Below are 72,089 nucleotides of genomic sequence, written 5' to 3'. Positions count from 1 at the left end.
AAGGGTGCGGTTGCGGTCAGACAACCTTATATTAGGGTTGTTGGGATTGAAGAAGCGAATGCTACTAATTCTAGAGGCCCTTCTGCATTTACTTCCGAAGATGTAAGCATGGAAAAACTCACGTATTGTTGTATATATTTAATCCTCATAAATCATTAAGATGTGCGACGGCATAAGTATAAGTGGGAGCTTATACTGTGTGTGCCAGTACTAGTGCCTTGAGTGGGCATTTAGGTTGTGATCCAAAGGTGCATCTGAAGGCATGCATCACCTCACACAGTTTGAAATCTATGATAAAGTTGATTACGTAATTGTGAATCTTTGCTTTCCAACTACATTTTTGTTAGCAATTTTGTATTACTATTTTTCTTGTTTTCCAGGTTGAAGAATTTAAGAAGTTTGCATCAGAGGTAGACTCGTACAAAAATATCTGCTCCAAGATTGCCCCCTCTATATATGGGCATGAGGATGTGAAGAAAGCTGTGGCCTGTCTCTTATTTGGAGGGTCAAGAAAGGTTTGTCATTTCGGTTGATCTTCTAATGAATATCCGAGGTCCTGATCATCTAAAGACATTTATTTTAAATGCAGGAGTTGCCTGATGGCGTAAGGTTAAGAGGTGATATTAATGTCTTGCTTCTGGGTGACCCATCCACTGCTAAATCACAGGTATTTTTGACCTATTTGTTAAGATGATGGGTTTAGAGTACTCTTTACTAGAATGTTTTTGGTTTTTTCTTTATCCTTCACTGTCACATTCTTAGTTGATTTCCTGATACATATCTTGTGTTTGTGAAGTTTCTCAAGTTTGTTGAGAAGACGGCTCCTATTGCAGTTTATACATCAGGAAAAGGCTCATCTGCTGCTGGTCTTACAGCTTCTGTGATCCGTGATAACAGCTCAGTAAGTTGTTGAATTCCTATAAAGAGCATGTAGGGGTTTTTAATGTATTCAGCTTCAGTGACCCATTAATCTTCCATAGTTCCATGTATCAAATCATTTACCCTTGTGCCTCTCGAAGATGAAGATAACTAACATTTGATCGTACCTGTATCCAGCGAGAATTTTATCTAGAAGGAGGAGCCATGGTTTTGGCAGATGGTGGAGTTGTCTGCATTGACGAATTTGACAAAATGAGGTCAGAAGACAGGTAAGCTGGGTTTACGTTGTTACTTGATGTTTTTCAAACCTCTTTTTTTGGTAGATTTCCTCCGCAAGTAATAGCTTAAAAAGTCTTGGATTGTATTGGATCTTCAGAGTAGCAATACATGAAGCCATGGAACAGCAAACCATATCGATTGCAAAAGCAGGAATAACAACTGTTCTCAACTCCAGAACCTCTGTGCTTGCAGCAGCGAATCCTCCATCTGGGCGTTATGATGATCTTAAGGTTCATCTTATCTTCTATTCTTTCCGCACTCTTTTTTGGTCAGTATCAGCAACTCATAAAACCCCTCTCCTTCCAGTCCGTACAGGATAACATTGATTTGCAGACGACTATACTTTCTAGATTTGATCTTATCTTCATCGTGAAAGATGTCAGGATGTACAGTCAAGATAAGGTAACCAACCAGCTTCTAAGAGTGTGCTCAAGTGTTCTTTCACTTCATTGTGTAAATGGATTTATTTTCTTAACAGCTTATAGCTAGCCATGTTATTAAAGTCCATTCGACACCCCATGCATCTTCTAGAGACATCAGAGACCCAAAAGAGGAGGATTGGCTGAAGAGGTAAAGCTCCCAAATGTCTCTATTGTACCTTCCATGTTTCCTCCCCTGGAGGTTCTCTTTATTTTTTTCTGATTTAACCGTCTACAGGTACATCCAGTACTGTCGAACCGAAATCCATCCTCGGTTGTCAGACTCTGCAGCAACCATGTTACAGAACAACTACGTCAAAATAAGACAGGTATGCTTGTAGTTTGCTCTGATCTTAAAAATACTTGGACTTGGCCCGAGTGCTTAACCTGCCTAAGTACATTTTATTTTCTGAAGTCTATTACTGAATGTTGCCTCCAGAAAGTCTATTCCGCCCAAATTTACCTGACAAGTTGTCAAAAATCAATTTTTTGTTGAGGGTCAGATAATATATCGTTGGATTTTCCTCCACATGATCAAACAAACTGATATTTAATACTTGGAACACTCTGATACTTAATACCTATTTTCTCATGCAGTCTGAACTTGAACATTTGGCATACTATGTTGTTTTTTGTAGGATATGAGGCAGCAGGCAAATGAATCTGGAGAGTCAGCTGTCATACCAATCACAGTTAGGCAGCTAGAAGCTATAATAAGGCTAAGTGAGTCACTTGCAAAGATGAGAATGTAAGTAATGTTTTAAATTTCAAGAGTAACAAACCACTGATATCTAGGGAGGGGACTTAGAATCAGAGTCTTTCCTTGCCAAATGAATTCTACAATTTTACTGTTGATCTTAAAAATTGTATGTTCCCATTTGTAGTCAGTTCTTAAAGTGGTGCAAATTGTTGAGAGTTGAAATTATTAAAATGCAACTTGTTTAGTATTGTCAGGTAACCATTTTCTAGCCATGGAACAATGTCATAGTAGGGTATCTTTAAGGTGCACTATTGAAAGTAAGATACTACAGCCAAGATAAACAATATATTGAGGATTAGGCACAACTGAAACCATATTTTCCATGTTTGCATAGTACTACAAACTAATTGCGGATGGGAAGAAGTTGAATGACTATGCTGGTTAACCTAGAACTTCTTCTGGGAGTTGAGCAGAGTGTAGTTGTTGCTCACTGAGCTATTTCATATCTTAGATAGTTTCTGGTCTTTGGCCCATCTTTTGATCAGAATTTTTCATTTTAGTTTTCCTAATTTGATTTATCTGATTTTGTTTGAATGAAAAATTTATACTGTATTATGTATATACTGCACTTTAGGTCACATGTTGCAACTGAAGGCCATGTGTTAGAAGCACTCAGACTCTTCAACGTTTCCACCCTAGATGCTGCACGTTCCGGAATCAGTCAACATTTGAATATGACTACTGAGATGGCAAATGAAATAAAGGTCTTAATTTTCAATGAGACAACCCTGACCATCTTTTTCTTTTTGTCTTTTCTCTGTTGAGTGTATTTACTTTTCGTTTTATGAATTAACAGCAAGCTGAGACACAAATAAAGCGAAGAATGGGAATCGGAAGCCACATATCAGAAAGGCGTCTAATTGACGATTTGAGCAGAATCGGGTTGAATGAATCCATTGTAAGAACCAGATTGAGTTTGCTTTTACCTCACACATGTATTATACTTTTGGTTCCAAAAGCCTTAAATCTAAATTGATGACTTATTTCTTTGTCTGGCGCCCTGTGATTAGGCGAATGTTGCCATGCACCTTTCTCATTGGCATTTGTTTATGGCAGGTAAGAAGAGCTTTGTTGATTATGCACCAAAGAGATGAAGTGGAGTACAAGAGAGAAAGGCGTGTTATTCTTCGCAAAGCATAACTTTCATGACATGCTCCCAAGCCCCACCGATTCAGAGAGCTTGACCATAACCTGCGGCATTTGTGGTTGATTTCTCGTACAGACATAAGGAGATAAATACAGTTTTAATTTAAGTTGAACACAAATTCCTCCTCCCAAGTATTGGCATTTTATATTGCGATGTCATCCATGAAGAGAGCTTACATATAATTTAATCAATATGATTATGCCTGCAATCACCATCTCATTAACTGTTGTAGCTCAAACTTTGATGAAGTATTCTTTAGAATTTAGAATCCAACTGAGTCTAGCGATTCGAATTGGTAATTGATGCCTTGATGTCCGGCCTGATCGGCATTATAGCTGTTGCTCTCCATCAAAAGCTGCCTCTCAGTTTGCAGTTCATTGCCCAAGCATGTGACTGCAGGGAAAATGGTTTTACCCTCACATTTGAATGAAAGCAAGTGTAGCAGCCTCTTGCTTAACAAAGAAAATAACATTAATTTTAATGACATCGACTGATTAGTCTTTTTATGAGCAGAATTCAATAATCACGAAGGCAGGCACTAAGATAGCGAATATGGTTCAATCTTTACAAACAACTATTTTATATATTGTGTGTGCATATTTTAGCAAATAGATATGTAACATGTGGCAGTATCTTTTTAAAGCTCGGATATGGTATTGGTGGGTAGAAAGTACCAGAACACACTTCAAATTTAAATTCTCACTTCCTAGGTTTGGAAGTGAAACAAAAAGAAGGGGTTCGTAGGTTTTGGAACTAGTTGGAATAGTATGTTTGTATAACCAACTCCTAACTATGAACTCTAAATCCGGAATTCAACTATTAGGTTCGGAGCAGGTTTGTAGGTTTGTTTTGGAACTAGTTGGAGTAGTATGTTCGTATAACTAACTCCTAACTATGAACTCTAAATCCGGAGTTTAACTACCAGGCTCGGAGCTCTAACTACTACTTCGAACCTAAATATGTTTTTCTGTTGTTTAAGTCAATAAGGAAAATCTATTTGACTTGGGAAACATGGGGGCTTCTAGAAGAGTTAGGATGAGACTTAATAAGAGACGGTCTCCTAGTTAAACACTAATTGGGAAACCTCATCTATTCTTATAAATATAATAGTTGAACTACGTTTTCAGTTTGATTCCTCTTCACAGGATACGTAGGCAGCCATTAAAGAACGTAGTTCAACTCATCATCTTCTAGATTTCTTCTTCTTCTTGATACAATATTTTTCATTATTCTTTGACTATCAACAAAATATTTGTATTTCTAGATTTTGAAAAATCATCACACAATTGGCGCTGGCTGTGGGGAGATACCATACATAATTGATTTGATTTCTTGGTTGAAATTTTTTCGGTTCTAGGTTCTCCTACCCACCAATTTTTCTTGGGTTTTTTGTTCTTTAAATTTTCTTTTCTTCAGTTTGATTCAAAATCGTGGTTACTACAAGAGCCAACGCAAATCAAGGTAATGAGGGGATTAATGAGATCAATAACCCACATGTTACAAATAAAAAACAATTTGGACTTAGAGGAAATCGTCGTTTTGGGCAAGGGCATGAAGAAGATGAGCCTAACAACGATAATCCCCAATCTGTCATAACTAACCAAGGCATCATGGATGCTGTGATGGCCGAATGTAGTCGACAGGAGGCTCATTTGCATTTTTTCCAAGACTACTACCGTATGAAGGAGGGCCTCTAAGAGCCTGCTGATGGAAACTCGAGGGGGCAGTTCCGGCCACCAAGTCTCGACCATGGTGAGGGTTATGTCCCTGTGCCCTATATCCTTGACTTCGCTGGGTACCATAGCGACCAACCAGATTCAAATTATAATCCAGAACTGGATCCAACCCGACACTCGAGTTCACACGGAACTGACTTCTCTTGGTGTTCAAGTTCTCGAGGTACTAGGGATGGACATCCGAATGGGTTTGTTCGGAATCTACAACTCTCAAGGTCACCCTCGTTACGAAGAAGACTTTCAATTCCAAGAGAACTTTCATTGCCTCGGAATCCCTCAGTTCCCCGATCCAGTTTTGCAAACTCATCCACTCGATCTTGCGAACTTGAACCGCGTTATCATCAAGATGAGAACTACGAGAGTCCAAGTCCAAGGTACAACAACGAGAGAAATCCAACTCATAAACCAACTACTCTTGCATAGCTCAAGGCACAAATATTGGAGGAACTACGAGGTTCAGAACCAACCAAGATGAATGAGTCAGTCATTCAGTCAGCAATCGAAGGAGACATTTGAACTCCTTTTTTCACGACATGTTATGAGCGGATACATCCCCCATGATTATAAACCACCGAAGTTCTCTAAATTGAATGGTAAAGGAGATCCGGTCTCTCATGTGCTCGGTTATCGTCAAGCAATGGTGGGTCTTTCTAAGGAAGATAATTATTTGTACCGGTATTTTGCTTCAAGTTTGATAGACTCAGCACTCATCTGGTACACGAAGCTGCCTAGGGGCAACATTCACGAGTTTAAAGAGATATCCATCAATTTCATTGTTAAATTCAGTTGCAACCATCCTTACACTAAGATCGTTGATGCACTGTTTGACACGAAGATTTGGAAAGACGAGCGTATCAGGGATTTTACCAAAAGATTCAATGAGGTTCAAATTATATGTTGACAACGTCGATGAGACCCTCGCCATAGTTGCATTTAGGAAGGGATTAGATCTCGCTTCTGGTCTATACACATCTTTGAAGAAAAAAGAAGCTTACGAACATGACAGAGTTGCAGGTTAGGATCGACAAATATGTGAAACTGGAAGAGGACCAATTGGATAGGGAATCTTCCAACAAAAGAGTGATAACCAGTGTCACCTCCGCTCATACCAGTAGGAGGTCTACTAATCATTATAATGATAAGAAGTCCGAGGGACCACAGTCGGAGCAAAATTCATTCGATAAGAATTCCTATAATGATAAATCCAAGAGACAGAAGACTGGTGACACGTTCGAAAGTGGTTGGATAGGGACTTTGCCACTTTAACTCATACTTATGAGGACATCATCTTTGAAGTTAACCAGGAACAAGATGTTGATGAAAGATCCTCCAGCAGTGAATCCCGATGCTAACATGTACTGTTTCAAAGTAATGTTACACTACTCTTAGTTTCTAAGAGACAAAATTTTCACAGATTTGGATCTACTTCCACTACACTGGGGGCATAATCTATGCAAATCAATTTTCAATAAAAGTTATATTTCTCTTTTCAGAGCATTGTTTCTTTTATAATTTTTTGCTGGGATACTTTTTGGATGTTGGGTGAGAGATCCCATATGTTGGGCAAAGTTGTATCAGAAACTTTAGAAAGCGTTCTTGGGATGATGAGTGAAAGATCTCATGTGTTATTCCCCGTGTGATAGAGAAAATTTAACTTAGCTTGGATTTTATCCTCCTAAGAGAAGTTATAATGTCTTGTGTTTATAAGTGTCGGTTTATGCATTAGATACCAGATCATTTAAGGAATTTACAGGAAATAATACATGAGCACAACCTACGTTCCTAAAAAGCCTTATTTCTTAACAAAACTAAAGGTATTTACAGGAATTGACACAGGGGCAAACCCTATTTTCCTATATAACCTTGTTTTTCTAAGATTCGCAATATGAATTTGTATAAAATATAATTCAACACTTTTGTAATTTTCCCTCGACGGTTGAATGTGTGACCATCGGAGAGAAAATAGGGGCATATGTGTATACATATTTATGCAAATAGGAAGTAGATACGTGACAAAACTATTTATACAAATATGGAGTAGACACGTGACAACACTTCCGTAGTAATTGGATAACATATAAGTATGGGTAAGAAATATCAGAACATACTTTGAGCTCACTTCTAGATCAACACACTTCCTATGGAATGGAAGTGGAACTACAAGAGGAGTTGCTAGATCTTCAGAACTGACTAGTATCGCAGGACAGAAATTCCACTTTCTAGTCAGGAACTCCAAGTTCGGAAATACACGCTTAGAACTTGTCCAAGTTCGGAGCTACACTATTTCTTAGCTAGTCAAGAACTCCACGTTCGGAACTTGTCAAAGTTAGGAACTCCACTTCCTAGCAAGTCATGAACTCCACGTTCAAAACTTGTCTAAGTTTCCTTGTTAGTTTGGAACTTGTCCAAGCTCGGAACTCTGCTTCCTAACTAGTTTGGAACTCTATGTTCGAAACTTGTCCAAGTTCGAAACTCCACTTCTTCACTAGTACATAACTTGTCCAAGCTCGTAACTCCACTTCTCGCTTGTTCGGAACTTTTTCAAATTCATAATTCAATTTCCTAGCTAGTCAGGAACTCCAAGTTTGAAACTCCACTTTTTGGCAAGTTCGGAACTCCACATCCTAGCTAGTAAGGATCTTAACTTCCTCTATAGAAGTCCAAGTTTGGAATTGTTGTGGTGAGTAACAAATTCGAACCGCTTTTATCGAAAGTGTGAACATGAAATTGCATTGTCAATTGAAAGACCCAGTACTCCTTTGTTGAGTAACGAACCCGGAATTGCTTTGTTGATCAAAGAATCCGAAACTACTTTGTTGAGTGACAAACATGAAATTGCCTTGTCAATACAAGAAGGTAGTGCTTGGACAATTGCTAGGGCCTAAACTGGTTGACCATGTGATTGGCCATGAAGTGACGACTCGGTTGCCAACGTCGGACATAAGCATTTGGTTATGGAAGATGATGAAGTGACCATTGATGGCGAGCTTGTTTTTCTTATGCGAAATTGAAAAAAAGAAGAATGAATCGTTGGATGAAGCAAAAATCAAGTTCTAACAATATTGCAAATCAAGACAAAATAGATGTATGCACAAAAACACAATTTTTTTTTTTTTTTCTATTCTTGGTTAATAGAATTGAGAAAAATATAAGTTTGGAGAATTGGGGGTGAAAAGGTTTAACTAGCAAAGAAAGAAGGATTAGTAGGTGGGTCTTTGAAGTTTGGAGATATTAACAAAGTAAAGTTCACTTTTTGATATAAGGAGAACAAGCTTCCAAGAGATGTTAAAAAGTTGATTCAAGCTAGGGGTGACTTCGGATCAGATCGGATCGGATTAACCTCCTTCGGAATTTTCCCAATATTTTTTCGGAACCTAATATGCTAGCCAAATCCGATCCAATTTTTTTTCGGATTCAAAATATATTTCCAATTTCAAAACTTTCGGAAATTTCGGAATAACTCGGAAATTTCGGAATACTTGGTAAATTTTCAAAGATCTCTTTACTTTCAATTATTTTTGGAATATCATACCAATGTTCATTGTAGGGAGAAAACCATGTCCACAACACCAATGTACCAACAACAATACGCGACTTGTTTCTTGAAAACCCATTTTCATTCATACAAGTGATCCAAGAAAAAACGAGAAAAAAGAACATGACCACCAATAGCAAGCATTGCATTATGTTGAGGTGCGGGTATTTGAAATATTTCAATCTTTTAGGTATTGTGGAAATGAAAGGCGTGAAGTGTCCGAGATAAATAATGGATTATGGTCTTGGACTCTAAGTAGCTTTTACATAATATTCTATCTATTGGAATTTGGCTTTTGGATTGGTGCGGAAGTCATTTTATGACTCAATGACATTTTTTTCCATATCATTGTTGTTATGGCGGCGGTGTAATGAAATTAGAGAGTGGTCTAATAATTCAAGTGGGAAGTAGCGGTAGGTTATGTTTTTGTTTTGTTTTGGAAGTAAAAACTAGAAAATGAATGAAGCGATTGAGATCTAATCAAGTGGATAGTGAGAGAAGTATATATTTTTGAATAAATTGGCAATAATATCGGAAATTTTGGAATTTTTGGATCGGATCGGATTTTAGAATTATATCCAAATCCGATCCAATTTTTTTTTTTCGAATTTTCGAAATCGGAAAATCGCCCATGAAAACTACACCCGAACCGGACCAATTTGGTCGGTTGGAAAAATCGGAAATTCGGCAAAAAAGACACCCCTAATTCAAGCAAATAAAAGTAACGAAATATTCCCAATTCTGGATGAGGTTTCCGCTTGACCTCTTATCTCTTGACCAAGATTACTAAATTCCGGATGTGTGAGTGTGGGGCTTGACCGCTTGACATCCAATCTCGTGACCGAGTTTAGTCAGTTCCGGACGGATGAGCATGGGCTGGCTTGACATGTCGGGATCGAACACAATACTGTCGAAATTTCAGCACCATAAAACGTCGAAATTTCCGAACCTTGGGCCATAATCTTTTAAGTTGGAACATGAGCCGATGAGCTGTTGGTACAAAACCATTTGGAGCTTTTCAATATATTGGAATTATTTGCGTGGGGTAGCAAGAGAATTTGCGTGGGGTAAAACTCAAAGAAAGAAAAAGAAGGCTTACGCAAGCTAAGTGAATAAAAAAATAAGATTGGTTTCTTTATTTTCTCTCTCTAGCACATGGCTAATTTCGGGTCACTATAAGGTGTAGCCAGTTCCGGAAGGTAATCAAGTCCGGGCATTTGTGATGTATGTACTGTTGACTTGTCCGAGTCCGGAAGGCATGGCAGGTCTGGATAATCACGAAGCGTGGTAGGTCCAGGTTTCACTAAATTCCTAATATCCAAGTCCAAAAGACATCGCAGGTCAGGTTTCACCAAGTTCCTAATGTCCAAGTCCCGATCATTGTAATATTTGGGATGTCCGGACTTGACAAATTTTGATTCCTTGTGCTAGCTCCTCATATACTAGTGATAAACATAAAAACTATAGTTTTACCTACTCTTAACTAGTTATACTATGAATAAGTAAAACTAAATGAAGTGTTTACACTTTATGATCAAAGTTCTACTCGTGAATCGTAATATAATTGGAGTAGAGAATTGGTTCCACTTCTAGTTAAGTTTAAGCGTAAGATTTCTTAGTTAATTAATTCTAACAAAAATCGATGAGAGTAATGATATGAAATTATGCTAAGACGGTGATTTAACTAATTTAGATGTTATGATTTAAACTACAACAATTCAATACCAGATGTGAATATGGGAAGGAATTAGGGGAATTTGATTCCATCTTGATTCGACTTAATAAACTAGCATAGAATTTGTTGTAATCCTAATCTTTACGTTTTTACGTAAATGTTGGGTATTCTAATCCCTAATTATTCATGGCAATCTCAACTAACTAATAATTAGCATGTGAAGCAATTAAACTCATTCTCATGGTGAACTAATTACTTTATAGAGTGGAATAGATTATCACAACTATATCTACACTAACACAATCAAGTTTTCATCAAAACTTCCTCAAACCCCTCTAATTGAGGTTTTAGTTTTGATTCATCAAAGTATCATTAATAAATGAATAAGAAGAAGACATCGTTGAAGAAATGTAAAATTACTTTATTAAATCTAATGAAAAGAGTCTAATGATTCAAAATTGTATTAAAAACTAAGTACCGAGACTAATTAATTAAGTCTAATCTAAATTTATGGATAACTAACAATATATGAAGAGTGATGCCTTAGTCCTCTTTATATAGAAGAGGGCTAGGTCTATAAATTCGTGCATGGGCTTTGGAGCCATGTTTTGGGCCATAAAATCGAGCCCAAAACTTGATTACTTCGGTCCAAAAGGGGTTTCTTTGCTTGAAATTACTGCAATAGATTTTTTATCCACTTATGCTCCTTTGATTTGGTCAAGACTTAAACTATTAGAAAGCTCTTTCCAAGCTGGTCGTTTTGACATATGGTAGACCCAATTCTGAGGTCTGAGTCCAAAGATACGGCCTTCAGAAGTTCTGTTAACTTTTATACGCTATTTCTGACCGCGTTGACTTTGACTTTTTAGTTTTGACCGGGCTTTAAAAAGGTTTTTTCTCCTTGAATCTTGCTCTTTAATCATAGAACTTCTTAGCAATCAACCTTTGCTCCCTTATCTCGCAAAAGGGACATATTTCTGCACATAATTGACTCTATTGCCTGGAATATATAAAAACACGTAAAAACACTAACTCTTATTTATTAATCACATAATCGGGTCTAAAAGCAATATTGTCAAGCGGTTAAAACTAAAGTTTTGGGCTCTAATTAAACCACCCCAAACAGCATTTTGCTTGTCCTCAAGCAAGTATGAGACATTAGAATAAGTGACCAAAAATAGAGTTCTAACTACTACCGTTTACGAGAGTGTGATTACATTGACCATATGCAACAAGGCTTTTAAACCACTAGAAATTCCTAGTGGGACGAGTGATAGCCTCGGGAGTTTTCTAGTGAAGGTACTCACAAACTTCATCTATACTACAACGACTAAGAAATAAAACTATTGTTTTCTTATCTATTCTTAGATATCTTATCCATCTCACTAGCAATGAATCTGAGAATAGTCAAGTCGAAACCCTAAGCTAATATATGCATAATAATCAATCATATCTGAATAAACATATATACAATGAGCTATGCTATGAAATGCGAATAGTCCGTTTATGAAACTTTGGAATAGCGTCCTTAAATAGGTCCCTCACATAAATGTCAAGACAAAACACTCGATTTTTTCCGCTCAAGTTTAGCTACTCCGATTAAGGTCAAAGTGAGCACACTTTACCTTACAATGACACACAAGGAAGCCGAAGTCGATCAAACACATCTGCTACTTACTATTACACTAACCTATTCCTAATTGAACTAGATGTCTTTATTAGGTGTTGCGGGGATTAGGTGATGGTTTAGGAATGAAGGAAATAGATATTCAGAAAGAACTAGTATGAGATAATAGAGTCTTCGTATTATGTAACTAGAAAAACCCTTGTTCTTTACTTTGCTTCTACACTTTGTTTCCATCCTTAGCCATATTTTTCTTTTTCTTTTGGCTTTTGACTTATTTGATTATGTTTTTAGAGTTCTAACTTTTATTTTTTTATTTATATTTATATTTATATTTTATTTATTTATTTCTTTTCTTTGGATGAAAACTTTATTTTCTTATTTGAAGCAACTAACAAATTCTTGATTTCAAAGGTCTTTCTCTTTTCTCTTCTTCATCTCTAATCTCAGACTCATTCAAAGATGGGTAGGTTGATTTTGATTTTGATTTTGTTTTGTAAAAGGGTAAATGATTTGCGGTTTATGAAAGGCCAAAGAAAGGCTTAGAGGGGTGACTAGCGGAAAATAATTTCATATAGGTTTGAATTTCTAGCTATATCGATCCAAAAAGGGCCTAAATTCTCTCTTAGGACATGACATAGTGATAAAGCAAGTGGACGTGTGATTTCTCTATTCGGAATTTACTTCTCCCTTGTGTCATTTCTCAAATATTTCACTCATATAAGGCTTTAGGCTATATTCTCATAGAATTTGTAGAATAAGTATACTAGCCTAGCATTCTCATTCGAATTCCACCCTCAATGGGGACTAAAAAAAGTTTTGACTATTTTTACTCTTCTCCCTCAAGTCTCTCTTTGTTTTTTTGAGGGTTTTATTTCCTTTTTTGTTTTCTTTGACCCCTTTGACCAAGCTGTTACCGCCATTTCCTCACTTCTCTTGCAGCTTAGAAGAGAAAGCCATGCTCCTTCTCTACAGGCTCCGTTATTCCTCTCCCACAATGTCGGACCTTTCTTCTTCTTTCACCTCCCCCCCCCAGCTCATCTCACGTTTCACCTAGCCTCTGTAATAGAGGCTCATGGAGTTCGCTGTTCAGAGGAGGCTCCAGTAGTTCACATACTTCTCTGAGAAGTTTCGAAACACATCTAGTGGATGGTATATTTGAGATACTGGCTAGTATACGGAGAAGGGTGTCTCCACTTGGAGTGACTATGTAGTGGGTTTTTGTAGAAAAGAGGGTCTGCCTTTTCATTTGGTTAAATCCATTCTGTCAAAAATCTGGAAAGTTAAAGGAAATTACTCTATCTCTACAGATAAGGAACTGTTTTATTTCAAGTTTAGTCTTAATGAAGATAGGAAACAAGTATTGGAAGCGGATCCCATTTTCATTTGGAGGACGATTTGTTTGTGGTGCGGTAGTGGAATCGGGGAAGTTGAGTCTCGAGAGGCATAGGATTACAAAGCTACCCATTTGGGTTAAGATAATGGATCTGCCTAAAGAATTATGGGTGAAGATGGACTTGGCTATGTAGCGAGTTTGATTGGAAAGCCGGTGAGTATGGACGAAAGGGCTGAGGGAGGGCAAACGAGTTGAACTTTGCAAAGATATATCGTTGAGGTTCCTATTGACTACTCTTATAGAACTCTATCGATGAAAATGGGGAAAGAAGTAGTGCATGGGTGCCCGAGTCTTGTACTAGATGCCATATGTTTGGGCATAAGAACTCAAACCATCTGCTTTCGTTTAAAAAAGCAAGTTTGGAGATTCAAAGTTTCAAACTCTGCTGGAAAGCAAAGAGCGATGGAAGGAGGATAGAACTGGGCAGAAGATACCACCACTTGATGGAGGTTCAAACTATGATGAATGTCGGGATGGTGAGCATATGGAGGGAGGAAATGTGGGCCTTGATATAGTACAATATGTCCCGTCGGCTTTGCGGGGGCAGGCCTTTGCAGATGGTTGATACGGAACCTAACTCTAACCACCCGAGCTGTTGGGGGACGAAGTATGAGGGAGGTTAGGGGTGGCACACAGCTGAGTGAAAATGTTAAAAGATGCCCATCTGAGCCGGAAAATGGTGAGAATACAAAAGTGGTTTACTTAAGAGAACGAGAATGCCTTTCGGTGCTGGCGATAGTGAGGAAGAGATTGAGGATGATATTTACGAGGGTATGCTAGTTGAAAGTACTTGATTGATCATGTGATGCCTAAGGAAGTAGTAGCTAAAGCTAAAACTTCGTGCTCGAGGGCTATCGGAGGAGAATGCATTGGTTTGTGAAGCTAACAAAAAGGTCGGATCAAGGAAGGACGGAGTTGGTGAGAAAGAAAAAGGGTAGACCTAAGGGGTGGTGGAAACAAAAAACGATAAAGTTAGCAATGGTAAAGCTCGCACTTGGAACATAAGAGGTATTAATGACCCGAAAAGCGTGAGAAATAAACAAGTTTATTTTGAAGAATAAGATTTGCCTTTTGGTCTATTAGAAACAAAGGTAAAGGAGGCAAAGAGTGTAGGGATTAGTAGAGTGTGTGCACCAATTTGGAGATTTGAAAACAATTATGGGTGCAATCGAATGGAAGAATTTGGATATTATGGGATCCAAGCTTAGTGTCGATGAACAAGCTACATGAAACTTCTCGGTTTATACATGTTAAGGTGAGCGATTGCTTAGCAATCAAGCCCGGTTCTTCTCCAAGTTATCTATGCAAGTAATGGTAGTCGGGACGTGTTAGGGCTATGGATGGATATAAATCAGCTTCACGTAAGTATCACTACTCCTTGGTGTGTGCTTGGTGATTTTAATAATGTGTTATACTCTCATGAAAGGATTGGGGGCAGTAGTGCGAGGCTCGGAAACGAGAACCTTTTGGGGATTGTCTAACCGACTTCGGCCGCATTTGATCCGAAAGCTTCCAGGTTGTTATTATCGTGGACAAATTATGGCTTGGAGCTAATAGAAAGTGGTCAAAGATTGATAGGGTGCTTGTAAATATTGAGTGGACTTGTGCTTTTGCTCAGCGATTTGCTGAATTCCTCTCTCCGTATATCTCGATCACTCTCCCATGTTGGTGCATCTTGTGGACTTGGAAAGGGGCAGAATTCCATTGGATTCTGTAATTCTTGGGCTCTTCACAAGGATTTCAAGGTGGAGGTGCAGGAAATGTGGGGTATTGAGGTAGTCGGAAGCCCGATGTATATATTAGTGTTAAAGCTGAAGTTACTCAAAAAATAGATTGCGTGGATAGGCAAGGAAGTACATGTCGATATACACATCAAAAGCAGTAGGCGTGACAAGGCTGATTTGCATTGTATACAAAAGATCTCAGAGTTGACCCGGCTATGACCCGGCTATGTGTAAAGGAAAAGGGAGAAGAGAACGTTTATGTAATCTTATTGAGATGGAGTATATGGAATTGAAAGTTTAAGGCGCATACAATGACCGGCTCGACTATCAGAGACAAAGGAAATGCATTCTTTCATCGAGGGCTATCAAAGAAAGGAAGAATAGAAACAACATCCGGATCAATTTTAGGACATGAATGGGGGTAAAGCATGAAGGAGTTGCTCAAGTCTCAAATGCTTTCATATCCTTTATAAAGAGTTGATTGGAGTCTCTTCTCGAAATTTGTTTGCTCGAAGAGATGTTGGATGGGATACCGGTGTGGGGAAGTTATTGATCAAAGGGCTCACTGAGATACTCTCTGAAGACATAAGCTGATGAGGAGATCAAGAAAGCTCTTTTCTCTATGGAGGATTCAAAAGCTCAGGGGCTAGATGGGTATACAACTTTTTTCTTCAAGCATTCATGGGATATAGTGGGAGGTGACTTCTTAAATGCCATCTGATCCATTTTCAGGATCAACGAGAGTACATAAAGGTACAAATGCCACTTTCCTTTGTTTAATTCCAAAGAAACCTATTGTATCAAGGTTGATGAATATAGGCCTATAGCATGTTGTAATGTCACTTACAAGTGTATTGCCAAGGTTATTAGTAGCCAGGGATGAAGCCCTCATATGGATCAGTGGATTGAGCTTAATCGGTCGGCCTTTGTCCACGGTATGCAACATACAAGATAACCTTCTTCTTCAGAGATGAGCTCCTCGGAGGATATCTTGCGAGAAAACATGGACCAAAGAGATGTACTATCAAAGTAGATATCGAGAAAGCTTACGATACTGTTAGTTGGGAATCCATGCTCCTTGTACTTAAAAAGTTCAAGTTTCCTCCAAAGTTTATAACTTGGCTTTCTATGAGCTTCACGTCCCCTCTCTTCTCTATCTTGATCAATGGAAGCCCATATGGATTCTTTGAAGGAAAAAGAGGGTTAAGGCAAGGCGACCCTCTGTCCCCTTATCTCTTTGTGCTGATCATGGAACTTCTGGGTGGTCTGTTAAAGCAAGGCCTCTCCTCCAAATCTTTCAGCCCCCACTCAAGATGCAAAAGGCTTGCTATAACTCATTTGAGTTTTGCAGATGATGTTCTCCTCTTCTGTAAAGGGAAGCCCCTTGATTTATCTAGCGGTCAAAGACTATATTGATAAATTTTCAGCTCTTTCGAGGGGCTCCATATTAACATCATGAAAACATCTATCCTTCTTCGGAAGCATGTCAAAAGATGATGGAGTAGCTCTAGCAGGGTTTTGGGTATTGAGTTAATTGCTCCCCTATCAAGTACTTAGGCACGCCTCTCGCGACCGAAAATCAATGCAAAGATTGTCTTCCACTGATTGAAAGACTCCATTGTTAGAATGTCAAATTGGAAGAATAGAGCCTTGTCCTATGCGAGGCTGATTGCAGCTCATCATCTGATCAATTCTTTTCGTCTTTTCACATCTATTGGGCTAAGACGTTCATTCTCCCAGTGAGTGTGCTTGACAAAGTGGCTAAGATATGTAACATGTTTTTATGGAGTGGAGTCTCGATGCAAGCAAAAATGCATAAAGCAAGTCATGCAACTCTGAGGTTGCATAAAAAGGAGGGTGGGTTGAGCATCATTGACCCTAGTGTGTGGAATAGAGCAACTTACTGTGGGCTTGTGTTCAAGGTGGTGAGTAAAGAAGAGACTTTGTGGACAAAATGGACGTGGGAATATCACATTGGAAACAAACATTTCTGGTCTATGAAGATTCCATAGGACTGCTCGTGGGTCTGGCGTAGTATCCTCAAGCAATGTAAAGATTGCGAAAATATATAAAGTGCTTGATCGCAAAATGGTGAAGATACAAGTCGTGGCATGATCCGTGGATTTTCGTCTAAGCTCTTTGATCCATAATTCTCAAGCTAGAAATATGCTCCAGGGTGCGATGATGCAAAGGTGAACCTCCTTATTACAAATGGCGAATGGAATGGGCTGGTTAGTCTCCTTCAAGGCGGTGAACTAAAGACGAAGTATCTACCGCAGACCTCTATCAATGTAAATCTTGAAAAGGATGTGGTAGTCACGGAGCCCAATTTAGCAATGGTAAGTTCTCCACCAAAAAGTCGTTATGTGGCTCTAAAACATATGAGACAAAGAGTTGTGTGGTACAAACTGGTGCGGGGGAAGTATCTGATCTTGAAGCACTCCTTCATTCGTGGCAACTCTTTGCGAGGTGCTTGGCTACACAAGATCGGTTGATCCGCGGAAGATTATCACTTTCAATCTAGGTCCGCCTCTGTGGAAACCAAGCTGAAAACTCAAAGCACTGTTCTTTGACTGCGAATTCTCCCAAAAGGTATGGGCTGGGTGAAAACAAAGGTTTTGGGACTAGGTATTTGTAGTGCAAGAGTCAAATCTTGAATGGTATTGTCTCACGAGAATTACTCGATCAAACTCTACCGCCATGATTGAGATAATTTAGGACAATCGGACCGCTACGGTTTATGGGATTTGGAATGAAAAAACCGCCAAAAGTTTAAAAGCAAGATCCACACGGATGAAGCGATCACAGAGATATAGTAAAGCGGGATGAGAATTTACTTACAAAGGGTGATAAAAAAGTTGACGATTCTGCGGAAACTAAATACATGATGAGTGCTCTTGGGATTGAACTCTTTGGTTAAGCGAGAAAAAGCCGATACAAAAATTGGGTAAAGCCACCACGGGCACGACAAAGATTAACTTTCGAGATGAGCTGTGAATCTTTCTTTGGAGCGGGATATGGGGAGTTTGAGAAACCATGAGGAGCACCTTTGATCGTGTTCATGGGAAATACCAACCTCAGGTCAGTGATTATACAGTGTGTTAAAAGGGATGAAGTAGGGCTCCTAGCGGCTTGCTACATGAACTGTAAAAGGATCATCTTTGGAGTCGGACTCTTTCTTGGCGATAAATGTGATTAATCGAAGGAGGACTGTCCTTGGTATTGTTGGGACCTAGTAGAGTCCATTAGAAAAGCACGATCTCTTTTGAGGCGATTGGTGGTAACCCATGTATCTGAGGAGATGAATAGAGTAAAGCGATTGGTCGCCAAGTCTAAGACTGATAAAAGGATTGTATATATCCTGGTGTGAGGCTAGGTACTGTTTTTAACACTCATCCACTTGTCTATAAGCTTTTTGTAATAGTGGAGGAGGATGCAAGAGGTATGATGTATCAAAGAGTTTAAGCTTATACAGGTTGGGGTCTGCCTAACCCCTAGCTGTTTCAAAAAAAAAAAAAGTATACTAGCCTAGATTTCAGAAACTTACTGTCAATACAAACATAGATGCTCATGTAATATATTTATAGAAAGATGCAAATATTATTACATACCTACATATTAACCTAAGTTTCTAAAAACTATTCTAATGCAAAAGCTAACATGAAACTTCTAGATTATTATCATTATAAAGAAAGAAACAATACCAATATTCCTAAGTGCATAGCATAAACTTTTTATTTATATTTTTAAATGTTTTGAATTTTTTTCTAGAAAACAAGTGCATATTGTACATATCTATATCCTAACAGGTGCCTTAAATTACGCGTGTTTCTATGCCACCCCCAAACAAAAGCATGCTTTGTCCTCAAAGTATTAAAATAAGAAGGGTAGGAGAATACTATGGAAACGTGTGAAATTTTGGAACATCTGCAAAACAAAGTTAAAACATACTAATATAGATAAATAAAAACAGACCCAACTCTATATGAGTTCCACCCCGTTATGGGAAAACAAAGATCAAATTGCTTGGGACATAAGCGGTGACACAAACAAAAATAAAACTAAAACTTACCCATATCTAACATTTTAGGTGTCATCATCCTCTTCTACATAGAAGCGAGGGTTCTTTTGTGTCTGCCCGCCATGATAACTTGCCAAGCTTTTCTCCATGTATCATCAACCCATGCTAACCTATTAAGTGTTACTCGGTTTGATCGGTGTAAAGAGCAGCCCCATTGAGGTTGTACCCTCCATCCCTGGCCAAGTCATAACACGAAGCGGCGAGCAACAACGAATTGGTGGGTCTCATAATTTCAACCCTAACCCAATCCGATCGTGGGCGGGTGAGAAATAAGGAAAAACAACACATGATACGACAAAACCAAAATAGGCATAAGAAGGTACTTATGCCTCATACTATGGCCTCTAGCTAGACTAGCCACTAAAACCTTGGGAATGTCTTATAGGAAATGTCCCTTGGCTAAAAAGCAAAGGAAAACGCCACCGGTAGATTATGTGCAGAATAAACTTCTAATCCCCTAAAATATAACATGGTAAGGCCTACGCTCGGGGGGACAGGCTACCAAGGGCTATGTTATACTTCCCTCGGTCCATTATCTGAAAAACCCTCCCCATAAATCTGGTGAAAATACTAATAGTTATGTAGGAACCATTATTTTCGGAACAAATATTTCTACAAACCGCTGAGAACCCACGCAAGCAAGAATAAATGGGGTTCTCAATTTTGGATTAGAAAACATACCTTTGAGAATCGGCTTAGATGTAATCTCTCGAGGATCCAAGCTTTACAAAATCCGAAATCAACCCCTTGATCTTCATTTATATTCCTTTATAATGGATTGGACGTTTGTGTGGACAACGATCTACCAACCCCTTCTTTCTCACAAAGCTAGATCCAATTTTAGATCTATCTTTCCTTGCCTCTTTTCTAATATAGTGAATAGTGAATTTCGCCCCGGAGAGAGTATTACGTTTATAAGCTACAACAGGGACCATGAGGAGAAATTAGGGTTGGGCCTCGACGGGCTTGGGCTTCCCATGTTAGCCCGCAACACGCTACCAAGTCCATCAACAAATGGCTTATTCCACTAAAGGCCATTGTTACATTACGCCCTAATCCCAAATTACGTGTCGGCGTTTATGGGCTCCATATTATATGCCCGTTGATCTCCCGTGTTTAAGATATCGAATGTCCGATTTGATTAAGTCAAGTTAACGACAACTACATTAATCAACTTTATAATCCTTGAGTAGTACCACTCAACCTCATTGTCATGGTGGAATAAATCCACCTACAAGGTTTACATGACAATCTTTTGAGCTCCTCAATGGGACATCATCAACCCGACTTCCTGGTCACAGATTCCTTCTATAATTAATAGCACACCTTACATACAATAATCGTTTACCCAATCCATCGAGTTTGTTGACTCACAAATGAATCTCACTCATTGATGATTTAAAAGCAATGTACAATGCACGTAAGTGCCCGTTATTATATCCGGATTAAGAGGACAAACATCCATAACCAATAGAGCGTTTGTTCTCTTATACAAATCGATAAAGAGAAAACAACCTCACTTTAGTCCCGTTGATACACACAAAAGTGTATTAGTGTAATCCTATAGTCAAGATAGACTAATACCAGATTATACTACAACCCATTACTAATGGTTTGTCCAAATCCATCTAGGTTGTAAATCGATTACTTTATACTTTATAAGGTAATCGATGATATGATCTTCCGTGTGTTCACACCATATCATCTACAACATAAAGTATTAGATACATGCATATAACTAATAACATATATAATATGCATATCATTTGCCCATATGATTCTCATTCAAAATATAAAGAATTAGAGTTAATACAAAAGTAATGCTTTTAGTATATAACCCTATCAAGTTATAAAGGTATGCATTATTAGTCCCGGATATCCCCATGAGTTTGTAGGAACAAGCATAGGCATTCCCCACAACAAAAGCAACCAAAAACTTGTGAAATCCATTTGTCATTATCATTAACTACGATAGAGAACACTTGTTCTATATCACGGTTGACAAAAAGAACCTTGAATTATTATAGAAATATTCAGTAAGTTGAGGTGAATACGAGTTATCGGGACTTACCGATGGAGATGTCGCCATCTTGACGACGATTATATGTGCGAAACCATCCTCCATAGGTGTTGCTTCTCGAACAAATCTTCAAAAGACTGCTCGGTATGAATGTGGGAGAGTTCATTTCAACAAATCTGATCTAGGACTGCTGGAAACAACCGAAAAAATCCACAAAAATTAGAAGTGAAACTGACTGCAAAGGCCAAAGCGTGGTGTGACTCTTGAATGGTCAGTAGAAGTGCGAAAGCTCTTATCTTTTCGACTTCCGGGCACTTTAGCATGGGGCTTCGAGAATAGGCAAGCTAAGTGCGGGCACAGGTGTACCTCGAAAGTGCTCGACTTGAAAAGTGGAAAAAAGAAAAGTGAGAGATAACAATGAGAGGTGCAAAAGGTGAGAGGTGTGGTGTGAGTGTAGAGTGAACCAAGGTTTTATAGAAGTTTAGTTTCTTAATCGAGTTCCACAAGTTGCCTGATTGTTAAGGCAACTTGATGGAAACGATATTTCTAAAACCAAAATAGAAGCAGGACCCGATTCATTATTCCAAAACAAACCTAATAGCTTAATAGTTTGAATTTAAAATAGCAACTTTCCAATTCCATTCCATAAAATTTTCACCACTCCCCACACTAGCTAATCTAGCTATACCAAAATAGTAACATTCACATATTCATATTCTCACAAGCTTGCAACAAATATTTCCAAAACGGTGGATGAGGAAACAAAACATGTTGAACCATTAATGCCACCCCTAAACAAATCGAAGGTGGGATTAATGAAAACAATAACATGCTTGGACAAAAATTTAATTAAACTTAAAATTATACTAACAACCAAATATTCGGGCAACAATTACATAATTCAAAATGAACTACTTAACTAAACAACTAAAAATCAAATTCTAAAACGAGGAAAAATTTCAAACACAAAATAACTAAACTACAGGAGCCACAAGATGAGGATGGTTCCGAAGTCATGGGTCAAGGTCAACGATGCTCATGCCTCTCGACTGGGCAAGGAAGTAAGAACTCTAATAAAGGTGGTAAGCGTGAGAACTTCTACTTTGAACTTCCGTGACTCTCTAGATATGCATGCGTTCATGGATTCCTCACGGCTCCTTATCCGCGGTGAACTAAAAGGTCTCCACGGTAGCCCTGAGCTCGACATTAGCACTCGAGCCCCTCAAAAATTCTGATGTATGTTCACCGCCTAGTCCCAGATCCACAAATGGTATTAAGAGAATGCATGCCCGATGAATCAATGGCATGCGTTCTCTATCAAGTAACCTTTTTCAAGGTATCGGCCTCAAAACATGTCGTATCTTCCTCATCATCATCCTAATCAAAAACCCTATCCTCGTAACCGCCATGCCGTGATCCGAATATATTATGAATAAATCTTTTCCATTTGAATGCAACTTCAACATAATCCGTTCAATTTTTAAAACAGCCCCAAAATGCAGCATGATCTTAGTAATCAATATAGGGTAGGGTGCAAAATGGCTTCCAACGCCTCTAATCATTTTTTTAACACGAAGTCCAGGATGCAAAATTCATACCTCTTCCTCGCTAATACCAACAACGTGCAAGAACCGATATCATCGACTTATCGTCGATTTCCGCGAATGTAAATCAAGAAACACCGAAAGATAGTTTTCCCCTACCTCACATTGACCGACTTGTCGACCAAACCTGTGGTCATGAACTTCTCTCCTTCATGGATCGCGTACAGCGGATACAACCAAATCCCACTCGCTGAGGAGGATCAAGAGAAAACCTCGTTCATTATAGAGCAAGGAATTTATTGCTACAACGTCCTCCGTCCGCGCTTAAGAACGTATTTGCTTAATGATCAACGTCACGGTAACCGACATGTTTCAGGACATGTTAGAAGATACAATGGAGGTTTTTACATCGGCGATATGGTCGTCAAAAGCAAAAAGCAAATAGCGACCACCTCACTCACGCCGAAAGCCGTTCTCCGTGTTCGCCCGAACTTCGAATGAAGTGAACCCGGTAAATGCCTCTTTGGAGCGTCCTCCCGAAAGTTTCTAGGATATCGGTGTCACGGCGAGGATCGAAGCAAATCCGGACCAAATCCGGCGTTCTTAGACATGCCCGATCCACGCATTAAAGAAACAGATACGGTTGTCGCATGGTGGTCGTGACTCAACCGATTCATATCCGAGTATCGGACAAGTGCCGACCGTTCTTACAACTCCTCAAAAGGCGCAGCAGTTCTCATGGAACGATCAATGTCACCAAGCATTCACCACTCTCAAAAGAGTACCTCACCACGCCTCCGCCTTAGCCAAACCAACGGTGACGGAGAAACACCGGGCTCTATCGGCAATGTCGGACTTACGCATCAGCTCAGTTCTCTTCAAAGAGGATAACAACTCAGAAAAAACCGGTCTACTTTACAAGTAAGATGCTCATGCCAACTGAAAAGAATTATTCTTTCATTGAAAGAGCTGTACTTGCTTTGTTGTATTCGGCAAGAAAATTCAGGCCGTACTTTCAAGCACATCCGATCAAAGTACATACCGACCTCCCTTTGAAGAAAATCTTCCACAAAGAAAACAAGACAACTCGTATGGCAGTATGGGCCGAAGAGCTCGGCGAACACCACATGGAGTTCGTACCTCAAACTTTTTAGAAAGGTCAAGTCATAGCAGATTTCCTAGCAAATTTCCCTGTCGATGACCCAAATTGGGAACCAGAAACGGAGCTCGCAGACACAAAGGAACGTATCAAATTATTCTGGTCTCTCTTTGTAGATGGCTCTAGCAACCCTGGAGGGAGTGGCATCGGGGTCGTCTTAGTGTCACCCGATGGAACTATGGTAGAGAAGTCAGTTCGAATCGACTTCGCAACTTCCAACAACGAGGCGGAGTACGAAGCATTGATCATGGGACTTTGTATGGCGCTACAGCTCGGTGTAAAGGAACTCCAAGTCTTTAGTGACTCGCAACTGGTCGTTCTCCAGGTTGCAAAAGAGTACACTACCTATGAAGGTAACCTTTCGAAATATCTTCAAGTTGTTCATCATTTACTGCCTTCTTTTAAGAAAGCTACCATACATCATTTTTTGCGTGACGAGAACCGCCACGCGACCGCTTTAGCTTACTTAGCCACTCGAACACCGAATGTGTCCCAAGACAACTACTCATTAAAGTAGTCGACCGACTGCGCATCAAGTCGAAAGCGCACATCAATAATAAGCGATCTATTCCCTTTCTCGGCAATCGGTTGAGTCAAACATGGATGCAGCCCATCATAGACTACATCCAGCGTGGCGCGCTCCCTGTAGAGCGTACCAAGGCCAGGCAAATCCCATATCAGGCACGTCGTTATTGCTTACTTCATAACAAGTTATTCAGGAAATCTGCTAGTGGACCACACTTGCGGTGCATTACTACAGAACAGGGTCAATTGCTTTTTGCGGAAATCCACGAAGGAGAATGTGGAAATCATGCTGAAGGTCGCTCTTTAGCCCACAAAGCAATTTCCCAAGGATACTTTTGGCCCCGTATGCAAATCGACGCCAAAGCATACGCCCTCCTCAGTATAAAAATGCCAAACATTTGGCCAACATCATCCAACCGGCCATGAAATGATCGATTATAAGCGAGCCCATGGCCATTTCACATGTGGGGCATGGACATCATGGGACCATTCATCCCACGAAAAAATCGGTTTCGCCGTCTTAGTCGCAACCCGACTATTTCACTAAGTGGGTCGAAGCCATTCCTTTAAGCGCGTGTCAAATAATCACATGTCGAAACTTCATCCGGACTCACATCATCACCAGATTTGGTTTTGCCACATACACTAGTGATGGGCAATGGCTCCCAATTCAAAGGCGAGCGGTTAAAAATTTCTAGCCAAGTGGAAGATCGTTCATGCATTTTCTACTCCACAATCGCCCGAGTAATGGTCAAGAAGAAGCCCGACAACAAGGCAATCTTAGAAAATTTGAAGAAAAAGATTGAAAAAGAACAAGAGCCAATGGCCAAATCGGTTGGAGAACATTTTGTGGGCTCATCGCGCCACACATTCGGTCGATCAAAAGTGAATCTCCATTCTCCTTGTGTTATGGCATGAAGTTGTAATTCCCACCGAACTAAAATCACTATGACTCGGTCGAGCTTGTAGAGACGGACACCTGATGGCTCCGTTCTAGCACGAGAGGTCGACTTTGTTAGAAGAACGGCGTGATTTAGCCGCCATCGAGTTGCATCTTATCAACAAACTCAAGAACTCCTACAATAAACGAGTGCATCCTAGATCTTTTCAACATGGCGATCTAGTGCTAAAAAGACGCAAGAAGCGATTCCAAATTAGCACCTACGTGGGAAGGCCCATACATCGCGGAACGTTGTAGGCAATGGAGCATCTTGGATAAAAATCCAAGAGGGAAATTGTTGCCTGCCGCCTTGGAATACTTATCCGTTGAAAAATTTATCGGTAAAACTCGGCGATGTTGTATATTCCGTTTTCATTTATTATAAACTCAAGGTTAAATTTCTTATGTTGCCTATTACAATCTACTCCATTTACTTGCATCGAAAAGCCATACAATTCGCACCGGAAGAACGACCAGTACACTTACATGGTCCAACGCCTCGGCCGAGCAAATACGCCTCCTAAGCTAACACGCTCTCCGTGAGCAGACAGCTCTCTGGAGCTTACAGGCTCCACAACCTCTCCAAGTCTTGTTAAGTCGAGGACCTATATTTCTAGGATCGACCAAACGAGAACGCCTCCGCGAGGCGGCTCAGCTCTCTCGGAGCTTACGAGCTCCACAGCTCCAAGTCTTGTTAAGTCGAGGACCTATATTTCTAGGATCGACCAAACGAGAACGCTCTCCGTGGAGCGCGGCTCTCGAGGAGCTTACGAGCTCCACCTCCTCTCAAGTCTTGTTAAGTCGAGGACCTATATTTCTAGGATCGACCAAACGAGAACGCCCCCAGGAGCGACAACTCTGGAGCTTCGAGGCTCCACGGCCTCTCCGAACCTGCGCTCAAAACCGAGAACCTATACTTCTAGGGTCGACCATACGAGAACGCTCTCCGTGAGCATTACGCTTCTATAAGCCAACACGCTCTGCTTGAGCAAAACACTCTCTCGAGTATTAATTCTAGACTCAGATCATCTAAAATGCTCCTAGCGTTTCTTCTCTTATAACATAATGACCACGAAAGAAAGCGATAATCATAGGCAAACCGTTTCTTTAATCTAAGTCTCAAGTTCCTCAGTTATTTCAAGCCACATGAATAATAAGCAGGATGCTAACTACAAGCAATTAAGCAGAAACATGCATTCCAAACCCAATCAGTAGCAATACTCGGCCAATGCCAAAACAACTAGATCCACCGGTCTGCTAGGTCTACCCAGGAAATCCAAATCGGTGTTTATTACAAATTTAACAAGACATCGAACTGCCACTTCCGTGGAAACTAGTTCTCTGTACCAAAGTGATGAACTGCTCAGGCAAGCCTGAAGATACAGCTCTATTGTTAACTCTCATATAAGAGAGGAGAACGTAAAGAACACTCACGATTTTTTTTCCATAGTTGAAATAGACAAGGATAGATTGCATCATCAAACATCAATCAAGACATGCTTATCTTTTTTCTACGCACTAGTAGAAGCGGTGTGCCGAAAGCGGATCGACATCACACCGCATACCTGCCCCTCCTGCGCGCCGGTCACTTTCTTCAGGAGGTGATGCTTCTCATCCAGTGCGGCATATTCGGCACAGGCCATGGTATAAGCTTTCTGCGCTTTGCACGCTACCCCTTGACATTGTTTGGCATATGCAGTCACTTTAGCTAACTCCCCCTCTAGATCGGTCAGTCATAGCCGTAACCAATGCAAATACGTTCTCAAACAAGATTTTGATATTTTGATGATACTTATTTGTCATCACCTCTAGCTTCCTCTTGTCAACTCTCCCACGCATTTCGCGATACATCCCACTTCGGCGTGCGTTAACATCGATCTTAACGTTTTGCACAAAGATCTTTCGGTTTATCATACCCGCAAGAAACCGCGAAGTACAAAGTTGAAGATCAAAATTGCCCCGAAACGAAACAACAACTTAGCGCGTAACGAGCTTATCAAACAAGCGGCCATGTCCATCGTCCCCAACAACGTCTCCATATCTTCATTTTTCACCTCCGCCTTTGTCACCATCCAACATGATCCCCCCGGAAGGCCGGGTCGCTATGGGTGCCGAGTGGAACTCGCAAATGAGCGTTTCACCGTGACGCTTCTTCCCCGTCTTCCCCTGTGGTAGAATTCGCCTCCCACATCCCCGAATCGCGGGGATCAATTCTCACCAACACCGATGGTGACCTTGCCTCAGTCGCTACGCTCCGCTGAAGATGACGATCGGTGTCGCCCGGTGGCGACCTAAATACAATGCCACCGGCGCCTGACGACCGGATCTCCTAGGTCGCTTGTTGCCTTTTGGCTCCCTACAAAAACAGCCTTCCTCTTTACCACGATCATCGCGTGCACATGAGGGTCGAACTCCATCTTTTCCATTACCGGGCTTAAGTCTCTCTCAAACTCCCTTCTCCTCTCCACATAGTTGCGGCACATTACCATAATCAAACCTACTTAACAGATAATACCGAGATAATGCATGCGTTAAAGAACTATCCACCAACTCCTTCTCAAAAAGATACATCCAAAATGGAAACAAATGTACCAGAAGGCAAAGTAGCGGCGAAGATAGTGCACAACGTTAAAGCAAAGAGAGAGCTAGCTAAGACAAGAAGACAAGCAAATACCTTTGGTATTCTACTAACGAGTTTTACTTATTAGGTAACGTCTTTTCCTAAGCACATTATAATTACCTTGGGACGCCAAACGTCGGGCCATCTGCTTTCGCCATCATTACGCTCCTGAACCGGCCATTTTCCCACATTGCGAGGAAATCGCCATTCGGCAATGAACGAACACCATATGTCCTACTCTTATGTATGCAGTCCGTCACAACGATCTAGTAACCTCATTACGGGTGACACCTAAAACTAAAGACAATTTAACGACAAGACGCTCATTCAAGCCTACAGGTTACTTGAAGGTTAGTTATCACCGCAGTACATCCGACGTGCATAGTTATAGTAGTATCACCGTTCATACATTCAATCAAGCAAACCACACACACAACAGGGAAACAAGCAACAAGCATAGCATATAAGCAAAAAAAAAAAAAAAAAAAAAAAACAGCCCCAACCACAGTTCGTTCCTTAGCCGAGTTGCTAAGCCTACTCAGGAAATCCAACCCGGCTAACCAATACTCATCATCACATGGCTACCCCAAACCATTACGGGATACCAGATCGTTCAAAGTGGTAGCACATAAAAGCAAGAAAAGCGAACTGCCCAGGTTACCTCAGGAAACCAGCTCTATTGTATCACAGCTTACAAGCATACAGATTAGCAAAACGAAGTTACAACTCGCCATCTCTAGGCGCAACAACTAGCTCTCCAGCCACAAGTGACTCGTCAATTTCAGCATCCTTCCCTTCAACCACAATGGACACTCCATCCAAATCCAAACTCATAAAGCACATCGACGCCAGCTTCAAATTTCGACTGCGGTACCCGCGGCTGCACGACCACTAAAGAAGCGAGAACACTACCGACATCTCCCTGCACCTGTTCCAGTGCGGTACGAGACATCCCACGTACATGCTCCTCTTTCAAAGCTTTATAGTCCGCTTCCAGCTCAACAAAGTCAGCATCCAGGTCGTCGTAGGCCTTCGTAGCGTCTTGAGCAACCTTCTTGCAGTGTAAGGCATACTCGTTCAACCTACCAATTTCCACAGTCGCTGCGATAACGTTCTCTTCAGCACCCTGTAATTTTAGTCTCAGATCTTCTGCCTCGGTATCCTTCAGCATCTTTGCCAGACTCAGAGCTTGGTGTGCTTTCTTCAGGTCCTCAAGCTCCTCACGTTCCATCTTAGCGGCGTCTTGACGCGTTTTTATTTCGTCCGACGACTTCACCACAGTTTCTCTATCTGCCTCCGCGAATTGAGCAATCTCTTTCAACTTCTGAAACCCACTCACAAGCTGCAATTGCACACATATGTTAATAACCAGGTCACAGTAGCGTACATAACCGAACAGATGCATCAAAGTGGGACAAATCCATGTACCAGACATTGCGCGACTTCCATCCGCTTCAGGTTATCAGCCAGCCCTTTGTCATCCAGCTTCTTACGGTTGCCGTCCAGAGCTATCTGTTCTAGCAGACAAGCCGATACCTTACTCGACCTGAAGCTACAATCAGTTTGCCTCACAGTCCGTTGAACCCCGTTGTCGTCTAAATACATAAACTGTGACTCTAAATCATCCGCAACCATAACTGACTTTCCACTAGCTTTGCGGGGACCGCCGCGCCGCCCGGTAGGTTCTCGTTCACCGCAGAGGCTTAACTAGACCCGCCCAAAGCTGGCCAAGTCCAAGACCTCCTCCCGTCGCACCCGGCCGGGACAACCGTAGCACCATCCCGCCACCACTAGAACCGCCCCATTTGGGCTTTCACCAAGAGCATGCGGCGCAATTTTGGCAACTTCGGGCAAGATCTTGCTTTCGAGGGCATCGGTTCTTCTCTTCTCTAACCTGCTCCTTACACGAGGATTGAAGACCACCGCCTCCAAATCTACAGAGCATCAATCGACCCCCCGGGATGGGAGCTCGACCCACCACCCCCAAGCACCACCCCGGAGGGTCGCCTCGGTTTTTGCCATGACGTTTTCCTATCTTCCCCGTTACCAAGTCACTCGTGTGCATCTTAATCACCCCTCTCCTAGTTCCGACCTCGAGCCTCCGGTCCTTCCGAGCCTTTCTTTTTCCCTGATCATAGGCCCACCCTTTTTTCCACAAAGAAATGAGCAAGTTCGCCAATTTCGCTTGTTTTTGTGCTTTCGAGTCACCGCGAACCTCTATCTCCCCAATGATCGGTTCGGCGTTTTCACAGAAAAATCTACAAACAAAGCAAAGACATGGGCCAGTTAGAACAACAGTAAATCACCAAGTAAAGCGACAAAAGAAAGACATTCCTACCCACGGATATATTTACAAATCCTAGTTTGCAACCTACATCCGCTAGCACGATGGTTAACTAGCGCGAACGGCCTTTCTTCGGCCCAAATCTCGTTGCTTACACCGTAAATCACAGCAGAACGCGTTGTCATAGTTTGCAAACTAAAGTTGAGATTACCAGATCGCCTCACAACATAATGCTCAATTATGTCAGATACCCCTATGCGGTATTCCCCACTCACATTCAACAGGTCGAACACCCTAAACAGTCGTCAGGTATTACCAACAAACTGACAGGGAGACTTCCAACAATGAGCCAAGAAGTCACAAACCAACTTCGAGAACGGTATTTGCATATACACTCTCAGCTGGCCCTCACAGATGATTACCCACCATTCGGCGGGTTGTACTCCTCACTACGTACATTTTCACTCAACCGTGGTTCATATATCTCCAAATCGGGAACGTTGATCTCATAAAGCTGCCCTCGAACGAACGACCTCCAGCATCCACGACGATCCACCGTCCTAGGGAGCAACCCACTCGACGACGAACCCTCCTCGACCGCGGTTTGGCCACAAAGACCTTCCCGACCGCATTATGTATTACCCTCATCTACCCTAACTTCCTCATCCCGCCAACCCCGAATGCCAAGACTTCGCGATTCTTCCTTATCATTCTCATACTCACCACAACTTAATGAGATCTCCCGAACCTTTTCAGATCGAGTATCGTCAAAATCAGACATTGTGACGTCTCCTTCTTATCAACTACCTAAGCTTAAACCCTACAGCCTTACACCGACCTACCTACTCAACAAATCGCACTTGAACAAGAGGAAAGCAAATTGAAAATGAAAAAGGCGTTAGCGGAAACACTCACCGGTAAGTCCTAGCTTGCGTTTTTGCTGGAGAAGGAAACAGGAAATACTTTTTCGAGTGTCCCAAATTTAATTTTGTGCAACCGCCCATTCAGTTACCAAGAAGTTATGATTACAGACCTATGCCCTAAACCAGCATTAATGTGTTCCAAGGATCCGTCTTTTCAAAGTTCGAATAACGCTGGCGACACATTTCTTTACTAATCAAGCATTCGATTACATCACGTGCCAATCAGACTGAACTTTCTTTTCCGCCAAATCATCATGCCACATGATTCAAGCTTTCTGGCATCTCGGTCACCCCGAATTTCGATTTTGAAATTGGAAAACATTATTTGTCCCCGACTCTTTCGATCTCCGGGGTGTGACTCTCCACTTCCAAAAGCCCATAAACGGTTTAAAATATCGCGGATAATTAAAACCAATAAAAATTTTACTTAAACAAAGTCCTCTTCATTATAAAACAATTTACAAATGAAAATGTAAATAATATTATCTCAACTGAAAATCTATATCACCTCGAGGAAAACAAAACACAACCTCGAGATGCAATGCTAACGCAAAACCACAAGCAAAGAACCAATCTTCTTCATCACTAAACCTCGTCAAACTTATCAACTATGTTCATTGAATGAACACACCCGATAAGCAAACATGCAAATCGGGTTGACATTATAAAATGCCGGGTATGAGTAGCCCTAAAATACAACATATAATTATACATATACATACACAATCCATACGGCAGCTTAGTTCCTCCATCGAGGCTTTAACTTTCAACGACTAATACAACATCCTTAAGTTCAATAACTAAAGGCGGTAGTTCCTCCACCGAGAAATAACTTCCCACTAACCACACAACAACCTATACTCATAATAAATAAGGCATGTAGTTCCTCCATCGAGAGGCCTTTAGGTTAAACTAAACAAATAACCAAACAAACGTATTATATCATGCATTCTCATTCCCCTCACTTCAATCACGCGAGTGGGTCGTCCTCTACTTAAGTAATTAATTTGACCCACCCTTCTGCAAAACTATATATAATCATCTATCTACGGATACATCATTAACAAATATATTACCATAATTATATTAATTAAGGTTTTCTTTGCGTGTCCCTAAAATCACGTCAGATCTATGTCTTACCTAGTTTCCCGGCTACCACAATCGCAAACCCAACGTGAACATGTACATCCACATGCCTCCCTTTACATAATGAGCCACTCCGTATGCGTAACCACCCGGAGGGATGCCGCACACCGTAAATCCTCACACCGGAAGCCAAATCTATGTAAGCACCGCCACTATTCGGCATAAAATATTGGCATCATCGTTCTATTTTGCTAACGGAATAATCAAGCCACTATTCGCTACGCCAGAGGGTTTGCCGAAGGCCATTCGACCTTTTAAGCGCGCCGGAAGGGCCAATCACATGAAGTGTGGTAGTCGGGTTCTAGGATTTTCGTTATGTAATTTATTCCTGTCATATACATTAATGACTCATAAACATTTCTACTATATCACCGCAAGTCAATTACCTTATTGCACTAAGCCATAATATCTAGAAATATCTCAATTATATCTCATAGTCACTTTCATTCTTTCACGCCAATATATTATTGCACAACGCCACACCCCGTAGGCAAATATTCACCCGCTATACTAGCATCTCACATATAAAATAATGGAGTGTATATACATTTCTCCAAGATATTGCATCAATATATTATAACGTATTATATCATGTCATGTCACAATGCTTCCACGTGACGCGATACATTATTTATTATAACGATTAGGAATATAATGTCTCCTAACATCTCAATATCGTCGCGTGTCAAAATACACAACATCATATCAAATCTTTTCTTAGAGAAATGACTAACCAATTATCGCAGTTTCCGCATTCATTTTATTTTATGGTTTGTCCATACAATATACAACATAAAAACGTAGCACAATTAGGGACAAATCAAAAGTCTACAATCAAAGCCCAATATTTATATATTTTACACACTACTTCACGCCAAATCTTAATTAGATAATGACCAAACCAAGTTATACAATATCAACAATATTTTCTTACTATATATATCCATATGAACAAATATGTGAAAAACTGGAAAAGTCAATCGGTCAAAGTCAACCACAATGGTCAAACTGGTCAACACGCCATGGTCAAGGTCAAAGTCCACATGTCCCGGTCAAAGTCAAAGTCAAAGTCCACATGTCCCGGTCAAAAGTCAAACCGTCCCGGTCAAAGTCAATAGGTCCCGGTCAAAGTCAAACTCTCCGGTCAAAGTCAACCGGGTCCTGGTCAAAGTCAGTGTCCCGGTCAAAAAGTCAAACCGCCCCGGTCAAAGTCAACAGGTCCCGTCAAAGTCAATGTGTCCCGGTCAAAGTCAACAGTCTCCCGTCAAAGTCAAACGTCGCTTTCGTGTTCGACAAGTGTTAGGGTCATAGCCATGGTTCATGGCCAAGGTTCAAAGGTAATGGCTCATAGGCTCATGACCAAGATCACTTGCCGGACCCAACCGCCAAGCCCAAACCTTAGAACCCGAAAGTCTAAAACAAGTTGAAAGACCCATGTAGATCTATTTTAAGTCCCACGGATCGTCCCAAGCAATATTAGATCTGGCCCAAAAACGATATTAATCGCCCAAAACACAACCGAAGTTCGGTCCAAAAATACAAATGAAACGGCCATAAACTAATATTAACCGGTCCCAAACTTAAGTTAATCTGGGCCCAAACTAAACTTAATAAAATCGGGCCCAACAACTAAAAATGAAATTTCGCCCAACCACCATCGAATTTCGCCAAACAACTTAAACTCCATCGGCCCAACCAACTAAACAAACTAGGCCCAACCGATTTGGCCTAAGCCCAAAATCGGTGAACAATCAATCTCCTTTCCTCAAGTTTCTCTCCTCCACCCACCACCACCAAACCGACCACCACTAACCTCCACACAACCACCCTATTAAACTAGGCGGTTTTACTCCAAAGGAAAACCCACCAACATTAACAAAGGCAACAATCTCCAAAGATAAAACCCAAACTTCACCAATCTAGATCTACAAATTTGATCGCCATTAAAGCTTGCTCCAAGCTCCAATCGACATGGGCCCAACCGCCATTCATCAAACCCCAAACAACAATAACCAAAAACGCTCAAAAACAATGAAAAATCAAGACAAAACGCATCGCTCAAGAATACAACCACGATGCGACGATGCCATTAAAGCTTCCCTCAAAGCTTTGGCAGCACCTCCGTCACCAACAACCAACCTCCAGCACTCACTCAAACCCCCACTCATCCATTCTCACCCAACCAAGACAACCACCAATCCAAAAACAGCCCAACCGCCGTACAGTATGCAGGGTCGTCCCTGGATCCGACCGCCATTCGCGCGTCCTTGAAGTTCCAACCCAAACAACACAACAATAACCCATTCAAGACAAATTTAAACCAACACACAAAACGACAGTCGACGCCATTAGCGTCTGTGGGAGTTTCAAGCTTCCGCTTTAATGGTTCCAAAACCCAAATTTACCCAAAGTTTCGGCCGGTTTAAACTCTTAATACAAATCCGAAATTAAACAAAATTTAATAAAACCAATGGCACGAAGTCCAATACAACGGATAATGAACAATATCCATACACAGAAAACCATAAGTTCGGTGAAATAGCAAAATAGCTACTCACCAGATGAGCAACAACTAATCCTCAGTAGTCCAAACCGTCAGCCTCCAACGCTCCCAAAGAAACCCGGTGTCTCTCTTCCCTCCATTTTCATTATTCTATTTTTCTCTTAACCCTATTTTCTAGAAAAATGTGTTTATATACTTGGGTCCGAAACCCAAGCCCAACACCGACTCGGGCCCAAAAACCAGGCCCACGTATCCCGAGTCCGATCCGACGAATTTTGAAAATAAAATAAATTAATTAATTAATAAATAGAAAAAATAATGTTATTTAAAATAACACGCATGCTATTTATATACATCTCTCAAAAGAATCTCGTCCCGAGATTCGGAAGTAAAGCTATACGAACAAAAACGTTGGTTATTAACTTAGAACCTATACAATAATGCACGTTGATTAAACTTAAACAAGATAACATTGGTATTAATTATTATTAAATAATACCCGAATATATATCCTCATGCCATTACAAAACCTATTACAGTTTAACTGTCTATATTAAAACAAATTATTACTATCACTTAAACACAAGACAAATATATCATATCTTTTTAGCATGCAGTTTCTTGACACGTAGCAGACTCTACGAAAAAAAAATAATATTCTACGTAACTAATCAATAATATGGAGAAAGTTCATCCCGGTATAAAATATTATGGAGTCTTTTATATCATGCATAAAAGAAAATCAGTGTCCTAATACACTTAAAACAAAAGTCACTCATGTCATTGATACTACAATAAAACTCTATATTTATTTTAGTCATGCTCTCAGAAAATTAAATTTTAAAACCACCCTTGAATCCTAATTCATGCTTGCAACTGGATCAAATATAGCACGTATCAAAAAAATAATTTTTCATATTCATGTATAAAAATCATATAGACTGAAACCAAACAAGTAAGAATAAATACTTGAATATGCAAAAATCATGTGAAACTAATTTAACAATATTAATCAATCATATACGCACAGTAATAGTTCACCTATATATAATAATATAACAACGTGTATACGCAAGTATACACATCTCACAAAGAATACACGTGTATACGCAAGTATACACGTCTCAAAAAGAATACACGTGTATACGCAGGTATACACATCTCAAAAAGAATACACGTATATTTTATTTATTATATTCAATCTATTTCTAACTAATCACCTCTAACATATTAATCTCTTATACTTCAAAATACTATTCATCCATTAACGTGTACGAGTGAGGCGAGATAGTTCCTCCAACACCGAGGCAATTAGTTCCTTACTTAGTACGTCACAAAACCATCAGATAATACAACTCATTCAATATAGATCAAAATATATCATTGTTTCTTAACTAATAACATAACACTCAAATACAAAGTTCACAAACAGGTTGTCATACTTAATCAATACTCCACGTGAAAATGAACACCAACAATAAAACAATATTATAACAACACACATCATTTTGATCAAATCCGTTAATAATTAACATATTACAAATATAACCACTCCTCATATGATAAGGAAAAATAAAAGCATCTCATATGCACTCCACAAGAGTAACTAATATAAATATACACATCACACGTACAAACAAATCAAGAAACATATTGACTCACTTTATTTCTATATCTCTTTCATTTTCTTTGTAAAAATAAAACAACTAACGGAAATAGTTTTGAAAATATTACTTCTTAAACACTACCCATAAACCACGATCCGAGAATCACCTAGACTCACCTAAGTCTAAGCTAACCAAATGCTCTGATACCAAACTGTCACACCCCGAATTTCGACAGAATTCGGAAAAACATTATTTGTCCCCGACTCTTCGATCTCCGAGGTGTGACGCACTCTCCACTTCCAAAAGCCCATAAACAGTTTTAAAATATGGGATAATTAAAACCAATAAAAATTTTTACTTAAACAAAGTCCTCTTCATTATAAAACAATTTACAAATGAAAATGTAAATAATATTATCTCAACTGAAAATCTATATCACCTCAAGGAAAACAAAACACAACACGAGATGCAATGCTAACGCAAAACCACAAGCAAAGAACCAATCTTCTTCATCACTAAACTGTCAAAAACTTATCAACTATGTTCATTGAATGAACACACCCGATAAGCAAACATGCAATCGGTCAAAGATTATAAAAATGCTGGTGTGAGTAGCCCTAAAATACAACATATAATTATACATATACATACACAATCCATAATGGCAGTTAGTTCCTCCATCGAGGTTTTAACTTTCAACGACTAATACAACATCCTTAAGTTCAATAACTAAGGCGGGTAGTTCCTCCAATCGAGGCCTTTTAACTTCCCACTAACCACACAACAACCTATACTCATAATAAATAAGGCATGTAGTTCCTCCATCGAGGCTTTTAGGTTAAACTAAACAAATAACCAAACAAACGTGATATATATCATTCCTCATTCCCCGCCAATCACAGAGCGGGTCGCCTTCAAGTAATTAATTTGACCCACCCTTCTTCAAAAACTATATATAATCATCTATCTACGATACATCATTAACAAATATATTACCATAATTATATTAATTAAGGTTTTCTTTATGCGTGTCCCTAAAATCACGTCAGATCTATGTCTTACCTAGTTTCCCCGGCTACCACAATCGCAACCCAACGAACATGTACATCCACATGCCTCCCTTACATAATGAGCCACTCCGGTGCGTAATCACACTCGAAATGGGATGCCGCGACACCGTAAATCCTCACACGGAAGCCAAATCTATGTAAGCACCGCCACTATTCTCGCATAAAATATTATGCGATCATCGCTCTATTTTGCTGACGGAATAATCAAGCCACTATTCGCCACGCCAGAGGGGGCCAAGGCCATTCAAATTAATCAAAACGCCGTAGGGCCAATCACATGAGTTGTGGTAGTCGTTCTAGGATTTTCGTTATGTAATTTATTCCGTGTCATACATTAATGACTCATAAACATTTCTACTATATCAATGCAAGTCAATTACCTTATCAGACTAAGCCATAATATCTAGAAATATCTCAATTATATCTCATAGTCACTTTCATTCTTTCACGCGTACAATATATTATTGCACAACGCCACACTCCCCGGCAAATATTCACCGCTATTTATACTAGCATCTCACATATAAAATAATGGAGTGTATATACATTTCTCCAAGATATTGCATCAATATATTATAACGTATTATATCATGTCATGTCACAATGCTTCCACGTGATCGTGATACATTATTTATTATAACGTGATTAGGAATATAATGTCTCCTAACATCTCAATATCGTCCACGCGGTCAAAAATACACAACATCACGAATAAATCTTTCTTAGACGGTGACTAACCAATTATCGCGGTTTCCGTACCATTTTATTTTATGGCTTGTCCATACAATATACAACATAAAACGTAGCAATTAGATAGGACACAAAAAGTCTACAATCAAAGCCCAATATTTATATATTTTACACACTACTCACGCCAAATCTTAATTAGATAATGACCAACCAAGTTATACAATATCAACAATATTTTCTTACTATATATATCCATATGAACAAATATGTGAAAAACTGAAAAGTCAATCGGTCAAAGTCAACCGTCAATGGTCAACGGTCAACACGCCATGGTCAAGGTCAAAGTCCACATGTCCCTGTCAAAGTCAAAGTCAAAGTCCACATGTCCCGGTCAAAGTCAAACCGTCTCCGGTCAAAGTCAATAGGTCCCGGTCAAAGTCAAACCGTCTTGTCAAAGTCAACCGGGTCCCGGGTCAAAGTCAATGTGTCCCGGTCAAAGTCAAACCGCCCCTGGTCAAAGTCAATGTGTCCCGGTCAAAGTCAATGTCCCGGTCAAAGTCAAACCGCTTTTTTCGTGTTCGACAAGTTTAGTGGTCATAGCCATGGTTCATGGTCAAGGTCAAAGGTGCATGGCTCATAAAGCTCATTTACCAAGATCACTTGTTCGACCTAACCGCCAAGCCCAAACCTTTAACCCGAAAGTCTAAAAAAAGTTAAGACCCATGTAGATCTATTTTAAGTCCTACTTGACCGTCCTAAGCAATATTAGATACGCCCAAAACGATATCGAATCGCCCAAAACACAACCGAAGTTCGGTCCAAAATACAAATGAAACGGGCCATAAACTAATATTAGAACCGGGTCCCAAAACTTAAGTTAATCCGGGCCCCAAACTAAACTTAATAAAATCGGGCCCAACAACTAAAACTGAAATTTCGCCAACCACCATCGAAATTTCGCCAAACAACTTAAACTCCATCTGCCCAACCAACTAAACAAACTAGGCTCCAACCGATTTGGCCTAAGCCCAAAATCGGTGAACAAAAGTCATCTCCTTCCTCAAGTTTCTCTCCACCACCAAAGACCAAACCGACCACCACTAACCTCCACACAACCACCCCGTTAAACTAGGCGGTTTTACTCCAAAGGAAAACCCACCAACATTAACAAAGGCAACAATCTCCAAAGATAAAACCCAAACTTCACCAATCTAGATCTACAAATTTCGGATCGCCATTAAAGCTTGCTCCAAGCTCCAATCGACAAATTTCCTCAACCGCCATTCATCAAACCCCAAACAACAATAACCAAAAACGCTCAAAACAATGAAAAATCAAGACAAAAACGATCGCTCAAGAACACAAGAACGCGATCGGGCGCCATTAAAGCTTCCTCAAAGCTTTGGCAAAGACTCCCGCACCACCAACAACCAACCTCCAAAGACTCACTCAAACCCCACTCATCCATTCTCACCCAACCAAGACAACCACCAATCCAAAACAGCCCAACCGGCCAGATAAGATGTGGTCGTCCACCCGATCCGACCGCCATTCAAGGCCCTTGAAGTTCCAACCCAAACAACACAACAATAACCCATTCAAGACAAATTTAAACCAACACACAAAACGACAGTCGACGCCATTAGCGTCTGTGGGAGTTTCAAGCTTCCGAAGCTTTAACAGTTCCAAAAACCCAAATTTACCCAAAGTTTCGACAGTTTAAACTCTTAATACAAATCCGAAATTAAACAAAATTTAATAAAACCAATGGCACGAAGTCCAATACAACGGATAATGAACAATATCCATACACGTAAAACCATAAGTTCGTGAAATAGCAAAATAGCTACTCACCAGATGAGCGACTCAACTAATCCCTCAGAACCGAACCGTCAGCTACCAACGCCTCCAAAGAAACCAAGGTCTCTCACTTCCATTTTCATTATTCTATTTTTCTCTTAACCCTATTTTCTAGAAAAATGTGTTTATATACTTGGGTCCGAAACCCAAGCCCAACACCGACTCGGGCCCAAAAACCAGGCCCACGATCCCGAACCGATCCGGACGAATTTTGAAAATAAAATAAATTAATTAATTAATAAATAGAAAAAATACGTATTTAAAAATATACGCGCCATAATCTCAAATGATCGTTCACCATAGCTCGCTCATGCTCCGCACGTACTTCCGTTTTTCTCTCAGCAGATCGCTTCCATGGACATAAACAATCTACTGAGAGGGGGCTGTGTAGGGGAGTAATATCCTCATTAAGGAATATTACACACACGCGAAGCATAAGCGAACTCAAGACATCGACCTCCAAGACCGACCAGAGCAACTCCCTTCATGTAGGTGGTACGCTTTTAAGCTCGCTCAAGAATATCTCAAGATCGAATAAACGACCGGAGACATTAACTTTTATATAAAACACCACCTCTAATCCGGATGTAATCATCACCAAAATCTTACCTTTACATCCCATCACCGGAAATATGGACTACCGCACAACTCCCAATCAAAGACACAATTCCTACCAAAACCAACCTAACACACATTCATAATCTCCACCCTACATATGTACAAGAGAGTACACGGTCTCAAAGATCAACACTCCTTTAGGCCTATAAATACCACCTACATGAACTATGTGGGACCTCGATTCTTCTCCCCCAAAATTCAAGAGAAGATATCGTGAGACACCGGCCATGAGCCCGAACTTCCTGTCTCTTCATAACCCAAACCCATCCTCCTCTCTTCTATAATATGTAAAGAAAAACCAAAACACACCTTTACACACCCCATGGTTTACAATGCAATCTCTCAACGTAAACCTAAGTAGGCGAAGGGTAGGAGAAGAAGGTGCCTTTCTTGGTTTCTTTTATTTGGGGAGAGAGGGAAGGGGTGTTTTAAAGTACAGACCCCAAAATTGGGCCAAGTTGGGCCGGAGTCTGCCTAACACAAAAAGGGTCAGTCAGTAAGGACTCTATTAAAATCCGCTTGCCACTTAATCAGTTTCCCGCCAAAAACAACCGCCACGTTATCACTTTCCCGCCAAAAAACACATAACCCTCCAAAAACAATCAAGAAAATCTAGACCCATCCTCATTTCTCCATCCCTTCCAAAAAAACAAAACACCATGTCTGGTTGGGACGAAGGAGCAGTATACTACAGTGAACAACAATTCCCACACGGAGTCGAAAACAACAACGACATATCCTCAGATTCATCAAAAACAAGCCGTCACACAATCCTACGTAAACTAAAAGAGTTCATTCGTAATTACGAAGAAGAAACCCGTCCCAATGTTTTCCCATACAGAGAATCACTCCTCCAAAATCCCACTCACCTTCTCGTACATTTCGACCACCTCCAAAGTTTCGAATCTCATTCAGACCTTCTCGTCCCTTTATTTCAGTCTTCACCGTCTGATTACTTACCACTTTTTGAAACTGCTGCTGCTGAAGTTTTAGCCGCGTTGAAAAGTAAAGTGACTGGTGAAACTGGTGATATGGAAGAACCTGTTCCTAGTGAAGTTCAGATATTGTTGACTTCTAAACAAGACCCGCTTTCCATGCGTCAACTCGGGGTAATTAATTTTACTATTTTCTTGATTGTTTTAAATATTAGTAATAATTGTTTATGTTTGTTTATAGGCACAGTGGATATCTAAGTTGGTTAAGGTTACTGGGATAACGATTGCGGCATCTAGAACTAAGGCGAAAGCTACTTATGTTACGCTTATTTGTAAGAATTGTAAGAATGTTAAGATGGTTCCTTGTCGTCCCGGTTAGGTGGGGCGATTGTTCCACGATCGTGTGACCATGTTCCTCAGGTTTGGGTTCTTATACATTTGTTGAATTGGTTTGTGTGTTTTTTTTTTAGAAGTGTGTTGAATTTGGGGGGTTTTTTTTGTAGACTACTGGAGAAGAACCTTGTCCACTTGATCCATGGATTGTTGTTCCGGATAGAAGCAAGTATGTTGATCAACAAACGTTGAAGTTACAAGAGAATCCTGAGGTATGCTTTGTGTTTGAATTTAGGATTGAATGAAATTTAGATGGTTTTTAATTGTTAATTTGAATTTTTTTAAGGATGTGCCAACTGGAGAGCTGCCGAGGAATATACTTTTATCTGTGGATCGCCACCTTGTACAGACAATTGTACCTGGGACGAGATTGACTGTTATGGGAATTTACAGTATTTATCAAGCATCTAATTCAGCTGCTGCGTAAGTTTCTTGTAATTGAGATATTGATAGTGAATTGATTCTTTTTAAGGTGTTTTTGTATGCTGAAGGTTGGGATTATTGTTGTTTTGCAGTCAGAAGGGTGCGGTTAAGGTCAGACAACCTTATATTAGGGTTGTTGGGATTGAAGAAGCGAATGCTACTAATTCTAGAGGCCCTTCTGCATTTACTTCCTAAGATGTAAGCATGGAAAAACTCACGATTGTTGTATATATTTAATCCTCATAAATCATTAAGATGTGCGACGGCATAAGTATAAGTGGGAGCTTATACTGTGTGTGCCAGTACTAGTGCCTTGAGTGGGCATTTAGGTTGTGATCCAAAGGTGCATCTGAAGACATGCATCACCTCACACAGTTTGAAATCTATGATAAAGTTGATTACGTAATTGTGAATCTTTGCTTTCCAACTACATTTTTGTTAGCAATTTTGTATTACTATTTTTCTTGTTTTCCAGGTTGAAGAATTTAAGAAGTTTGCATCAGAGGTAGACTCGCAAAAAATATCTGCTCCAAGATTGCCCCCTCTATATATGGGCATGAGGATGTGAAGAAAGCTGTGGCCTGTCTCTTATTTGGAGGGTCAAGAAAGGTTTGTCATTTCGGTTGATCTTCTAATGAATATCCGAGGTCCTGATCATCTAAAGACATTTATTTTAAATGCAGGAGTTGCCTGATGGCGTAAGGTTAAGAGGTGATATTAATGTCTTGCTTCTGGGTGACCCATCCACTGCTAAATCACAGGTATTTTTGACCTATTTGTTAAGATGATGGGTTTAGAGTACTTTTACTAGAATGTTTTGGTTTTTCTTTATCCTTCACTGTCACATTCTTAGTTGATTTCCTGATACATATCTTGTGTTTGTGAAGTTTCTCAAGTTTGTTGAGAAGACGGCTCCTATTGCAGTTTATACATCAGGAAAAGGCTCATCTGCTGCTGGTCTTACAGCTTCTGTGATCCGTGATAACAGCTCAGTAAGTTGTTGAATTCCTATAAAGAGCATGTAGGGGTTTTTAATGTATTCAGCTTCAGTGACCCATTAATCTTCCATAGTTCCATGTATCAAATCATTTACCCTTGTGCCTCTCGAAGATGAAGATAACTAACATTTGATCGTACCTGTATCCAGCGAGAATTTTATCTAGAAGGAGGAGCCATGGTTTTGGCAGATGGTGGAGTTGTCTGCATTGACGAATTTGACAAAATGAGGTCAGAAGACAGGTAAGCTGGGTTTACGTTGTTACTTGATGTTTTTCAAACCTCTTTTTTTGGTAGATTTCCTCCGCAAGTAATAGCTTAAAAAGTCTTGGATTGTATTGGATCTTCAGAGTAGCAATACATGAAGCCATGGAACAGCAAACCATATCGATTGCAAAAGCAGGAATAACAACTGTTCTCAACTCCAGAACCTCTGTGCTTGCAGCAGCTTAATCCTCCATCTGGGCGCTATGATGATCTTAAGGTTCATCTTATCTTCTATTCTTTCCAAGACTTTTTTGGTCAGTATCAGCAACTCATAAAACCCTCTCCTTCCAGTCCGTACAGGATAACATTGATTTGCAGACGACTATACTTTCTAGATTTGATCTTATCTTCATCGTGAAAGATGTCAGGATGTACAGTCAAGATAAGGTAACCAACCAGCTTCTAAGAGTGTGCTCAAGTGTTCTTTCACTTCATTGTGTAAGTGGATTTATTTTCTTAACAGCTTATAGCTAGCCATGTTATTAAAGTCCATTCGACACCCCATGCATCTTCTAGAGACATCAGAGACCCAAAAGAGGAGGATTGGCTGAAGAGGTAAAGCTCCCAAATGTCTCTATTGTACCTTCCATGTTTCCTCCCCTGGAGGTTCTCTTTATTTTTTTCTGATTTAACCGTCTACAGGTACATCCAGTACTGTCGAACCGAAATCCATCCTCGGTTGTCAGACTCTGCAGCAACCATGTTACAGAACAACTACGTCCAAAATAAGACAGGTATGCTTGTAGTTTGCTCTGATCTTAAAAATACTTGGACTTGGCCCGAAAGTGCTTAACCTGCCTAAGTACACTTTTATTTTCTGAAGTCTATTACTGAATGTTGCCTCCAGAAAGTCTATTCCTACCAAATTTACCTGACAAGTTGTCAAAAATCAATTTTTGTTGAGGGTCAGATAATATATCGTTGGATTTTCCTCCACATGATCAAACAAACTGATATTTAATACTTGGAACACTCTGATACTTAATACCTATTTTCTCATGCAGTCTGAACTTGAACATTTGGCATACTATGTTGTTTTTTGTAGGATATGAGGCAGCAGGCAAATGAATCTGGAGAGTCAGCTGTCATACCAATCACAGTTAGGCAGCTAGAAGCTATAATAAGGCTAAGTGAGTCACTTGCAAAGATGAGAATGTAAGTAATGTTTTAAATTTCAAGAGTAACAAACCACTGATATCTAGGGAGGGGACTTAGAATCAGAGTCTTTCCTTGCCAAATGAATTCTACAATTTTACTGTTGATCTTAAAAATTGTATGTTCCCATTTGTAGTCAGTTCTTAAAGTGGTGCAAATTGTTGAGAGTTGAAATTATTAAAATGCAACTTGTTTAGTATTGTCAGGTAACCATTTTCTAGCCATGGAACAATGTCATAGTAGGGTATCTTTAAGGTGCACTATTGAAAGTAAGATACTACAGCCAAGATAAACAATATATTGAGGATTAGGCACAACTGAAACCATATTTTCCATGTTTGCATAGTACTACAAACTAATTCATGGGATGGGAAGAAGTTGAATGACTATGCTGGTTAACCTAGAACTTCTTCTGGGAGTTGAGCAGAGTGTAGTTGTTGCTCACTGAGCTATTTCATATCTTAGATAGTTTCTGGTCTTTGGCCCATCTTTTGATCAGAATTTTTCATTTTAGTTTTCCTAATTTGATTTATCTGATTTTGTTTGAATGAAAAATTTATACTGTATTATGTATATACTGCACTTTAGGTCACATGTTGCAACTGAAGGCCATGTGTTAGAAGCACTCAGACTCTTCAACGTTTCCACCCTAGATGCTGCACGTTCCGGAATCAGTCAACATTTGAATATGACTACTGAGATGGCAAATGAAATAAAGGTCTTAATTTTCAATGAGACAACCCTGACCATCTTTTTCTTTTTGTCTTTTCTCTGTTGAGTGTATTTACTTTTCGTTTTTATGAATTAACAGCAAGCTGAGACACAAATAAAGCGAAGAATGGGAATCGGAAGCCACATATCAGAAAGACGTCTAATTGACGATTTGAGCAGAATCGGGTTGAATGAATCCATTGTAAGAACCAGATTGAGTTTGCTTTACCTCACACATGTATTATACTTTTGGTTCCAAAAGCCTTAAATCTAAATTGATGACTTATTTCTTTGTCTGACGTCCTGTGATTAGACGAATGTTGCCATGCACCTTTCTCATTGGCATTTGTTTATGGCAGGTAAGAAGAGCTTTGTTGATTATGCACCAAAGAGATGAAGTGGAGTACAAGAGAGAAAGGCGTGTTATTCTTCGCAAAGCATAACTTTCATGACATGCTCCCAAGCCCCACCGATTCAGAGAGCTTGACCATAACCTGCGGCATTTGTGGTTGATTTCTCGTACAGACATAAGGAGATAAATACAGTTTTAATTTAAGTTGAACACAAATTCCTCCTCCCAAGTATTGGCATTTTATATTGCGATGTCATCCATGAAGAGAGCTTACATATAATTTAATCAATATGATTATGCCTGCAATCACCATCTCATTAACTGTTGTAGCTCAAACTTTGATGAAATATTCTTTAGAATTTAGAATCCAACTGAGTCTAGCGATTCGAATTGGTAATTGATGCCTTGATGTCCGGCCTGATCGGCATTATAGCTGTTGCTCTCCATCAAAAGCTGCCTCTCAGTTTGCAGTTCATTGCCCAAGCATGTGACTGCAGGGAAAATGGTTTTACCCTCACATTTGAATGAAAGCAAGTGTAGCAGCCTCTTGCTTAACAAAGAAAATAACATTAATTTTAATGACATCGACTGATTAGTCTTTTTATGAGCAGAATTCAATAATCACGAAGGCAGGCACTAAGATAGCGAATATGGTTCAATCTTTACAAACAACTATTTTATATATTGTGTATTTTATATATTGTGTGTGCATATTTTAGCAAATAGATATGTAACATGTGGCAGTATCTTCTTAAAGCTCGGATATGGTATTGGTGGGTAGAAAGTACCAGAACACACTTCAAATTTAAATTCTCACTTCCTAGGTTTGGAAGTGAAACAAAAAGAAGGGGTTCAGAGGTTTTGGAACTAGTTGAATAGTATGTTTGTATAACCAACTCCTAACTATGAACTCTAAATCCGGAATTCAACTATTAGGTTCGGAGCAGGTTTGTAGGTTTGTTTTGGAACTAGTTGGAGTAGTATGTTCGTATAACTAACTCCTAACTATGAACTCTAAACCGAGTTTAACTACCGTGCTCTGAGCTCTAACTACTACTTCAACCTAAATATGTTTTTCTGTTGTTTAAGTCAATAAGGAAAATCTATTTGACTTGGGAAACATGGGGGCTTCTAGAAGAGTTAGGATGAGACTTAATAAGAGACGGTCTCCTAGTTAAACACTAATTGGGAAACCTCATCTATTCTTATAAATATAATAGTTGAACTACGTTTTCAGTTTGATTCCTCTTCACAGGATACGTAGGCAGCCATTAAAGAACGTAGTTCAACTCATCATCTTCTAGATTTCTTCTTCTTCTTGATACAATATTTTTCATTATTCTTTGACTATCAACAAAATATTTGTATTTCTAGATTTTGAAAAATCATCACACAATTGGCGCTGGCTGTGGGGAGATACCATACATAATTGATTTGATTTCTTGGTTGAAATTTTTTCGGTTCTAGGTTCTCCTACCCACCAATTTTTCTTGGGTTTTTTGTTCTTTAAATTTTCTTTTCTTCAGTTTGATTCAAAATCGTGGTTACTACAAGAGCCAACGCAAATCAAGGTAATGAGGGGATTAATGAGATCAATAACCCACATGTTACAAATAAAAAACAATTTGGACTTAGAGGAAATCGTCGTTTTGGGCAAGGGCATGAAGAAGATGAGCCTAACAACGATAATCCCCAATCTGTCATAACTAACCAAGGCATCATGGATGCTGTGATGGCCGAATGTAGTCGACAGGAGGCTCATTTGCATTTTTTCCAAGACTACTACCGTATGAAGGAGGGCCTCTAAGAGCCCGGCCGATGGAAACTTCGAGGGGCAGCCTTCCGCCACCAAGTCTCGACCATGGTGAGGGTTATGTCCCCTGCCTCTATATCCTTGACTTCTTTGGGTACCATAGCGACCAACCGATTCAAATTATAATCCGAATCGATCCAACCCGACACTCGAAGTTCACACGAACCGACTTCTCTTGGTGTTCAAGTTCTCGAGGTACTAGGGATGGACATCCGAATGGGTTTGTTCGAATCTACAACTCTCAAGGTCACCCTCGCTTCTTAAGAAGACTTTCAATTCCAAGAGAACTTTCATTGCCTCGAATCCCTCAGTTCCCCGATCCAGTTTTGCAAACTCATCCACTCGATCTTGCGAACTTGAACCGCGTTATCATCAAGATGAGAACTACGAGAGTCCAAGTCCAAGGTACAACAACGAGAGAAATCCAACTCATAAACCAACTACTCTTGCATAGCTCAAGGCACAAATATTGGAGGAACTACGAGGTTCAGAACCAACCAAGATGAATGAGTCAGTCATTCAGTCAGCAATCGAAGGAGACATTTGAACTCCTTTTTTCACGACATGTTATGAGCGGATACATCCCCCATGATTATAAACCACCGAAGTTCTCTAAATTGAATGGTAAAGGAGATCCGGTCTCTCATGTGCTCGGTTATCGTCAAGCAATGGTGGGTCTTTCTAAGGAAGATAATTATTTGTACCGGTATTTTGCTTCAAGTTTGATAGACTCAGCACTCATCTGGTACACGAAGCTGCCTAGGGGCAACATTCACGAGTTTAAAGAGATATCCATCAATTTCATTGTTAAATTCAGTTGCAACCATCCTTACACTAAGATCGTTGATGCAATCGCTTGACACCTAAGATTTGGAAAGACGAAATGATCGTGGATTTTACCAAAAGATTCAATGAGGTTCAAATTATATGTTGACAACGTCGATGAGACCCTCGCCATAGTTGCATTTAGGAAGGGATTAGATCTCGCTTCTGGTCTATACACATCTTTGAAGAAAAAAGAAGCTTACGAACATGACAGAGTTGCGGGTTAGGATCGACAAATATGTGAAACCGAAGAGGACCAATTGGATAGGGAATCTTCCAACAAAGAGTGATAACCCGTTGTCACCTCCGCTCCATACCAAGAGGGAGGTCTACTAATCATTATAATGATAAGAAGTCCGAGGGACCACAAATGGAGCAAAATTCATTCGATAAGAATTCTATAATGATAAATCCAAGAGACGTAAGACCGGTGACACGCTCGAAAGTGGTTGGATAGGGACTTTGCCACTTTAACTCATACTTATGAGGACATCATCTTTGAAGTTAACCAGAACAAGATGTTGATGAAAGATCCTCCAAAGAAGAATCCCGATGCTAACATGTACTGTTTCAAAGTAATGTTACACTACTCTTAGTTTCTAAGAGACAAAATTTTCACAGATTTGGATCTACTTCCACTACACTGGGGGCATAATCTATGCAAATCAATTTTCAATAAAAGTTATATTTCTCTTTTCAGAGCATTGTTTCTTTTATAATTTTTTGCTGGGATACTTTTTGGATGTTGGGTGAGAGATCCCATATGTTGGGCAAAGTTGTATCAGAAACTTTAGAAAGCGTTCTTGGGATGATGAGTGAAAGATCTCATGTGTTATTCCCCGTGTGATAGAGAAAATTTAACTTAGCTTGGATTTTATCCTCCTAAGAGAAGTTATAATGTCTTGTGTTTATAAGTGTCGGTTTATGCATTAGATACCGTGATCATTTAAGGAATTTACAGAAATAATACATGAGCACAACCTACGCTCCTAAAAGCCTTATTTCTTAACAAAACTAAAGGTATTTACAGGAATTGACACGGGGGCAAACCCTATTTTCCTATATAACCTTGTTTTTCTAAGATTCGCAATATGAATTTGTATAAAATATAATTCAACACTTTTGTAATTTTCCCTCGACGGTTGAATGTGTGACCATCGGAGAGAAAATAGGGCATATGTGTATACATATTTATGCAAATAGGAAGTAGATAATGACAAAACTATTTATACAAATATGGAGTAGACACGTGACAACACTTCGTGTAGTAATTGGATAACATATAAGTATGGGTAAGAAATATCGTAACATACTTTGAGCTCACTTCTAGATCAACACACTTCCTATGGAATGGAAGTGGAACTACAAGAGGAGTTGCTAGATCTTCGAACTCCACTAGTATCGCAGACGAAATTCCACTTTCTAGTCAGGAACTCCAAGTTCGGAAATACACGCTTTAGAACTTGTCCAAGTTCGAGCTACACTATTTCTTAGCTAGTCAAGAACTCCACGTTCGGAACTTGTCAAAGTTAGGAACTCCACTTCCTAGCAAGTCATGAACTCCACGTTCAAAACTTGTCTAAGTTTCCTTGTTAGTTTGGAACTTGTCCAAGCTCGGAACTCTGCTTCCTAACTAGTTTGGAACTCTATGTTCGAAACTTGTCCAAGTTCGAAACTCCACTTCTTCACTAGTACATAACTTGTCCAAGCTCGTAACTCCACTTCTCGCTTGTTCGGAACTTTTTCAAATTCATAATTCAATTTCCTAGCTAGTCAGGAACTCCAAGTTTGAAACTCCACTTTTTGGCAAGTTCGGAACTCCACATCCTAGCTAGTAAGGATCTTAACTTCCTCTATAGAAGTCCAAGTTTGGAATTGTTGTGGTGAGTAACAAATTCGGAACTGCTTTATCGAGTGACGAACATGAAATTGCATTGTCAATTGAAAGACCCAGTACTCCTTTGTTGAGTAACGAACCCGGAATTGCTTTGTTGATCAAAGAATCCGAAACTACTTTGTTGAGTGACAAACATGAAATTGCCTTGTCAATACAAGAAGGTAGTGCTTGGACAATTGCTAGGGCCTAAACTGGTTGACCATGTGATTGGCCATGAAGTGACGACTCGGTTGCCAACGTCGGACATAAGCATTTGGTTATGGAAGATGATGAAGTGACCATTGATGGCGAGCTTGTTTTTCTTATGCGAAATTGAAAAAAAGAAGAATGAATCGTTGGATGAAGCAAAAATCAAGTTCTAACAATATTGCAAATCAAGACAAAATAGATGTATGCACAAAAACACAATTTTTTTTTTTTTTTTTCTATTCTTGGTTAATAGAATTGAGAAAAATATAAGTTTGGAGAATTGGGGGTGAAAAGGTTTAACTAGCAGCAGCAAGGATTAGTAGGTGGGTGCTGAAGTTTGGAGATATTAACAAAGTAAAGTTCACTTTTTGATATAAGGAGAACAAGCTTCCAAGAGATGTTAAAAAGTTGATTCAAGCTAGGGGTGACTTCGGATCAGATCGGATCGGATTAACCTCCTTCGGAATTTTCCCAATATTTTTCTAACCTAATATGCTAGCCAAATCCGATCCAATTTTTTTTTTCGATTCAAAATATATTTCCAATTTCAAAACTTTCGAAATTTCGAATAACTTCGGAAATTTCGAATACTTGGTAAATTTTCAAAGATCTCTTTACTTTCAATTATTTTTGGAATATCATACGCCAATGTTCATTGTAGGGAGAGAAAACCATGTCCACAACACCAATGTACCAACAACAATACGCACTTGTTTACTGAGAAAACCCATTTTCATTCATACAAGTGATCCAAGAAAAAACGAGAAAAAGAACATGCATCCACCAATAGCAAGCATTGCATTATGTTGAGGTCTGGGTATTTGAAATATTTCAATCTTTTTTCGTGTGTGGAAATTGAAGCGTGAAGTGTCTGCATAAATAATGGATTATGGTCTTGGACTCTAAGTAGCTTTACATAATATTCTATCTATTGGAATTTGGCTTTTGGATTGGTCTGGAAGTCATTTTATGACTCAATGACATTTTTTTTTCCATATCATTGTTGTTATGGCAGACGGTGTAATGACAGTAGAGTGGTCTAATTCAAGTGGGGAAGTAGCGGCTAGGTTATGTTTTTGTTTTGTTTTTGGAAGTAAAAAACTAGAAAATGAATGAACGATTGAGATCTAATCAAGTGGATAGTGAGAGAAGTATATGTTTTCGGAATAAATTGGCAATAATATCGGAAATTTTGGAATTTTCGGATCGGATCGGATTTTAGAATTATATCCAAATCCGATCCAATTTTTTTTTTCGGAATTTTCGGAAATCGGAAAATCGGCCCATGAAAACTACACCCAGAACCAGACCAATTTCGGGTCGGATTTCGGAAAAATCGGAAATTCGGCAAAAAAAGACACCCCTAATTCAAGCAAATAAAAGTAACGAAATATTCCCAATTCCGGATGAGGTTTCCGCTTGACCTCTTATCTCTTGACCAAGATTACTAAATTCCGGATGTGTGAGTGTGGGGCTTGACCGCTTGACATCCAATCTCGTGACCGAGTTTAGTCAGTTCCGGACGGATGAGCATGGGCTGGCTTGACATGTCGGGATCGAACACAATACTGTCGAAATTTCAGCACCATAAAACGTCGAAATTTCCGAACCTTGGGCCATAATCTTTTAAGTTGGAACATGAGCCGATGAGCTGTTGGTGCAAAACCATTTGGAGCTTTTCAATATATTGGAATTATTTGCGTGGGGTAGCAAGAGAATTTGCGTGGGGTAAAACTCAAAGAAAGAAAAAGAAGGCTTACGCAAGCTAAGTGAATAAAAAAATAAGATTGGTTTCTTTATTTTCTCTCTCTAGCACATGGCTAATTTCGGGTCACTATAAGGTGTGGCCAGTTCCGGAAGGTAATCAAGTCCGGGCATTTGTGATGTATGTACTGTTGACTTGTCCGAGTCCGGAAGGCATGGCAGGTCTGGGTAATCACGAAGCGTGGTAGGTCCAGGTTTCACTAAATTCCTAATATCCAAGTCCAAAAGACATCGCAGGTCAGGTTTCACCAAGTTCCTAATGTCCAAGTCCCGATCATTGTAATATTTGGGATGTCCGGACTTGACAAATTTTGATTCCTTGTGCTAGCTCCTCATATACTAGTGATAAACATAAAAACTATAGTTTTACCTACTCTTAACTAGTTATACTATGAATAAGTAAAACTAAATGAAGTGTTTACACTTTATGATCAAAGTTCTACTCTCGTGAATCAGAATATAATTGGAGTAGAGAATTCGTTCCACTTCTAGTTCGTTTAAACGTAAGATTTCTTAGTTAATTAATTCTAACAAAAATCGATGAGAGTAATGATATGAAATTATGCTAAGACGGTGATTTAACTAATTTAGATGTTATGATTTAAACTACAACAATTCAATACCAGATGTGAATATGGGAAGGAATTAGGGGAATTTGATTCCATCTTGATTCGACTTAATAAACTAGCATAAAATTTGTTGTAATCCTAATCTTTACGTTTTTACGTAAATGTTGGGTATTCTAATCCCTAATTATTCATGACAATCTCAACTAACTAATAATTAGCATGTGAAGCAATTAAACTCATTCTCATGGTGAACTAATTACTTTATAGAGTGGAATAGATTATCACAACTATATCTACACTAACACAATCAAGTTTTCATCAAAACTTCCTCAAACCCCTCTAATTGAGGTTTTAGTTTTGATTCATCAAAGTATCATTAATAAATGAATAAGAAGAAGACATCGTTGAAGAAATGTAAAATTACTTTATTAAATCTAATGAAAAAGAGTCTAATGATTCAAAATTGTATTAAAAACTAAGTACCGACTAATTAATTAAGTCTAATCTAAATTTATGGATAACTAACAATATATGAAGAGTGATGCCTTAGTCCTCTTTATATAGAAGAGGGCTAGGTCTATAAATTCGTGCATGGGCTTTGGAGCCATGTTTTGGGCCATAAAATCGAGCCCAAAACTTGATTACTTCGGTCCAAAAGGGGTTTCTTTGCTTGAAATTACTGCAATAGATTTTTTATCCACTTCTGCTCCTTTGATTTAGTCAAGACTTAAACTATTAGAAAGCTCTTTCCAAGCCGGTCGTTTTGACATATGGTAGACCCAATTCTGAGGTCTGAGTCCAAAGATACGACCTTCAGAAGTTCTGTTAACTTTTATACGCTATTTCTGACCGCGTTGACTTTGACTTTTTAGTTTTGACCGGGCTTTAAAAAGGTTTTTTCTCCTTGAATCTTACTCTTTAATCATAGAACTTCTTAGCAATCAACCTTTGCTCCCTTATCTCGCAAAAGGGACATATTTCTGCACATAATTGACTCTATTGCCTGGAATATATAAAAACACGTAAAAAACACTAACTCTTATTTATTAATCACATAATTGGTCTAAAAGCAATATTGTCAAGCGGTTAAAACTAAAGTTTTGGGCTCTAATTAAACCACCCCCAAACAGCATTTTGCTTGTCCTCAAGCAAGTATGAGACATTAGAATAAGTGACCAAAAATAGAGTTCTAACTACTCTCGTTTCGCCGAGTGTGATTACATTGACCATATGCAACAAGGCTTTAAACCACTAGAAATTCCCTAGTGGACGAGTGATAGCCTCGGGAGAGTTTTCTAGTGAAGGTACTCACAAACTTCATCTATACTACAACGACTAAGAAATAAAACTATTGTTTTCTTATCTATTCTTAGATATCTTATCCATCTCACTAGCAATGAATACAGAATAGTCAAGTCGAAACCTAAGCTAATATATGCATAATAATCAATCATATACGAATAAACATATATACAATGAGCTATGCTATGAAATGCAGTAACAGGTCCGTTTATGAAACTTTGGAATAGCGTCCTTAAATAGGTCCTCACATAAATGTCAAGACAAAAACACTCTGATTTTTCCGCTCAAGTTTCGCTACTCCAGTGTACAGTGAGCACACTTTACCTTACAATGACACACAAGGAAGCCGAAGTCGATCAAACACATCTGCTACTTACTATTACACTAACCTATTCCTAATTGAACTAGATGTCTTTATTAGGTGTTGCGGGGATTAGGTGATGGTTTAGGAATGAAGGAAATAGATATTCAGAAAGAACCAGTATGAGATAATAGAGTCTTCGTATTATGTAACTATAAAAACCCTTGTTCTTTACTTTGCTTCTACACTTTGTTTCCATCCTTAGCCATATTTTTCTTTTTCTTTTGGCTTTTGACTTATTTGATTATGTTTTTAGAGTTCTAACTTTTATTTTTTTATTTATATTTATATTTATATTTTATTTATTTATTTCTTTTCTTTGGATGAAAACTTTATTTTCTTATTTGAAGCAACTAACAAATTCTTGATTTCAAAGGTCTTTCTCTTTTCTCTTCTTCATCTCTAATCTCGCACTCATTCAAAGATGGGTAGGTTGATTTTGATTTTGATTTTGTTTTGTAAAAGGGTAAATGATTTGCGGTTTATGAAAGGCCAAAGAAAGGCTTAGAGGGTGACTAGCGGAAAATAATTTCATATAGGTTTGAATTTCTAGCTATATCGATCCAAAAAGGGCCTAAATTCTCTCTTTAGACATGACATAGTGATAAAGCAAGTGGACGCAGGATTTCTCTATTCGAATTTACTTCTCCCTTGTGTCATTTATCAAATATTTCACTCATATAAGGCTTTTAGGCTATATTCTCATAGAATTTGTAGAATAAGTATACTAGCCTAGCATTCTCATTCAATTCCACCTTCAATAGGGACTAAAAAAGTTTTGACTATTTTTACTCTTCTCCCTCAAGTCTCTTTTTTTTTTTGAGGGTTTTATTTCCTTTTTGTTTTCTTTGACCCCTTTGACCAAGTTTATTTACATCATTTTCCTCACTTCTCTTGCAGCTTAGAAGAGAAAGCCATGCTCCTTCTCTACAGTTCGCTATTCCTCTCCCACAATGTCGGACCTTTCTTCTTCTTTCACCTCCCCTCATCTCTCACGCTTCACCTAGCCTCTCAGAATAGAGGCTCATGGAGTTCATTGCTTGAGAGGAGGCTCCAAGAGTTCACATACTTCTCCTCGGAAGTTTCAAACACATCTAGTGGATGGTATAGCTGAGATACCGCTAGTATTCCGAGAAGGGTGTCTCCACTTGGAGTGACTATGTAGTGGGTTTTTGTAGAAAAGAGGTCTGCCTTTTCCACCGGGTTAAATCCATTCTGTCAAAAAACTGGAAAGTTAAAGGAAATTACTCTATCTCTACGATAAGGAACTGCTTTTATTTCAAGTTTAGTCTTAATGAAGATAGGAAACAAGTATTGGAAGCAGATCCCATTTTCATTGCAGGATCGATCGCTTGTGGTACGGTAGTGGGAATCGGGAAGTTGAGTCTCAGAGGCATAGGATTACAAAGCTACCCATTTGGGTTAAGATAATGGATCTGCCTAAAGAATTATGGACTGAAGATGGACTTGGCTATGTAGCGAGTTTGATTGGAAAGCCAGTGAGTATGGACGAGGCTACGAGGGCAAGAACGAGGTTGAACTTTGCAAAGATATGCGTTGAGGTTCCTATTGACTACTCTTATAGGAACTCTATCCCAGTGAAAATGGGGGAAGAAGTAGTGCATGGGTGCCTGAGTCTTGTACTAGATGCCATATGTTTGGGCATAAGAACTCAAACTGTCCTGCTCGTTTAAAGCAAGTTTGGAGATTCAAAGTTTCAAACTCTGCGAGCGCAGCACGCAGTAAGGAGGATAGAACTGGACAGGAAGATACCACCACTGATGGAGGTTCAAACTATGATGAATGTCAGGATGGTGAGCATATGGAGGGAGGAAATGTGGGCCTTGATATAGTACAATATGTCCCACGCTTTGCCGAGGCGCCTTGCATGGTTGATACCGAACCTAACTCTAACCCTCGAGCTGTTCGGGGACACGAGTATGAGGAGGTTAGGGGTGGCACACAGCTGAGTGAAAATGTTAAAAAGATGCCCATACTGAGCCAGGAAAATGGTGAGAATACAAAAGTGGTTTACTTAAGAGAACGTAATGCCTTTCGGTTGCTTGCGATAGTGAGGAAGAGATTGAGGATGATATTTCGGGGGTATGCTAGTTGAGTACTTCATTGATCATGTGATGCCTAAGGAAGTAGTAGCTAAAGCTAAAACTCGTGCTCGAAGAGGGCTGAGGGAGAATGCATTGGTTTGTGAAGCTAACAAAAAGGTCGATCAAGGAAGGACAGTTCAGGTGAGAAGAAAAGGGTAGACCTAAGGGGTCGAAACAAAAACGATAAAGTTAGCAATGGTAAAGCTCGCACTTGGAACATAAGAGGTATTAATGACCTCAAAAAAGCGGCAGAAATAAACAAGTTTATTTTGAAGAATAAGATTTGCCTTTTTGGTCTATTAGAAACAAAGGTAAAGGAGGCAAAGAGTGTAGGGATTAGTAGAGTGTGTGCACCCAGCTGGAGATTTGAAAACAATTATGGGTGCAATCCGAATGGAAGAATTTGGATATTATGGGATCCAAGCTTAGTGTCAGTGAACAAGCTACATGAAACTTCTCAGTTTATACATGTTAAGGTGACAGTGCTTAGCAATCAAGCCTGGTTCTTCTCCACCGTTATCTATGCAAGTAATGGTAGTCAGGACAGGTTAGGGCTATGGATGGATATAAATCAGCTTCACAGAAGTATCACTACTCCTTGGTGTGTGCTTGGTGATTTTAATAATGTGTTATACTCTCATGAAAGGATTGGGGCAGTAGTGCAGGCTCGGGAAACAGAACCTTTTGGGGATTGTCTAACCGACTCAGGGCTGTTTGATCTGAAAGCTTCCGGTTGTTATTATACGTGGACAAATTATGGTACTGGAGCTAATAGAAAGTGGTCAAAGATTGATAGGGTGCTTGTAAATATTGAGTGGACTTGTGCTTTTGCTCAGGCGACTGCTGAATTCCTCTCTCCAGGTATCTCTGATCACTCTCCCATGTTGGTGCATCTTGTGGACTTGGAAAGGGGCAGAATTCCATTCAGATTCTGTAATTACTGGGCTCTTCACAAGGATTTCAAGGTGGAGGTGCAGGAAATGTGGGGTATTGAGGTAGTCGGAAGCCCGATGTATATATTAGTGTTAAAGCTGAAGTTACTCAAAAATAGATTGCGTGGATAGGCAAGGAAGTACATGTCTGATATACACATCAAAACAGAGGCGGCAAGGGCTGATTTGCATTGTATACAAAAAGAGCTGTAGTTGACCAGCTATGACCAGCTATGTGTAAAGGAAAAGGGAGCCAGAGAACGTTTATGTAATCTTATTGAGATGGAGTATATGGAATTGAAAGCGAAGGCAGACAATGACTGGCTCGACTATGCAGACAAAGGAAATGCATTCTTTCATCAGGCTATCAAAGAAAGGAAGAATAGAAACAACATCTGGACTGTTTCGGACATGAATGGGGTAAAGCATGAAGGAGTTGCTCAAGTCTCAAATGCTTTCATATCCTTTTATAAAGAGCTGATTGGAGTCTCTTCTCAAGCTGTTTGCTCTGAAGAGATGTTGGATGGGATACCAGTGAGGGAAGTTATTGATCAAAGGACTGCTGAGATACTCTCTGAAGACATAACTGATGAGGAGATCAAGAAAGCTCTTTTCTCTATGGAGGATTCAAAAGCTCCGGGGCCAGATGGGTATACAGCTTTTTTCTTCAAGCATTCATGGGATATAGTGGGAGGTGACTTCTTAAATGCCATACAGTCCATTTTCAGGATCAACAGAGTACATAAAGGTACAAATGCCACTTTCCTTTGTTTAATTCCAAAGAAACCTATTGTATCCAAGGTTGATGAATATAGGCCTATAGCATGTTGTAATGTCACTTACAAGTGTATTGCCAAGGTTATTAGTAACAGGATGAAGCCTCATATGGATCAGTGGATTGAGCTTAATCAGTCGGCCTTTGTCCCTGGGCGCAACATACAAGATAACCTTCTTCTCGCGCATGAGCTCCTCAGAGGATATGCGAGAAAACATGGACCAAAGAGATGTACTATCAAAGTAGATATCGAGAAAGCTTACGATACTGTTAGTTCGGAATCCATGCTCCTTGTACTTAAAAAGTTCAAGTTTCCTCCAAAGTTTATAACTTGGCTTTCTATGAGCTTCACGTCCCCTCTCTTCTCTATCTTGATCAATGGAAGCCCATATGGATTCTTTGAAGGAAAAAGAGGGTTAAGGCAAGGCGACCCTCTGTCCCCTTATCTCTTTGTGCTGATCATGGAACTTCTGGGTGGTCTGTTAAAGCAAGGCCTCTCCTCCAAATCTTTCAGCCCCCACTCAAGATGCAAAAGGCTTGCTATAACTCATTTGAGTTTTGCAGATGATGTTCTCCTCTTCTGTAAAGGGGAAGCGCCCGCAGTTTATCCTAGCGGTCAAAGACTATATTGATAAATTTTCAGCTCTTTCAGGGCTCCATATTAACATCATGAAAACATCTATCCTTACTGGAAGCATGTCAAAAGATGATGGAGTAGCTCTAGCAGGGTTACTGGGTATTCAGTTAATTGCTCCCCCTATCAAGTACTTAGGCCTGCCTCTCACAGCTTCGAAAATCAATGCAAAGGATTGTCTTCCACTGATTGAAAGACTCACTGTTAGAATGTCAAATTGGAAGAATAGAGCCTTGTCCTATCAGCAAAGTGATTGCAGCTCATACAGTCAATTCTTTCGTCTTTTCACATCTATTGGGCTAAGACGTTCATTCTCCCAGTGAGTGTGCTTGACAAAGTGGCTAAGATATGTAACATGTTTTTATGGAGTGGAGTCTCGATGCAAGCAAAAATGCATAAAGCAAGTCATGCAACTCTGAGGTTGCATAAAAAGGAGGGTGGGTTGAGCATCATTGACCCTAGTGTGTGGAATAGAGCAACTTACTGTGGGCTTGTGTTCAAGGTGGTGAGTAAAGAAGAGACTTTGTGGACAAAATGGACGTGGGAATATCACATTGGAAACAAACATTTCTGGTCTATGAAGATTCCATAGGACTGCTCGTGGGTCTGGCGTAGTATCCTCAAGCACAGAAAGATTGCACGAAAATATATAAAGTGCTTGATCGCAAATGGTGAAGATACAAGTCTGTGGCATGATCCGTGGATTTCGTCTAAGCTACTGATCCATAATTCTCAAGCTAGAAATATGCTCCAGGTGCCTGATGATGCAAAGGTGAACCTCCTTATTACAAATGGCGAATGGAATGGGCTGGTTAGTCTCCTTCAAGACAGTGAACTAAAGACGAGTATACTGCAGACCTCTATCAATGTAAATCTTGAAAAGGATGTGGTAGTCTGGAGCCCAGCTTTAGCAATGGTAAGTTCTCCACCAAATCTACGTATGTGGCTCTAAAACATATGAGACAAAGAGTTGTGTGGTACAAACTGGTCTGGGGGAAGTATACAGTACTGAAGCACTCCTTCATTGCGTGGCAACTCTTTGCAGGGTGCTTGGCTACACAAGATCGGTTGATCCACAGGAAGATTATCACTCAATCTAGGTCCTGCCTCTGTGGAAACCAAGCTGAAAACTCAAAGCACCTGTTCTTTGACTGCGAATTCTCCCAAAAGGTATGGGCTGTGGTGAAAACAAGGCTGGGACTAGGCGCTGTAGTGCAAGAGTCAAATCTTGAATGGTATTGTCTCCTGAGAATTACTCGATCAAACTCTACCGCCAGTGAGATAATTCGGACACTGATCTGCGCTACGGTTTATGGGATTTGGAATGAAAGAAACTGCCAAAAGTTTAAAAGCAAGATCCACACAGATGAAGCGATCAGCAGAGATATAGTAAACAGGATGAGAATTTACTTACAAAGGGTGATAAAAGAAGTTGACGATTCTGCGGAAACTAAATACATGATGAGTGCTCTTGGGATTGAACTCTTGGTTAAGCAGAAAAAGCCGATACAAAGACAGTGGGTAAAGCCACCACCGGTACCACGACAAAGATTAACTTCGGATGGAGTCGTGAATCTTTGGAGCGAGCGGATATGGGGAGTGCTGAGAAACCATGAGGGAGCACCTTTGATCGTGTTCATGGGAAATACCAACCTCAGGTCAGTGATTATACAGGTGTTAAAAGGGATCGAAGTAGGGCTCCTAGCAGCTTGCTACATGAACTGTAAAAGGATCATGCTGGAGTCGGACTCTTTGCGAGCAGTAAATGTGATTAATCGAAAGGAGGACTGTCCTTGGTATTGTTGGGACCTAGTAGAGTCCATTAGGAAAAGCACGCATCTCTTTGAGACAGTGGTGGTAACCCATGTATACAGGGAGATGAATAGAGTAGGCGATTGGCTGGCCAAGTCTAGTACAGTAAAGGATTGTATATATCCTGGTGTGAGGCTAGGTACTGTTTTTAACACTCATCCACTTGTCTATAAGCTTTTTGTAATAGTGGAGGAGGATGCAAGAGGTATGATGTATCAAAGAGTTTAAGCTTATACAGGTTGGGGTCTGCCTAACCCCTAGCTGTTTCAAAAAAAAAAAAGTATACTAGCCTAGATTTCAGAAACTTACTGTCAATACAAACATAGATGCTCATGTAATATATTTATAGAAAGATGCAAATATTATTACATACCTACATATTAACCTAAGTTTCTAAAAACTATTCTAATGCAAAAGCTAACATGAAACTTCTAGATTATTATCATTATAAAGAAAGAAACAATACCAATATTCCTAAGTGCATAGCATAAACTTTTTATTTATATTTTTAAATGTTTTGAATTTTTTTCTAGAAAACAAGTGCATATTGTACATATATATATCCTAACAGGTGCCTTAAATTACGCGTGTTTCTATGCCACCCCCAAACAAAAGCATGCTTTGTCCTCAAAGTATTAAAATAAGAAGGGTAGGAGAATACTATGGAAACGTGTGAAATTTTGGAACATCTGCAAAACAAAGTTAAAACATACTAATATAGATAAATAAAAACAGACCCAACTCTATATGAGTTCCACCCGTTATGGGGAAAACAAAGATCAAATTGCTTGGGACATAAGCAGACACAAACAAAAATAAAACTAAAACTTACCTCATATCTAACATTTAGGTGTCATCATCCTCTTCTACATAGAAGCGAGGTTCTTTTGTGTCCTGCCACGCCATGATAACTTGCCAAGCTTTTCTCCATGTATCATCAACCCATGCTAACCTATTAAGTGTTACTCGGTTTGATCGGGTGTAAAGAGCAGCCCATTGAGGTTGTACCCTCCATCCCGGCCAAGTCATAACACGAAACGAACGAACAACGCAATTGGTGGGTCTCATAATTTCAACCCTAACCCAATCCGTGTAGCGGGTACAGAAATAAGGGAAAAAACAACACATGATACGACAAACCAAAATAGGCATAAGAAGGTACTTATGCCTCATACTATGGCCTCTAGCTAGACTAGCCACTAAAACCTTGGGAATGTCTTATAGGAAATGTCCCTTGGCTAAAGCAAGGAAAACATCACCAGCGGTATTATGTGCAGAAGTAAACTTCTAATCCCCTAAAATATAACATGGTAAGGCCTACGTTCAGGGACAGGCTACCAAGGGCTATGTTATACTTCCCTCGGTCCATTATACGAAAAACCCCTCCCCCATAAATCTGGTGAAAATACTAATAGTTATGTAGGAACCATTATTTTCAGAACAAATATTTCTACAAACCGCGAGAACCCACGCGCAGCGGAATAAATGGGGTTCTCACGATTTTGGATTAGAAAACATACCTTTGAGAATCGGCTTAGATGTAATCTCTGAGGATCCAAGCTTTACAAAATCCGAAATCAACCCCTTGATCTTCTGTTATATTCCTTTATAATGGATTGGACGTTGTGTGGACAACGATCTACCAACCCCCTTCTTTCTCACAAAGCTAGATCCAATTTTAGATCTATCTTTCCTTGCCTCTTTTTCTAATATAGTGAATAGTGAATTTCGGCCAGAGAGAGAGTATTCTGTTTATAAGCTACAACAGGGACCATGAGGAGAAATTAGGGTTGGGCCTCCTGACGGGCTTGGGCTTCCCATGTTCGCCCAGAACACACGGCCCAAGTCCATCAACAAATGACTTATTCCACTAAAGGCCATTGTTGCATTACCGCCCTAATCCCAAATTACGTGTCAGCGTTTATGGGCTCCATATTATATGCTCGTTGATCTCCCCGTGTTTAAGATATCGAATGTCCGTTGATTAAGTCAAGTTACTGACAACTACATTAATCAACTTCTTATGTCCTTGAGTAGTACCACTCAACCTCATTGTCATGGTGGAATAAATCCACCTACAAGGTTTACATGACAATCTTTTTGAGCTCCTCAATGGGACATCATCAACCCGACTTCCTGCGGGTCACAGATTCCTTCTATAATTAATAGCACACCTTACATACAATGTCATTACCCAATCCATCGAGTTTGTTGACTCACAAATGAATCTCACTCATTGATGATTTAAAGCAATGTACAATGCACGTAAGTGCCCGTTATTATATCTGGATTAAGAGGACAAACATCCATAATAATAGAGGCGTTTGTTCTCTTATACAGTCAGTATAAAGAGAAACAACCTCACTTAGTCCTGTTCAATACACACAAAGTGTATTAGTGTAATCCTATAGTCAAGATAGACTAATACCAGATTATACTACAACCGTACTAATGGTTTGTCCAAATCCATCTAGGTTGTAAACGATTACTTATACTTTATAAGGTACTGATGATATGATCTTCTGTGTGTTCACACCATATCATCTACAACATAAAGTATTAGATACATGCATATAACTAATAACATATATAATATGCATATCATTTGCCCATATGATTCTCATTCAAAATATAAAGAATTAGAGTTAATACAAAAGTAATGCTTTTAGTATATAACCCTATCAAGTTATAAAGGTATGCATTATTAGTCAGATATCCCCATGAGTTTGTAGGAACAAGCATAGGCATTCCCACAACAAAAGCAACCAAAAACTTGCTGAAATCCATTGTCGTATCATTAACTACGATAGAGAACACTTGTTCTATATCTGGTTGACAAAAGAACCTTGAATTATTATAGAAATATTCAGTAAGTTGAGGTGAATACGAGTTATCAGGACTTACCAGTAGATGCTGCCATCTTGACTGCACGATTATATCGCGAAACCATCCTCCATAGGTGTTGCTTCGGAACAAATCTTCAAAAGACTGCTCCGGTATGAATGTAGGAGAGTTCATTTCAACAAATACAGTCTAGGACTGCTGGAAACAACTTCGGAAAAATCCACAAAAAATTAGAAGTGAAACTGACTGCAAAGGCCAAGGCGCGGGTCGCGCTCTTGAATGGCTGTAGAAGGGTGCGAGGCGCGCTCTTATCTTACTCGACTTCCAGGCACTTTAGCATGGGGCGCGCTCAGGAATAGGCAAGCTAGGGTACGGGGCACGCTCCGTGTACCTCGAGTGCTCTGACTTGAAAAGTGGAAAAGAAAAGTGAGAGATAACAATGAGAGGTGCAAGGTGAGAGGTGTGGTGTGGAGTGTAGAGTGAACCAAGGTTTTATAGAAGTTTAGTTTCTTAATCGAGTTCCACAAGTTGCCCAGATTGTTAAGGCAACTTGATGGAAACAGAATATTTCTAAAACCAAAATAGAAACAGACCAGATTCATTATTCCAAAAACAAACCTAATAGCTTAATAGTTTGAATTTAAAATAGCAACTTTCCAATTCCATTCCTTAAAATTTTCACCACTCCCACACTAGCTAATCCTAGCTATACCAAAATAGTAACATTCTCACATATTCATATTCTCACAAGCTTGCAACAAATATTTCCAAAACGGTGGATAGAGGAAACAAAACAATGTTGAACCATTAATGCCACCCCTAAACAAATCGGGAAGGTGGGATTAATGAAAAACAATAACATGCTTGGACAAAAATTTAATTAAACTTAAAATTATACTAACAACCAAATATTCGACAACAATTACATAATTCAAAATGAACTACTTAACTAAACAACTAAAAATCAAATTCTACTGAAAACAGGGAAAAATTCATAAACACAAAATAACTAAACTACGAGCCACAAGATGAGGATGGTTCCGAGTCATCAGTCTTGCGTCAACGATGCTCATGCCTCTCAGACTCGTCAGAAGTAGAACTCTAATAAGGTGGTAAGCGTCGTAGAACTTCTACTTGGAACTCCCGCTGACTCTCTAGATATGCATGCGTTCATGGATTCCTCACGCTCCTTATCACGCTGAACTAAGGTCTCCACGGTAGCCTAGAGCTCTCGATTACTAGCACTGAGCCCCTCAAAATTCTGATGTATGTTCACCTGCCTAGTCCACAGATCCACACAAATGGTATTAAGAGAATGCATGCCCCGATGAATCAATGGCATGCGTTCTCTATCAGAAGTAACCTTTTCCAAGGTATCGGCCTCAAAACATGTCGTATCTTCCTCATCATCATCCGAATCAACAACCCTATCCTCAGGCAACCGCCATGTCTTCTGAATATATTATGAATAAATCTTTCCATTTGAATGCAACTTCAACATAATCCGTTCAATTTTTAAAACAGCCCCAAAATGCAGCATGATCTTAGTAATCAATATAGGGTAGGGTGCAAAATGGCTTCCAACGCCTCTAATCATATTTAACACGAAGTCGAGGATGCAAAATTCATACCTCTTCTCCTGCAATACCAACAGAACGTGCAGGCAGTTCAAACTGATATCACTGACTTTCGAGGTGCCAGTGATGTTCTTACTAACTCACTGAGCTACAATCAGCTGGTTGGTTCTCAGAGACGACTGTCGAACACAATGCGATCTCACATTGTACTCTCCTTCCAAAACAATCTCTCTCATCAATGCCTCTATTCCACCCCACTGCGATTCCTGTACTGTGACTACGAGATTGTGTCTTGGCTCAACACCTAGAATCCTAGATAACATACCCGTACAAACTTCTCTCCTCGAACTATTCACCTTCACAAAAATCTTCCTACCCTCAATTTCCCTCTTCTTATAAAAATTCACAACCAAATCCGGATGGTAAAAATCATTCTCCGTATACCACAACTTCTGCAAAAGGGGGAAAATTGGTCGAAGTTGAAAACTTTTTCAGGAAGGATTTTGCAATTTTTAGCAGCCATTGAAGTTTTTGAATTCGAAAATGGCATTAGGGTAAGGTGGGGGAGAGGTAACGAAACAAGAATTCGATTTGTGGTTTGAATGGCGTGGGTGCGCAATGGATGTTGGGTTTTTGGTGGTTTAATGGTGGTGGAGATGGAAAAGATGATTTGGAATAGCGAAATTAGAGTGGGGTTGTTAAATTGGAGTTATAAGAATCGGTGGTTTTGTTTTTCTTCTTTTTTTTTGTTTTTTTTTTGTTTTTGTTTTTGTTTTTGGTTTGGTGTTTCGTTAATGGAGGCTGATGGAGGCGTGAAGATGGAGGAGATGAATGTGAAGGGTTTTTTGGTTGTTTTGGATACTCACGCGCGAGGCACGTGACTCCGAGGTTTTGGGCCCAAACCCAATCAATTTCAAAAAATGCCCATTCTGTCCTTATGCGCGCAAACTTAAACCTGAAATTCTCGATTCGTTAACGGTCCGATTTTTGCGAATGAGCTATGAAAATGATCAGCAGAGAATTTCCAATCCAATGAACTATAAAACACTCTATTCTAACCGTGGTTGACATATAAAAAGATGGAAAATGCCTCGAAGTGCGTGAATGACATAAGTTATGCGAACAATTGAAATCTAAATTCATAGATAGTGTCAACCCGAATCAAAATAGGATTAAACGACATAAGAAATAAGGATAGGAAGTTAAACAAACAAGAATGGAAAAACCAACACCCCTCCCCCAAACAAATTTTTGACAATATGGATTAAAAAATTTGTTTAAAAACGTGGGTCTTTTAACGTCAGATTCCCGAGACTTGCTAGATTACTATTTTTATGGTTTTCTTTATTTTTTACTTTTTATAATACGGATTAATATAAGGAAAAACAATAAAGCAATAAAGATATAATTCACACCATAGAGAAACATGACTAAAAAACTGAGAAAACATGAATTATGTTAAACGTGGATTTAGGATCCGGTACTTACAGCCACACACTCCAGAGGGAGGGCCCGGTTACCTGAATGGTGCACTTGCTAAAATATAATATTGGAATGGAGTACACCGAAGAATAAAATGAGTCTTTTATGGTCAGATACTCAAAACTTTATCTAAAACATATGTATATAATGGACATGTAGTTTACCATATATCAACAACCGAAATAGTTGTAGATCGTTCCATAAATAATGATCACAGGAAACACACCCAAACACAATCAAATACCATGATTTCCCAAAACGTGGCCTAGCGGGATGAGAGTGAATACTGATGGGTCTAAAACCTAACCTAGCATGCAAAGTCTTTTTTTTCCACCAACGAAAGGGTGGCCAAGTGAATGATCGTGAAAAAATGGATGGTTGTGGAAGATGTGGTGGATATGGATGAATTTTAGAAGTAAGGAATGGAAAAAATGAGAATGTGGGTTTAGCATAAAACTCATTTGTGGCATGGGTTGGTATTATCACACATCTAAAAATGAAGATATCGGGTGACACTTTAGGTAGTAGTTTCTTATTAGGAGAGTTTAGAAAATCATGAAGCACAGGAGAAACAAGAGGGTCAAGTGCAAACTCAAGGTTCCTTTGAAAAGGTTGAGGGCAGGGAACATTGATGGAAGGTGAATGAGTGATAGGATAATGCGAGGTGGGTGAATGGTGCTCAGTTAGAGCTCTCAGGTCTATATCATCAAAAGTTTTTAGATATGCAAGACATTCTTCAATAGGTGGGTTAGAAGAATCACTAGGATAGTAGGTGAAAAATTCTTCATCTACCATGGCGTCAATGTTAGAACTTCTGAAGGAAAGAAATTGGTGCATCTGATTATCAGGAAATGTGTTGTCGAAATAATCTTAAGCTAAGCTCTCGATCATGCTAACCTCTCCATCGACAGTTGTATCTGGGAACTGTTGCATCGTTTTAAAAACATTTACCTCAACAAAAAGATGGCCAAAGGATAAGGACATCGAACCATCGCGACAGTTTATGAGCGCGTTGGCTGTAGCCAAGAAGGGACGCCCTAAAATGATAGGAACAGAGTCGTTATCGACTTCTGTGTCGAGGATCATGAAGTCAGCCGGATAGTAGAAATCCTGAACCTTAACAAGCATGTTTTCAACAACACCCTTAGGATACTTAATAGACTGATCAACTAATTGCAACGTCATTTTAGTAGGTTACATCTCTTGTAGACCTATTTGTTTATAGAGATAATAAGGGAGTAAGTTAACACTCGCCCCCAGGTCTAATAGAGCAGTTGTCATGTGAATATCCCTTAAGGTGCATTGTACAGTAAGACGCCCAGGGTCCTTGTACTTAACAATTCCATTATGTTTGGATAAAGTTGGAAACTGTTAAGTTAAAAATGCGTATTTAGGAATATTTGTTTTACACCTAGTAGTGCACAACTCTTTTAGAAACTTAGCATGTTGTGGTAACTTTTTAATAGCTTTGAGAAAAGGTAGGTTTATCGTTAGATTTTTAAAAACTTCCCTAATCTCATCAAAATTTGTATCCTTGTTTAACATGGCTAATCTCTGGGAAAACAGTGATTTCTCTCTATATTTAGCATATGGATCAACAATATGTTTAACCTTGGCCTTTTGTTTCTTAGGTTGTGGTTTAACTGGTACCTCTATAGGGGTAGGATCTTCAGTTTCCAGTTTGGTATCTAGTAAGTTTTCATTTGTTATGACAACTGGTGGTGTAACAACGGGCATAGTTACGGCGTTAGCAACCACTTTCCCATAACGGAGAGTGGTGATAGCATTTAACTCACCTGCGTTTCCATTTTCATTACTAGTATTACCATTTACCTCAAAGGCTGTGTTTGGTGTTTTAGGATTAGGTATAGCTTGACTTGGAAACACACCTTTTGGTTGTACTTTCTCTTGGGTTAACTGCTGTAAGGAAAGTTGGATGGACTGTAAAATCTATTGTTGGGTTTGCATAAAGGCGTCAAAACGATCTGGTTGTGGAGGAGTGGTTGTTACAGGAACTATCTCACGTTGATTATTAGCGGGTGGGTTGTGATAGTTATTATTAACCGGAACGATACCTCTATTATCATTATAATTATTATTGTTGTAATTATTATAATTATCTTGTCCTTGTCCTTGTCGTGGTGGAGCTTGGTTGTAATTGTTCGCTGGCCTAATATTTTGGTTATTAAACCCTGGAGGTGTAACTTGTTGATTATTTCGCCAACCGAAGTTGGTGTTTTGTCGCCAAGGTGCATTAGGTTTGCTATTAATGGAACAAACATTGTCCGGCTGTGCAGATGGATGTTCATAGACTAGAGGACAATAGGAGTATGGATGCGCATGACTCAAATAGAAATTACATGGAATAGAGTTGACATTCATGACAGGGTAGGCTTTTGTTGAACAAAAATAGCTTCTACCTTTTTAGTGAGGGATTTAATTAAAGTTTTAAGCTCAGGATCAGATTTAATCTCAAACATACCGGCAGCCTTAACTGTTGAAGAAGAACTAGCGGAGCGGGGGATATCGTCACTACCCCCCCAGTTATTATTACACTTTGTTTGATCTTTTAAAAACCTATAAGCCTCTGAGGCTCTTTTACTAACGAAACTACCCCCATTCATTATATCAAGAACTTCTTTATGATGGTGTAAAAGCCCCTTGAAAATAGCATGAACTAACGTGTCTTTCGTAAGGTTATGATGTGGACACTCTATAAAAAAGATTAGTGAAACGATTCCAGACCTCTGAAAAGGATTCATGAGGATTCTGGCAGAAAAAATGAATCTTATAAAGCATTTCATCTGTCTGCAGTGGTGGGTAAAACTGTTCCATAAACAATTGAACAAGTTTGGCCCATGAGTCCATAGAATTAGGCGCTTGGGTAGTTAACCAAGACGCCGCCTTGTCGGATAGGGTGAAAGGAAATACCCTCAGTTTAATTTGTTTCGCACCTACCGTAGGATGATGGAATGTGGTAAGAACTTGTTCAATCCTACGCATATGCTCATGGTCTAAACCATGAAAAACTGGTAACAAATTTAATATATTCGGGGGAATTTGGAAATCCCCCACTGGGTCTGCAAGAACGACGCAAGACTTAGGGCTATCGTTTAGGGCTTTGTAAAAGTCAAAAGAGAGGAGTCTCTCTTTTTTCAGCCATTGATTCAGGTGTAGTGTGTGGTATACTAGATAGGTGTGTGTGTTGACGTTCATGATAGATTACGTTAGTCATTTTTTTCTTACCTGACCTTAATCTTATGCAAGGCTAAGTTCAATGTTAAAGAAACACGACAACAGTTAAAACAACCCTGATATGCTAGAATAAATCCTCTAACATGAGAGGCGAGGAGTGGAAGAAGGAGTACCTGAATGTCTCCTTACTACGCGTTTGAATAGCGTCTTGTATACTCGATTTCAGTGTATTCAAGAAATATCAACACTGAATAACTTGAAGAAATGAAAGTTTGAACTAACCCGTGAAAGTGGGCTTATTCAGAATAGGGCGCGTGGCGTGCTTGGAATTAGCCTAACCAGGGTGCGAGGGGGGCTCTCGCCTTGGACGATGTCCAGGCACTTTGGCGTGGGGGCGCGCTTCAAATTTGTCTGAAACGGGCGTGGGGCGCGCATAATGTATTCCTACGAAAAAAATTAGTTTATGAACTAGACAAACACAGATAGAACCAAACAAGGGTGGGTGGGTTTAATGGGATTTTGGTAGGATTAACAATACTAAAGGAAATGAATTTAAACAAAACTAAGACGGTAGCGGCGCCATTTTATAAACATAAAAACTATAGTTTTACCTACTCTTAACTAGTTATGCTATGAATAAGTAAAACTAAATGAAGTGTTTACATTATATGATCAAAGTTCTACTCTCGTGAATGAGAATATAATTGGAGTAGAGAATTCGTTCCACTCCTAGTTCGTTTAAACGTAAGATTTCCTATTTAATTAATTCTAACAAAAATCGATGAGAGTAATGAAATGAAATTATGCTAAGACGGTGATTTAACTAATTTAGATGTTATGATTTAAACTACGGCAATTCAATACTAGATGTGAATATGGGAAGGAAATAGGGGAATTTGATTCCACCTTGATTCGACTTAATAAACTAGCATAGAATTTGTTGTAATCCCAATCTTTACATTTTCACGTAAAGGTTGGGTATTCTAATCCCTAATTATTCATGGAAATCTCTACCAACTAATAATTAGCATATGAAACAATTAAACCTATTCTCATGGTGAACTAATTACTTTCGAGAGTGGAATATATTATCACAACTATATCTACACTTACACAATCAAGTTTTCATCAAAGCTTCCTCAAACCCCTCTAATGGAGGTTTTAGCTTTGATTCATCAAACTATCATTAATAAATAAATAAGAAGAAGACATCCTTGAAGAAATATAAAATTACTTTATTAAATCTAATGAAAAAGAGTCTAATGATTCAAAACTGTTTAAAAACTAAGTACTGACTAATTAATTAAGCCTAATCTAAATTTATGGATAACTAACTATATATCAAGAGTGATGCCTTAGTCCTCTTTATATAGAAGAGAGCTAGGTCTACAAATTTGTGCATGGGCTTTGGAGCCATGTTTTGGGCCATAAAATCGAGCCCAAAACTTGATTACTTCAGTCCAAAAGTGGTTTCTCTGTTGGAGATTACTGCAATAGCCTTCTCTTCCACTTCTGCTCCTCTGATTGGGTCAAGGTTTAGACCATTAGAAAGCTCTTTCCGAGCCAGTCGTTTTGACATATGGTAGGCCCAATTCCGAGGTCTGAATCTAGAGATACGGCTTTCAAAATTTATGCTGACTTTTATGCGCTATTTCTCTCTGTGTTGACTTTGACTTTTCAGCTTTGACCGGGCTTTAAAAAGGCTTTTTCTCCTTGAATCTTGGCCTTTAAACATAGAACTTCTTAGCAACCAACCTCTGCTCCTTTATCTCGCACAAAGGACACATTTCTACACATAATTGACTCCAATGTCTGAAATACATAAAAGCACGTAAAAAACACTAACTCCTATTTATTAATCACATAATTGGTCTAAAAGTAATATTGTTAAGGGGTTAAAACTACAGTTTTGGGCACTTATCAACTAGGTTCGACCTAATATGCAAGGCTCGGGGCATGGTTATGGTAGGTCCGGATTTATAATTTCTTTTGTGCAACTTCGTATACGACGTACCCG

The 72,089-nt window shown here is 39.5% G+C and overlaps 1 protein-coding gene and 1 pseudogene across 2 annotated transcripts in view; both read left to right on the top strand.

The window, feature by feature from the left end:
• The window catches only part of LOC147474685 (DNA replication licensing factor MCM5-like), a 4,962-nt gene extending 1,270 nt beyond the window's left edge, over positions 1-3,692 (top strand). Inside the window, exons 5-17 of the mRNA XM_086584228.1 lie at positions 1-102; positions 381-515; positions 590-667; positions 797-901; positions 1,057-1,148; positions 1,256-1,388; positions 1,465-1,560; positions 1,637-1,728; positions 1,816-1,906; positions 2,216-2,325; positions 2,912-3,041; positions 3,134-3,235; positions 3,394-3,692. The exon at positions 1-102 is cut by the window's left edge and continues 4 nt beyond it. Of these exons, the coding sequence (XP_086440354.1) occupies positions 1-102; positions 381-515; positions 590-667; positions 797-901; positions 1,057-1,148; positions 1,256-1,388; positions 1,465-1,560; positions 1,637-1,728; positions 1,816-1,906; positions 2,216-2,325; positions 2,912-3,041; positions 3,134-3,235; positions 3,394-3,477 (1,350 nt within the window). The 3' untranslated portion in view covers positions 3,478-3,692. The remainder of the gene's footprint in view (positions 103-380; positions 516-589; positions 668-796; positions 902-1,056; positions 1,149-1,255; positions 1,389-1,464; positions 1,561-1,636; positions 1,729-1,815; positions 1,907-2,215; positions 2,326-2,911; positions 3,042-3,133; positions 3,236-3,393) is intronic.
• A 37,657-nt stretch (positions 3,693-41,349) lies between these two features.
• On the top strand, positions 41,350-46,302 carry LOC147474684 (DNA replication licensing factor MCM5-like; annotated as a pseudogene). Its single transcript, XR_015207668.1, has 17 exons — positions 41,350-41,873; positions 41,941-42,119; positions 42,203-42,304; positions 42,379-42,515; positions 42,608-42,713; positions 42,991-43,124; positions 43,199-43,276; positions 43,403-43,507; positions 43,663-43,754; positions 43,862-43,995; positions 44,070-44,165; positions 44,242-44,333; positions 44,421-44,520; positions 44,824-44,933; positions 45,522-45,651; positions 45,745-45,846; positions 46,004-46,302. The product of XR_015207668.1 is annotated as a DNA replication licensing factor MCM5-like (transcript).
• The last annotated feature ends 25,787 nt before the right edge of the window (positions 46,303-72,089 follow it).

This window comes from Coptis chinensis, chromosome 9 (genome assembly GCF_015680905.1).
Source record: "Coptis chinensis isolate HL-2020 chromosome 9, ASM1568090v1, whole genome shotgun sequence".
NCBI lineage: Eukaryota > Viridiplantae > Streptophyta > Magnoliopsida > Ranunculales > Ranunculaceae > Coptis > Coptis chinensis.
This window is presented reverse-complemented; position numbering and strand designations above follow the sequence as displayed.